The following is a 57,749-nucleotide window of genomic DNA, read 5'->3' as shown; positions in this document are numbered from 1 at the left end:
CTGCGGGGGACTACCCCAAAAATGGGGAGTCTCCCGCAGCTTCCGGGAGGGTAAGCAGTATCATATGACCCAGCTTCTTTCCTGGTCAGGTCACAGGCTGCAGTTACACGTTACATTAATGTAGTGGAAAATATACCCCGCAACGTTTGTTTATTTACCCTACTTAAAACAAGAACAATAACTACATAATAGCTATACATGACACAGTAACCTGCTGAGCTATCTCGTATGTGCTAGCCCGGAGAGTTTACACTCTAATGAACTGTGTATTGTTGATGTGGGATAAGCCAGTGCGCCGCTTGCCCGCGGAGCTTACACTCTCTCTAATGATGGATGAGGGCACAGCGGCAGATATGCTCGGTGCACTGTATGGGAGGATTCGCAGTCGGACATCTACATCCGGAGCAATAGGAGGTTCTAATCCCGGCTCAGCCATCACTAGATCCCTTCCCCATTCCCCACCACCAGATCCCCCTGCATCACCTCCTGCTGCTCCACGCTCACATCATCACACACCCCACTCGCGTCATCTATCCGTCAACCTCCCTCCTCTACACACCCACTCGTGTCCCCGCCTATCCCCTCCCCAGTGGGTGTATCTAACGGGTGTATGGCTTTACATCCAGTGCCGGCCACAGGCACTGTGATTCTGTGAGCTAGAGATCCTTCCCTGCACACCGACTGCACTCTCTAGGTAAGTATGAACCCTGGCAGGCACTGCAAGAGATGGGGTATGCTCTGTGAGGCAGTGGGGGCACCCCAGGAGATGGGGTATTCTCTGGGGCAGTGGGAGCACATCAAGGAATAAGGGAATTCTCTGTGGGGCAGTAGGAGCATTGCAAGGGATAGGTTATGCTCTGTGGGGCAGTGGGGGCACTGCAAGGGATGGGGTTTGCTCTGTGGGGCAGTGGGGGCACTGCAAGGGAAGGGGTATGCTCTGTGGGGCAGTGGGAGCACATCAAGGGATAGGGTATTCTCTGTGGGGCAGTGGGAGCACATCAAGGGATGGGGTATTCTCTGTGGGGCAGTGGGAGCACATCAAGGGATGGGGTATTCTCTGTGGGGCAGTGGGAGCACATCAAGGGATGGGGTATTCTCTGTGGGGCAGTGGGAGCACATCAAGGGATGGGGTATTCTCTGTGGGGCAGTGGGAGCACATCAAGGGATGGGGTATTCTCTGTGGGGCAGTGGGAGCACATCAAGGGATGGGGTATTCTCTGTGGGGCAGTGGGAGCACATCAAGGGATGGGGTATTCTCTGTGGGGCAGTGGGAGCACATCAAGGGATGGGGTATTCTCTGTGGGGCAGTGGGAGCACTGCAAGGGATGGGGTTTGCTCTGTGGGGCAGCGGGAGCACTGCAAGGGATGGGGTTTGCTCTGTGGGGCAGCGGGAGCACTGCAAGGGATGGGGTTTGCTCTGTGGGGCAGCGGGAGCACTGCAGGAGATGGAATACGGTCATTAGGTCAACAAGACTTAGTTTGACAATCATTAGGTCGACATGGAAAAAAGTCAACATGAGTTTTTAAAAAATTTTGAAAATCATTTTTTGAACTTTTTCATACTTTATGATCCACGTGGACTACGATTGAGAATAGTAACCTGTGCCAAGCGCAGCAAGGCACCTTTCCCGAAGCGCTAGGGTACACGGTGCACTAATTGGGGTTCCCCGTCACTTTCCGAAGAAAACGACACCAAAAAAAGTAAAAAAAACAACAACTCATGTCGACCGATAGTGGTTGACCTAAGTCAGGTCGACCTAATGACCCATACCCGTCTGGTGTGCAGTATTATACAAGTGATTCATTGGCTTTTTATGTTCCTATGATATGGGGGTCTATTTACTAAGCCTTGGATGGAGGTAAAGTCGCTGGAGATAAAGTACCAGCCAATCGGCTCCTGACTGCTATGCCACAGGCTGGGTTTGAAAAATGACAGTTAGGAGCTGATTGACTGGTACTTTATCTCCAGTGACTTTATCTCCATACAAGGCTTAGTAAATAGACCCCATGGTCTTGTTTGATGTTCATTAAATTGCTGTTAGATTTTCTCCCCCCTCATAACTTCCAAAGCTGCTGCACTAATTGACTCCATATCAGCACATAGCTCTCACGAGGAAGTAGAATGGCTCCTGTGTCTGATGCAGGAAACCTGGACATACCTCTCTCTGCAGCGGTCTTTAACTTTACACATGAAACTTGATCTTGCACAGAGGCCTGCACAGTGCTGCAGTCCTGATGTTTTACAGTGCTGGGAAGTAAGATTGCTACTTACGGAATGTATGGATTGTGCAGGGCTCTGATGTTCTCTGTTAAGTAACATAGAAACATAGAATTTGTCGGCAGATAAGAACCACTTGGCCCATCTAGTCTGCCTTTTTTTTTTTTTTTTATATTATTTTTTATCTCTAACCTTATTTGATCCTTATTTCTTTGTAAGGATATCCTTATGCCTATCCCAGGCATGTTTAAATTGCTCTACTGTCTTAGCCTCTACCACCACTTGTCCACTACCCTTTCTGTGAAATAATTTTTCCGCAAATTTCCCCTGAACCTCCCCCCCTCCAGTCTCAGTGCATGTCCTTGTGTCCTTTTGCTTCTCTTCATTTGGAGAATGTTTCCCTCCTGGACTTTGTTAAAACCCTTGATATATTTGAAAGTTTCTATCATGTCCCCCCTTTCCCTTCTCTGCTCCAAACTATACATATTGAGATTTCTTAGTCTTTCTGGGTATGTTTCGTGATGTAGGCCATGCACCATTTTAGTTGCCCTCCTTTGTACAGTTTCTAAAGTAATTCTTTATTACATTACAGTTCGGAAGATGGGGGTAGTTTATTCATTTGACCCCTACTGTAACCATTTATTTAATGTGGGAATGTGAAGTTGCCTGTTAGTGCCATAGTAATTGAGAACTGTATTAATGTTATAGAAATCTAATCTGCCTCAGTGCTTACCATCGTGGCCTGTGCTGCTGATCTCATCAGGGCTAACATGTACCCTGGCCTCACCAGGAAAGGAATCCCAGCATTAGACCTTATACCTTTAGCTAGGAATCAGATCATAAGAGAGGTGCCTAGAAGTCAGTGACCAATGGATTGCCTGTGAGCCTAGGGGGGAGATGTACCAAGCCATGGAGAGAGATAAAGTACCAACCAGTCAGCTCCTAACTGCCATGTTACAGGCTGTGTTTGAAAAAATTATAAAAGCTGATTGGTTTGTACTTTCTCTCTCCCCGAGGTTTGATACATCTCTCCAATAATCTTTAGTCCCATACTTTCTGTTAATCATGTCTTTATCTAGGCCTTAAAATGACTCCAAATATTGAGTGTGGTCCCAAACCTACTACATTGGCTGTTAATGATCCTGTAGAAATGAATAGACTACTTGTTGGTCATTGTGCAATTGTTGGAAGGTGCTCAGCATCCATTGATGCCTGCTGTAACATGGCTCATTGTTGGCTCGGCTACAGCTGCGTATGCAGTCTTATTGGGCAGTGGTCCTGTAACATAACTCTTTTTCTCTTGAAGCATTTGGATTAGAACAGAACATGTATGGCCAACATAGGCCCAAATAAAGTACCAGCCAACCAGCTCCTGTCATTTTCAAACACAGCCTGTGACATGGCAGTTAGAAAGCTGATTGGCTGGTACTTTATCTCTCATTATCCGTCTCAACTTTATCTCTTGTTAAGCCTTAATACATTTGGGCCAGTTTCCTATATCCAGCTCAGACTGTAAACGCCTGTGCCGTGACAAAGCTCTTGCATTAGCAATATTCTTAAATCTGTTTAATAAAATTAGAATTTCTCTTACGTCCTAGAGGATGCTGGGGACTCCGTAAGGACCGTGGGGTATAGACGGGCTCCGCAGGAGATAGGGCACCTAAAAGAACTTTGACTATGGGTGTGCACTGGCGCCTCCCTCTATGCCCCTCCTCCAGACCTCAGTTAGATTCTGTGCCCAGAGGAGAAAGGGTACAAAGCAGTGAGCTCTCAAGAGTTTGCTGTTTTAAAGAATTTTGTTAGGTTTTTTATTTTCATGGAGTCCTGTTGGCAACAGGCTCCCTGCATCGTGGGACTGAGGAGAGAGAAGCAGAGCTGGCTTGTAAGGTTGGGCACTGCTTCTAGGCTACTGGACACCATTAGCTCCAGAGGGAGTCGGAACACAGGCCTCACCTGGGGTTCGTGCCGGAGCCGCGCCGCCGTCCTCCTCACAGATGCCGAAGATAGAAGTCGGGTGAGTATTGAGGAAAAGACTTCAGGCGGCAGAAGACATCAGATCTTCATGAGGTAAGCTGCGCGCCATTGCTCCCAGTCACACACACACAAGAGGCACTGTAGGGTGCAGGGCGCAGGGGGGGGGGGGGGCACCCTGGGCAGCAATAAACCTCAATTTGGGCATAAATATGTTGGATTAGGCTGTGGGACAGTAAATCCACAGACCCCCGCCATTTTCTTACAATATCATGAGGGGACCGAAGCCTGCCGTCGGGTGGGCGGGGCTTGATCCTCGGCACTAACCAGCGCCATTTTCTCCACAGAGGCTGCCTGAGAAAACGCTGGCTCCCTGTTCTCTCCCTTGCTGAGCTTCACAGGCTGGAAAAAAGAGGAGGGTGGCACATTGGCGACGCAGTGATTGGAGATTAACATTATAAATATATAAAAGCGCTATCTGGTCATATATTCCAGTGTTTGGGCGCTGGGTGTGTGCTGGCATTCTCTCTCTCTGTCTCCCCTAAGGGCCTGGTTGGGGTTTTATCCCCTTATAGGTAACTCCCTGTGTGTGTGGGGTGTCGGTAAGTGTGTGTCGACATGTCTGAAGCAAAGGGCTTCTCCAAGGAGGAGGTGGAGCAAATGAGTGGTGTGTCCCCGTCGCTGGTGCCGACTCAGGATTGGATAAGCATGTGGCATAGGTTAAATGCAAGTGTGACATCTTTACATGAGAGGCTTGATAAGGCTGAATTAAGGGGAACATCAGGGGTTCAATCCTCGGATTGGACCGATTCACAGGGCCCGTCGGGGTCTCAAAAACGTCCCTTAGCACAAGACACTACTACCGTCACGGACTCTGATTCCAGTGTCGATTATGACGAAGTAAAATTGCACCCTAGGGTGACTTAAACCATTCAGTGTATGATTGTGGCAATTAGGGATGTCTTGCATATTGTGGATGAACCCTCGGTCCCCGACACAAGGGTACACATGTTTAAGGAAAAGAAACAGATTATAAATTTTCCCACATCTCATGAATTAAATGAATTCTTTATAAAAGCTTGGGAGACTCCGGAGAAGAGGCTGCAGATCCCCAAAAGAATTTATATGGCATACCCCTTCCCTAAACAGGACAGGGAGAGTTGGGAATCGCCTCCCACTGTGGACAAGGCCCTGACGCGCTTGTCCAAGAAGGTGGCGCTACCGTCTCCTGACACAGCTGCCCTTAAGGACCCTGCAGATCGCAGGCAAGAAACTACCTTAAAGGGTATTTATTCTCATACGGGTGCTGTACTACGACCGACGATTGCGTCGGCATGGGTGTGTAGCGCAGTTGCAGCTTGGGCAGATGAGCTGACAGATAATTTTGATAGTATGGATAAGGATACTATATTCTTAACTATAGCCCATATAAAAGACGCAGTCTTATTTATGAGGGATGCTCAAAGAGACATTGGATTGCTGGCTTCTAGGGCCAATGCCATGTCGATCTCAGCGAGACGATCCTTATGGACTCGCCAATGGACGGGTGATGCGGATTCCAAAAAGCATATGGAAGTACTACCCTATAAGGGTGATGTATTGTTTGGGGATGGGCTGACGGACCTGGTTTCCACAGCTACAGCAGGTAAATCAAATTTTTTACCATATATTCCCCAACAGCAAAAGAAAATGCCACCCTACCAGATGCAGTCCTTTCGGTCGCACAAGTCCAGAAGAGGTCGGGGATCCTCCTTCCTTGCCAGAGGTAAGGGCAGAGGCAAAAGAGCACCTGCTTCGGCAGGCGCCCAGGAACAAAAGTCTTCCCCGGCTACTCCAAAACCCACAGCATGACGCCAAGACTCCCCTGAGGGAGTCCGCACCGGTGGGCGCACGTCTTCGACTTTTCAGCTAGGTCTGGGTCAGCTAAGGCCTGAATCCCTGGGTGTTAGAAATAGTTTCCCAGGGTTACAAACTGGAATTCGAAGAGGTGCCCCCGCGCCGATTTTTCAAGTCGGCCCTACCAGTTTCCACGTCTGAACGGGATGTAGTGTTAGCTGCAATTCAAACGCTGTGTATACAGCAAGTGATAATCAGGGTTCCCATGAACCAGCAGGGAAGAGGTTATTACTCAACCCTCTTTGAGGTCCCGAAACCGGACGGTTCGGTCAGACCTATCTTGAATCTGAAATCTCTAAACCTGTACATAAAAAGATTCAAATTCAAAATGGAATCGCTCAGAGCGATAATAGCCAATATGGAGGAGGGGGAGTTTATGGTGTCTCTGGACATAAAGGATGCTGTCAAAGTCAGAAAAATATCATGCTGCACGTTGCCATATATTCACCTCATGCGCTCGCCCGCTGCACATGCACTTTCTCTGGCGTGCGTGCACATAGTCGCAGTTGCGTGACGGCGACCCTACGGGCGTGCGCTTGAACGCATGGTATGTGCATTTACGGTAGAGTTTGTGTGCGTCTAGCGAGCGACACAATCGCTACTTAATAAATCCATATAGCAGGTTTAATAGATAATGTTCACCTTAATAGTAACAGTAAGTTTGGTTAGTGTAGTTGGTCCCTGGACAAAGGAATTCCTCTTTTTGTTGTACGAAGGGCCAGACAGGGTTTGAGCAGATGTGTTTGGTACCTAACCGAAGAGTATTTTAATAGCAACAATCCGGTGTTGGTTAGGTAAAGATTAATCGCTCCTACATATAGTTATGGCCATTGGTAGTTTCTGGACATTTCTTATATTGCAGTTCATTATCCATGCGGCGGGAATCCGGCGATTCCCTCCCACCTGAGCAGTTTGTAATAGTCACAGCCCACCTGTTCAAACTAACCTATGACCTTTTGTTATGATGCGAGGAGACATTCCTGTGTCCAATGAACAATGAGATTATAGGTCCCTTTGTAGTATACTGTATGCAGTGTATATAAGATCAGCCAGCCTGGACAGCTCTCTATCTCACTCCACAAACGGTTTTCATATTGACTAACTTGGAGCTGGTACCAGGAATAGCGAAGCGATCGTTCCCAGTGTGTGTAAGTAATTCTCTGTAATCAACTCGCTCTTTGTTTGTATTGGCCATTCATTCTCTCTCTCTCTGTTATAGTATAAGATTGTAACGTTATTGTATATTTCTGTCTAGATATTCTGTTAGAATTATATGTTAGCTTGTAGTGTATGACTTGTAAACTGTTTACCCCTTTTCGATATAACTAAAAGCTTGTTAGTAAAGGTGTTGGAACCTTAGCACGGCATCGTGTGTTCATTACATTGCAGAGGGTAATAGGAGCGTCTCGATCGCTCAGACAGCTTTAGTGTTAACAAGGTTAAGCAGCGTTATATCGCTACAGTGTTTCAGTACAAGGTTTACAGCATAAGAGTATCCTTTCTGTGTATTACTTTCAAGGTTTACTGATTGTCATCTTGTGAGCGTCTGCGCCGCTCGTGATCTCCTCGTGGTCTCGAGCGTCCGCTACGCTGGTAGCGTAGCATTACGGTAGTCGCTCGCCTATAGCGTGTTCGACACCAAGCGTAAAGCTGTGAGCGAGCGTGCCGCTCGTGCGTCTCGATCACGGCTAAGCGTCCGCTACGCTAAGTGCGTACCCTTACGGTACCCCATACGCCAATTGCGTATTGAGTCTCTTACCCATATATAGTGAAGGTTATAAGGTAATCAAAATCAGCATTATCAATGCGTACCTTCATGTCCCCATATATCCCCCCCCATCAAGAATTCCTGAGATTCGCTGTACAGGATTGTCATTACCAATTTCAGACGTTGCCATTTGGATTTTCCACGGCCCCGAGGATTTTCACCAAGATAATGGCGGAAATTATGGTGGTCCTGCGCAAGCATGGAGTCACAATTATCCCATACTTGGACGATCTCCTGATAAAAGCGAGATCAAGGGAGAAATTGCTGAGCAGTGTGGCGCTCTCTCTGAGAGTGCTCCAGCAACATGGTTGGATTCTAAATCTACCGAAGTCACAGTTGATTCCGACAACTCGATTACCGTTCCTAGGTATGATACTGGATACGGAACAAATGAAGGTCTTCCTTCCAATGGAGAAAGCCCAGGACATCCAGAACATGGTCAGAGACCTGCTGAAACCGAAAAGGGTGTCTGTTCACCAGTGCACTCGAGTTCGGGGAAAGATGGTGGCGGCCTACGAGGCCATTCCATTCGGAAGGTTCCATGCAAGGACTTTTCAATGGGACCTTCTGGACAAGTGGTCCGGGTCCCATCTACACTTACATCGAAAAATAACTCTGTCCCCAGGGGCCAAGGTGTCTCTCCTGTGGTGGATGCAAAGTGCTCACCTACTGGAGGGTCGCAGATTCGGAATTCAGGATTGGATCCTGGTTACCACGGACGCGAGGCTCCGAGGATGGGGAGCAGTCACACAAGAAAGAAATTTTCAGGGACTTTGGTCAGACCAGGAGTCATGTCTACACATCAATGTGTTGGAACTCAGGGCCATATACAACGGCCTTCGACAAGCGGAGAGTCTTCTTCGAAACCTACCGGTTCTGATTCAGTCAGACAATGTCACAGCAGTGGCTCATGTGAACCGCCAAGGCGGGACAAGAAGCAGAGTCGCGATGGCGGAAGCCACCAGGATTCTTCGCTGGGCGGAAAATCACGTGAGCGCTCTGTCGGCTGTCTTAATTCCGGGAGTGAACAATTGGGAAGCAGACTTCCTCAGCAGACACGATCTCCATCCAGGAGAGTGGGGACTTCATCAAGAAGTCTTTGCAGACATAATACGTCTTTGGGGAACTCCTCAAATAGACATGATGGCGTCACGCCTCAACAAAAAACTTCGGAGGTATTGTGCCAGGTCTCGGGACCCTCAGGCAGTAGCAGTAGACGCTCTGATAACACCGTGGGTGTTCAAGTTGGTCTACGTGTTTCCTCCTCTTCCTCTCATCACAAAAGTGTTGAGGATCATAAGACGAAGAAGAGTACAGACGATACTCGTTGTCCCAGACTGGCCTCGAAGGGCCTGGTACTCAGATCTACAAGAGATGCTCACGGGAGATCCCTGGCCTCTTCCGCTGAGGGAAGACCTGTTGCAACAGGGGCCCTGTGTATTTCAAGACTTACCGCGGTTACGTTTGACGGCATGGCGGTTGAACGCCGAATCCTAGCAAAAAAGGGGATTCCGGAAGAGGTCATCCCTACTTTAATAAAGGCTAGGAAGGAGGTGACGGTTAAGCATTATCACCGTATCTGGCGAAAGTATGTGTCTTAGTGTGAGACCAAGAATGCACCTACGGAAGATTTTCATCTGGGTCGTTTTCTCCACTTCCTACAGACAGGAGTGGATATGGGCCTGAAATTAGGCTCTGTTAAGGTTCAGATTTCGGCCCTCTCGATTTTTCTTTCAGAAGGAATTGGCTTCTCTTCCAGAAGTCCAGACGTTTGTAAAGGGAGTGCTGCACATCCAGCCCCCTTTTGTGCCTCCAGTGGCACCATGGGACCTCAACGTGGTGTTGCAGTTCCTAAAATCACACTGTTTTGAACCGCTTAACAAGGTTGAGTTGAAATTTCTTACTTGGAAGGTGGTCATGTTGTTGGCCTTGGCATCGGCAAGGCGAGTATCAGAATTGGCGGTTTTGTCACACAAGAGCCCCTACTTGATTTTTCATGTGGATCGAGCTGAATTGAGGACACGTCCGTAATTTTTGCCTAAGGTGGTTTCTTCATTCCATGTGAATCAACCTATTGTGGTGCCTGTGGCTACAAGTGACCTGGAGGATTCCAGATCCCTGGACGTAGTCAGGGCCTTAAAGATTTATGTAGCCAGGACGGCTAGAATTAGGAAAACAGAGGCCCTGTTAGTCCTGTATGCGGCCAATAAGATTGGCGCACCTGCTTCGAAGCAGACTATTGCTCGCTGGATCTGTAATACGATTCAGCAGGCTCACTCTACGGCTGGATTGCCGGTGCCAAATTCGGTTAAGGCCCTTTCCACTAGGAAGGTGGGCTCTTCTTGGGCGGCTGCCCGAGGCGTCTCGGCATTACAACTTTGCCGAGCGTCGACTTGGTCGGGGTCAAACACTTTTGCTAAATTCTACAAGTTTGATACCCTGGCTGATGAGGACCTAGCGTTTGCTCAGTCGGTGCTGCAGAGTCATACGCACTCTCCCGCCCGATTGGATGCTTTGGTATAAACCCCATGGTCCTTACGGAGTCCCCAGCATCCTCTAGGACGTAAGAGAAAATAAGATTTTAAACCTACCGGTAAATCTATTTCTCCTAGTCCGTAGAGGATGCTGGGCGCCCGTCCCAGTGCGGAAACTCTGCAAGACTTGTATATAGTTGTTGATTACATAAGGGTTATGTTACAGTTGGAATCGGTCTTGGACCGTTGCTGTTTTTTGTTCATACGGTTAACTGGTTATGTATGATCCAGGTTACATGGTATGATTGGTGTGGGCTGGTATAAATCTTGCCCTTGGATTTCTAAATCCTGCCTTGTAGTGTCCATCTCCTCTGGGCACAGTTCTCTAACTGAGGTCTGGAGGAGGGGCATAGAGGGAGGAGCCAGTGCACACCCATAGTCAAAGTTCTTTTAGGTGCCCTATCTCCTGCGGAGCCCGTCTATACCCCATGGTCCTTACGGAGTCCCCAGCATCCTCTACGGACTAGGAGAAATAGATTTACCAGTAGGTTTAAAATATTATTATTTTTTTCTTCTTTTTGCTCTTGATAGAAACTTCTTTTTAACTCTAATTTAGATATAGTTGTAAGTTAACCCTAAGAGTTTCCAACGAGTATATGGGTGTTATAAGGGCACCAGTGTGATCCTTTGGGCCTATGTACCCGTACCGTCCCCTCACAGTTGGCGGTTGTCTGCTACAAAGTGGTGCAACCTGGAGGAGTACTGAGAATCCAGGACTAGAGTCCAACTTTCTCCCTACTGTGCTACCATAGAATCTATCCAGTTACTTGACGATAATGTACAACCGTAAGAGCATGGATATTATAGGCAGATGAAGAAGTGAGGGAATTATTCTGTGTAAAAAGCTCATTTTGGGTCGCTAACTTTGTTCTTTAACTTCAGTGCATTGTTTGATACTGAGGTGAAGCAAGCTGTGACTTTCCAGCTCCAGCTGACAGTACACGCTGGTATTTGTAGTTCTACAGCTGCTGAAAGCGTCAGAGATTGCAGCTCTGTGTTCTATAAATGGGCAGAAGAGCTTTCTATTAACACTGGAATTCTCCTTGTGGCCACATCCTGATGATTACACTGGACGGTCTCCCAGTGCTTGGATGAATGCTCCCTCTGTGAACTGCTCTGTAAGGAATGAAAGGCGACATTTACTACCTGTACAGTCACTAGGTGGTGTCAGGAATATATACTCTTCTGGGGCTCTCCTGGCAGCGTACATGACCAGCCCCCCTTTTTTGTTCTTATACCTTATGTGAAAGAGCTGCTGTTCGTATAAAGTCACTCTATAACAACTAACAGTGATCTATTTCACTAATCTATTCTGCTTGTATCAGCCACTGAATAAATAATATTGGTGCAATAGTATGAACTCGAGAAATGTTATGCTGCTCTGTATTAAGCTATAAAAGTTGTGCATTACATCACTGTATGTTCTGCAACTGATCAGGCCCCACACAATTCCCTGCAGAGATTTCTGAGTACCCAGTGGTTACACAACTGCTGCAGACGTACTGACAGACTCACTCCCCCCCCCCCCCCCCTCTAATGACGAACATTTCCTCCTATAACCAATCCCTTATTAATGCTAACCATCTGCTGGTAAGTGTAGCTTATACCCTTGTGTCATTTCATATGTGGCACAAACATTGTATCTGCTCCTTGTGTAAAACTGACAGACATCCATTTCATTAATCTTGGACCATTCTTAAATGTAAAAGTGGGTGTGCCCTGTGTCTGGCGGACTAATCTCTGATATCATCCCAACAGCTTGTATGAAGAGACAGAAAGTACTAGTCACTGTCCTGATTTTTGTTACACTTTAATACATATAATACCAGACTTCCATACTGGGTCTCTGGCTAGAAAGGCATTAATGGCATGTCATGCTTTCACTTCTGGCCTTCAAACTCTCTAAGGGAGATTTATCAAACTTTCTATAGTGGACAATGGATGTTTTACCCACAGGAAACAATCAGATTCTAGTTATCATTTATCTAGTCTAATATATACTTTAAAATGATTACCAGAATCCGATGTTGGCCTCTTTAGAAGGTTTGATAAATTTCCCCCTGGCAGTCAGTATTGTCTGCCTACTAACAAATCATTTATGAAGTACTATAGACACTACAGTGTGTCACAGAGCTGGTATGTTGAGCCGAGAACTGTTTGAAGTTCCTTTAAATATTGTGTGCACCAACAGGGGTCTGTGAGAGTGTTACGGGGACATTTACTAAACAGTGATAAGAGCGGAGAAGTGAGCCAATGGAGAAGTTGCCCCATCAACCAATCAGCAGCTCTGTATAATTTTATAGTATGCAAATTATAGATGTCACTTAAGTGCTGATTGGTTGCCATGGGCACTTCTCCACTGGCTCACTTCTCCGCTCTTATCACTGCTTAGTAAATGTTCCCCTTAATTCTGTATATTCCTTTATATCCCTAAAATGTAACTAAGTCTGCTGGGATGACCCATGTAGATGTCTCTGAACAATACATATATTCAGCTTGTCCCTAAGGTAGATTTGCACTTCCACATGACCTTCAGTAACTGCATACCCTCCAACATTTTACACATAAAAATCGGTACAAATTAGAAAAGGGGGCGTGGTCACGGGTAAATGGGCTTTTCCTATACTTTCAATGGAAGTTTGGAGAGCCAAAAATCGGTACAGACCATAAAAAAAGGTACTGTACCTGCCAAAAAGGTACAGTTGGAGGGTATGTAACTGGCTTGTACATATTGTGGAGTGTATGCAAAGTATTCAAATAATCTGCTGGTGGAGATGCTTAAACCCATCTTTGATTTTATAACTGATCTCGTTGTTTTCCTCTAACTTGCAGGGGAACAATGTTTCAAATTAAGAAGATCTGCTGCATTGGCGCTGGGTATGTTGGGGGGCCGACGTGCAGCGTCATTGCTCACATGTGTCCTGACATCAAGGTGACTGTGGTGGATGTTAATGAAGCTCGGATAAATGCATGGAACTCAGACACGCTCCCTATCTATGAGGTAATTGTCAGTGCCACTTGGTGGTCGCTTAACAATTCAGGCTGTAGGTACTGTGTACTATGGAGGTGAAGATACATAGCCTAGCTGGTTGTATAATTACCTCAATGAATAGACATGACTTATTCACTACATGTGGCAGGAAATTTTTTTATTTTTTTTTGGTACCAAAAACCCATACCTAGGAAATGTCCTTGTTTCACAAAATAGAAACTTGTCTGCTGCACTTTGTAAGGAATATATGCACACTTTGAATACCGTGTTCTGTATTTCTGGTCATTGTCCCTTTGAAATAGTGACATATTGACGGAATGAACTCTAGCACTTTTAACCTTTATACCTTTTCCGTGGTAGATTTATGTACACAGAGGAGTAGAATAGACAGGTTCAACAGGAATTCTGTTACTAAAGAAGAAACATTGGCCCTGGATTTAACCGGAAAGGATAACCACTGCAATTGGGGGGTCATTCTGACCCGTTTGCTCGCTGCTTTTTGTCGCAGCCGAGCGAACGGGTCCCTACTGCACATGCGCCGGCGCCGTAGTGCGCCAGCGCATGTCAGACTGCCGAAGGCCGTAGCAGGGCTGCGATCGCTTCTGCCTGATTGACAGGCAGAGGCGATCGCTGGGCGGGAGGAGGCGGAACGGCGGCATTTGGCCGCCGTTTCGTGGGTCCGGTGCAGCGAATGCAGGCGTGGCCGGACCGAACAGGGGGCGGCCGCAGCGGCTGCGTGACGTCCCACGCAGCCGCTGCAGGCCGGGGAGCGATGAGTAGCTCCCGGCCAGTACGCTAAAGCTGCGCTGGCCGGGAGCTACTCTTGAAGTGCAAAGGCATCGCCGCTGTGCGATGCCTTTGCACTTCTGCGGGGGGGGGCCGGCACTGAGATGCGGGGCGGACTAGCCCTGTGCTGGGCGTCCCCCCGCATGTCGGTGTGAATGATCGTAGCTGAGCTAAATTTAGCACAACTACGATCAACTCGGAATGACCCCCTTAGTGTCCTCTGTTACGGAGGCTCAGCCTGACTTACTATTCATTAGGCCTGACTTAATATTCATGAGGTGCTGTTTGCCAATTTTATGTTGTTGTTTTTTTTTTCAAAAGCGGAGTTCTCATTCATGGAGCCCGTAGTAACTCAAAAGCATCAAATGGTTACCATTCTCACTATCCTTCTGTTTAATCTGGTGTAGATTTTCATCTTGCATTCACATCCCGAGATGTTGTCTGCAGTTTCATGGACTTTAAACTTCTTAACAATAATTGCAACTGTAGTCACAGGAACGTCAAGCTTCTTGGACATGACTTGTAGCCTTTACCTTTAACATGGTTGTATATAATTGTCTTTCTGATCTCCTCTCTCCTTTTGCTTTCTCTGCTCCATGTTCAGTCTGGTGCTCACGATGATACTAAACAGCAGAGTGACTATTTTTTTCCATTTAAATAGACTAAATGACTGATCAGAAGATTGAAGACGTGTTATGCTAAGTCAAAGCAATTAGTTACAATCCAGTTATTCTTTTCTAAGGAATACCAACAATTATCTCTCCTCTCCTCTCTCATCTCTCCTATTCTTAAAAAACCTACACTTGATCCAAACACTCTCCAACTACCGACCCATCTCTCTCCTCCCTTTTGCCTCCAAACTCCTTGAGTGTATTGTCTACAACCGCCTTACTTCCTTTCTTTCCTCACACTCACTGCTTGACCCATTCCAGTCTGGCTTCCGTCCTCTCCACTCCACTGAAACTGCCCTTACAAAAGTATGCTATGACCTCCATGCTGCTAAATCTAAGGGACACTACTCTATACTTATTCTACTTGATCTCTCTGCTGCTTTTGACACTGTGGACCATCCTCTCCTACTGCAAATTCTTCACTCCATTGGTCTGCGTGACACTGCCCTCTCTTGGCTATCCTCCTACCTTTCTGACCGTTCTTTCTCTGTCTCCTCTCATGACTCCACCTCCCCCTCACTTCCACTAACTGTAGGGGTACCCCAAGGTTCTGTCCTTGGTCCTCTTCTCTTCTCTCTCTATACGTCCTCACTAGGTAAGCTCATTAGTTCTTTTGGTTTCCAATATCATCTCTATGCTGATGACACCCAAATCTATCTTTCCTTTCCAGACCTCTCCCCTGCTCTCCTCACTCGTATCTCCAACTGTCTCTCTGCTACCTCTTCCTGGATGTCCCAGCGCTTTCTTAAACTTAACATGTCTAAGACCGAGCTGATCATCTTCCCTCCCTCCCGTATAACCTCACCTCCTACAATCTCATTATCTATTGATGGCACTACTATCTCCTCTAGCCCCCAAGTGCGCTGTCTTGGAGTAATCCTTGACTCCTCCCTCTCCTTTAAACCACACATTCAGCACCTCTCACAAACCTGCCATTTTCATAAAAAAAAAAAAATTTCCAGGATCAGACCCTTTCTGACCCAGGATGCTACTAAGACTCTTATCCACTCACTGGTCATCTCCCGACTGGACTACTGTAATCTCCTCCTGACTGGCATTCCTGACAAATACCTCTCTCCACTCCAATCTATCCTCAATGCTGCTGCCTGGCTCATCTTCCTCACCAAACGCACTACGTCCACCTCTCCTCTCTTACTAGACCTTCACTGGCTCACCTTCACTGGCTCCCCTTCCCTTTCAGAATCCATTTCAAGCTTCTCACACTCGCTTACAAAGCCCTCACCCACTCCTCTCCCATCTACATCTCTGACCTTGCCTCCCTTTACACTCCCACCCGGCCTCTTCGCTCTACTAATGCACGCCGACTCTCCTGCCTACGGATTACTTCCTCCCACTCTTACCTCCAAGATTTTTCACGTGCTGCACCACTTCTTTGGAATTCCCTACCTCTCCCCCTCAGACTCTCCACCTCTCTACAAAACTTCAAACGGGCTCTCAAGACCCACTTCTTCACCAAACCCAGCCAAATCTCATCCTAACCCTCTGTTCTACGCTCTCTATGTACCCCATCTGTGTCACCCCTGTCTGTCTACCCCTCCCCTTTAGAATGTAAGCTCACGAGCAGGGCCCTCTTCCCTCATGTGCTTATCCTTTCTTACTTTAATAATCTTCCACTGCACCAAATCCATCAGTCTTCTGCCACCTGATACTTATTCCAGTGTCATCTGCTGATGTAACTATGTTTATTTACCCTGTACTTGTCCTATACTGTTATCAACTGTAAGTTGCTGTTCTCCTGTTTGATTATTTGTTTATGTACTCTGTAATTGGGCGCTGCGGAACCCTTGTGGCGCCATATAAATTAAAGATAATAATAATAATAATAATTATGTTCAAGCCAGTTTAGTTTATCTTTGGAGACATGTATTTGCTTTATTCTGTGAAATAGCAAAGTCAAGCAGATATATGAGACAATAGTTTTTAATTTTTATATAATTTCATTACTTTTCAGGAGGAATGAAGCATTGTTTCAATTGGCTATAAGGGTACTAACTAATGTGTCCACATCTGTATGTTGTTTCCCTTTGATAGAACACAAACCATGTATAGACCAATCAGCTCCTAACTAATTTTTCAAATACAACATGTGACATGGCAGTTAGGAGCTGACTGGCTGGTACATTATCTCTCTAGTTTATGACTTTCTTTTCCTAACGTTCCCTATAATAACCATAAGGATTACTAATTACTCTCCATTTATGAGTTTCATAGCCTCCAGCTGCTATTGCCTTCAAATGAATTGCAGTATGTCAGTAAAGTCACTATTGTTCTGCTGCCTTAATTTTAATAAGAGTTAAACCAATAAGGAAACCGTATTTCTCTATCGTCCTAGTGGATGCTGGGGTTCCTGAAAGGACCATGGGGAATAGCGGCTCCGCAGGAGACAGGGCACAAAAAGTAAAGCTTTCCGATCAGGTGGTGTGCACTGGCTCCTCCCCCTATGACCCTCCTCCAAGCCTCAGTTAGATTTTTGTGCCCGGCCGAGAAGGGTGCAATCTAGGTGGCTCTCCTAAAGAGCTGCTTAGAAAAGTTTAGCTTAGGTTTTTTATTTTACAGTGAGTCCTGCTGGCAACAGGATCACTGCAACGAGGGACTTAGGGGAGAAGAAGTGAACTCACCTGCGTGCAGGATGGATTGGCTTCTTGGCTACTGGACATCAGCTCCAGAGGGACGATCACAGGTACAGCCTGGATGGTCACCGGAGCCTCGCCGCCGGCCCCCTTGCAGATGCTGAAACAAGAAGAGGTCCAGAATCGGCGGCAGAAGACTCCTCAGTCTTCTAAAGGTAGCGCACAGCACTGCAGCTGTGCGCCATTTTCCTCTCAGCACACTTCACACGGCAGTCACTGAGGGTGCAGGGCGCTGGGAGGGGAGCGCCCTGGGAGGCAAATGAAAACCTATTTGGCTAAAAAATACCTCACATATAGCCTCCGGGGGCTATATGGAGATATTTAACCCCTGCCAGAATCCACTAAAGAGCGGGAGACGAGCCCGCCGGAAAAGGGGCGGGGCCTATCTCCTCAGCACACAGCGCCATTTTCCTTACACAGCTCCGCTGGTCAGGACGGCTCCCAGGTCTCTCCCCTGCACTGCACTACAGAAACAGGGTAAAACAAGAGAGGGGGGGCAAAATAGTGGCAAAAATTATATTATAAAAGCAGCTATACAGGGAGCACTTATTATAAGGCTATCCCTGTCATATATAGCGCTTTGGTGTGTGCTGGCAAACTCTCCCTCTGTCTCCCCAAAGGGCTAGTGGGGTCCTGTCTTCGTTAAGAGCATTCCCTGTGTGTCTGCTGTGTGTCGGTACGTGTGTGTCGACATGTATGAGGACGATATTGGTGTGGAGGCGGAGCAATTGCCAAATATGGGGATGTCACCTCCTAGGGGGTCGACACCAGAATGGATGCCTTTATTTATGGAATTACGGGATAGTGTCAACACGCTAAAGCAGTCGTTTGACGACATGAGACGGCCGGACAATCAATTAGTGCCTGTCCAGGCGCCTCAAACACCGTCAGGGGCTGTAAAACGCTCTTTGCCTCAGTCGGTCGACACAGACACAGGCACTGATTCCAGTGGCGACGGTGACGAATCAACCGTATTTTCCAGTAGGGCCACACGTTATATGATTTTGGCAATGAAGGAGGCGTTACATTTAGCTGATACTACAGGTACCACTAAACAGGGTATTATGTGGGGTGTGAAAAAACTACCTATAGTTTTTCCTGAGTCAGAAGAACTAAATGAGGTGTGTGATGAAGCGTGGGTTGCCCCCGATAAAAAGATGCTAATTTCAAAGAAGTTATTGGCTTTATACCCTTTCCCGCCAGAGGTTAGGGCGCGCTGGGAAACACCTCCTAGGGTGGACAAGGCGCTCACACGCTTATCAAAACAAGTGGCGTTACCCTCTCCTGAGACGGCCGCACTTAAAGATCCAGCAGATAGGAGGATGGAAAATATCCAAAAAAGTATATACACACATACAGGTGTTATACTACGACCAGCTATAGCGACAGCCTGGATGTGCAGTGCTGGAGTAGCTTGGTCAGAGTCCCTGATTGAAAATATTGATACCCTGGATAGGGACAATGTTTTACTGTCTTTAGAGCAAATAAAGGATGCATTTCTTTATATGCGTGATGCACAGAGGGATATCTGCACACTGGCATCACGGGTAAGTGCTATGTCCATTTCGGCCAGAAGAAGTTTATGGACGCGACAGTGGTCAGGCGATGCGGACTCAAAACGGCATATGGAAGTTTTGCCGTATAAAGGGGAGGAGTTATTTGGAGTCGGTCTATCAGATTTGGTGGCCACGGCTACAGCCGGGAAATCCACCTTTTTACCTCAAGTTACTCCCCAACAGAAAAAGACACCGACTTTTCAACCGCAGCCCTTTCGTTCCTTTAAAAACAAGAGAGCAAAGGGATATTCATATCTGCCACGAGGCAGAGGAAGGGGGAAGAGACAGCAACAGGCAGCTCCTTCCCAGGAACAGAAGCCCTCCCCCGCTTCTACAAAAGCCTCAGCATGACGCTGGGGCTTCTCAAGCGGACTCGGGGGCGGTCGTCTCAAGAATTTCAGCGCGCAGTGGGCTCACTCGCAGGTAGATCCCTGGATCCTGCAGATAATATCTCAGGGATACAGGTTGGAACTAGAGACAGATCCACCTCGCCGTTTCCTGAAGTCTGCTTTACCAACGTCCCCCTCCGAAAGGGAGACGGTCTTGGAAGCCATTCACAAGCTGTACTCTCAGCAGGTGATAGTCAAGGTACCTCTTCTACAACAAGGAAAGGGGTATTATTCCACTCTATTTGTGGTACCGAAGCCGGATGGCTCGGTAAGACCTATTCTAAATCTGAAGTCCTTGAACCTGTACATAAAGAAGTTCAAGTTCAAGATGGAGTCACTCAGAGCAGTGATAGCGAACCTGGAAGAAGGGGACTTTATGGTATCCTTGGACATCAAGGATGCGTACCTCCACGTTCCAATTTACCCCTCACACCAGGGGTACCTCAGGTTCGTCGTACAAAACTGTCACTATCAGTTTCAGACGCTGCCGTTCGGATTGTCCACGGCACCTCGGGTCTTTACAAAGGTAATGGCCGAGATGATGATTCTTCTTCGAAGAAAAGGCGTATTAATTATCCCATACTTGGACGATCTCCTGATAAGGGCAAGGTCCAGAGAACAGCTAGAGATGGGATTAGCACTGTCTCAAGAAGTGCTAAAACAGCACGGGTGGATTCTGAATATTCCAAAATCCCAGTTAATGCCGACAACTCGTCTGCTGTTCCTAGGGATGATTCTGGACACGGTTCAGAAAAAGGTTTTTCTCCCGGAGGAAAAAGCCAAGGAGTTATCCGAGCTTGTCAGGAACCTCCTAAAACCAGGAAAGGTGTCTGTACATCAATGCACAAGAGTCCTGGGAAAAATGGTGGCTTCTTACGAAGCAATTCCATTCGGCAGATTCCACGCAAGAATTTTCCAGAGGGATCTGTTGGACAAATGGTCAGGGTCGCATCTTCAGATGCACCAGCGGATAACCCTCTCTCCAAGGACAAGGGTATCTCTTCTGTGGTGGTTGCAGAGTGCTCATCTATTGGAGGGCCGCAGATTCGGCATACAGGATTGGATCCTGGTGACCACGGACGCCAGCCTGAGAGGCTGGGGAGCAGTCACACAAGGAAGAAACTTCCAGGGAGTGTGGACGAGCCTGGAAACGTCTCTTCACATAAACATTCTGGAACTAAGAGCAATCTACAATGCTCTAAGCCAGGCAGAACCTCTGCTTCAGGGAAAACCGGTGTTGATCCAGTCGGACAACATCACGGCAGTCGCCCAGGTGAACAGACAGGGCGGCACAAGAAGCAGGAGTGCAATGGCAGAAGCTGCAAGGATTCTTCGCTGGGCAGAGAATCATGTAATAGCACTGTCAGCAGTGTTCATCCCGGGAGTGGACAACTGGGAAGCAGACTTCCTCAGCAGACACGACCTTCACCCGGGAGAGTGGGGACTTCATCCAGAAGTCTTCCACATGCTGGTAACCCGTTGGGAAAGACCAATGGTGGACATGATGGCGTCTCGCCTCAACAAAAAACTGGACAGGTATTGCGCCAGGTCAAGAGATCCGCAGGCAATAGCTGTGGACGCGCTGGTAACGCCTTGGGTGTACCAGTCGGTGTATGTGTTTCCTCCTCTGCCTCTCATACCAAAAGTATTGAGAATTATACGGCAAAGAGGCGTAAGAACGATACTAGTGGTTCCGGATTGGCCAAGAAGGACTTGGTACCCGGAACTTCAAGAGATGATCACGGAAGATCCGTGGCCTCTACCTCTAAGGAGGGACTTGCTTCAGCAGGGTCCCTGTCTGTTTCAAGACTTACCGCGGCTGCGTTTGACGGCATGGCGGTTGAACGCCGGATCCTAAAGGAAAAAGGCATGCCGGAAGAAGTCATTCCTACTTTGATTAAAGCAAGGAAGGAAGTAACCGTGCAACATTATCACCGCATTTGGCGAAAATATGTTGCGTGGTGCGAGGATCGGAGTGCTCCGACGGAGGAATTTCAACTGGGTCGATTCCTACATTTCCTGCAATCAGGATTGTCTATGGGTCTCAAATTGGGATCTATTAAGGTTCAAATTTCGGCCCTGTCGATTTTCTTCCAGAAAGAATTGGCTTCAGTCCCTGAAGTCCAGACTTTTGTTAAGGGAGTGCTGCATATACAGCCTCCTGTGGTGCCTCCAGTGGCACCGTGGGATCTCAATGTGGTTTTGGACTTTCTAAAATCTCATTGGTTTGAACCACTAAAAAATGTGGATTTGAAATATCTCACATGGAAAGTGACCATGCTACTAGCCCTGGCTTCGGCCAGGAGAGTGTCAGAACTGGCAGCTTTATCTTACAAAAGCCCATATCTGATTTTCCATTCGGACAGGGCGGAACTGCGGACTCAGGTGAACTTTAAATGATGATGGGACACACTGCGCAAATTAGGCAGCTCCACAGACAGAAACCAATAAAAGTGTCTCTCCAAAACACTCAAGTGAACAAGCGATTTATGGTGGGTGGTATCTATCACATGGAGCGCCACATGGATCTATATTAAACCAGGAGGGGAGATATAAATAAATAAATAAATCAATATTACTTATTTGTCACTCTTCCTCGGACGATAGGTCTCTTCCAGACACTTCTTTCACTCCCGTATGTTCAAAATATGGGGAAGAAATAAATAGTATGGCATGTGTAGTACAGTAAATTTAATGACATAAAAACAGAAAGACAAATTGTGCAAATATGCAGAGGTTATCCAGTATAATGCTCAAGTGATCACATATCACATATGAGCCAATAATAAAGTGCAAATGACAATGGAACTTTCAAACAGCCACGTCCCAAGTCCCAGTGGAAGTGTGAACAGACTTAAAAATTACCAGAAAGCAATGAGAACCGGTGGAAAACAGTTCTCATTGTAAGTTCTTTAATATATCACCAGTATAATCCTCCCGGGATAGGCAGTCTGGGATGGGTTCCTGGTAATCGTCAACTCCTCCACATCAAACAGAAAGGACTCCAGGATAAGCTGTTCCGGTGAGAGCCAACGCGTTTCAACCCTGTACTTAGGGTCTTTTTCAAGGCAATGAATAAAAATATCCTCTTACTGTCCATCCTTATAAAGGTGAATATGTCCAATCCTCTTGTTCCATAAAACACACCTCTCCCATCAACCAATAGGAGATGGTGTTATTCAAAGGGAGGCCTAAAGTCCCGCCTGCCTCTATGTATTGATCTCGTTTGTTCTCGGCGGTCCGCGGCGTTCCGAGACGTCACTTCCGCTTCTCAGCGGAAACGCGTCACCGGCGCCGTTTCCATGGATACCTTGGTATTCATACGGCTCACTCGTTGCGGCGTCGTTGTCATGGTTCCCCTATTAGGTGGAACGGGTTATCGACGCCATCTTCTAGGAGACCAGGATGCTTTCATTGGTTTTTACCTCCGGCATTTCCCGTATCTCCGTAATTTAAAAAGCAACGGGAGCTATTATCATAATATTCCATAAGAACCCATGGTGGCCACTTCATTGAATAGCATTTCCTCCTTCCTAAAATATAAAAACTTGGATCAAACTTCACATATACATAAAAGACATTAATCTTGTATTTCAAAAATGGTTTTAAAATTTAATGAATTAAAAAATATGAATTAAACCTTTACCAAACAAACAGATTCTAGATCGTATATAGATTATGACAGTTGCCACCATATGAACTGGCTAGACTCCATCCCACATGGACAACTGAGACGGTTAAAAAGGAACTGCACGGAAGAAACAGTGTACAAACAGCAGACCGTCGAACTGAAGAATAGATTCAACAATAATGGATACAAAATGGAGAAAGTAGAGCAAGCCATGCAAGAAGTAGATAAACTGGAAAGAAAAGACCTTTTGAGTGCAACTTCAGATAAAGAGCCCAAACAGATGGCGTCGATAACCCGTTCCACCTAATAGGGGAACCATGACAACGACGCCGCAACGAGTGAGCCGTATGAATACCAAGGTATCCATGGAAACGGCGCCGGTGACGCGTTTCCGCTGAGAAGCGGAAGTGACGTCTCGGAACGCCGCGGACCGCCGAGAACAAACGAGATCAATACAGGAGGCAGGCGGGACTTTAGGCCTCCCTTTGAATAACACCATCTCCTATTGGTTGATGGGAGAGGTGTGTTTTATGGAACAAGAGGATTGGACATATTCACCTTTATAAGGATGGACAGTAAGAGGATATTTTGATTCATTGCCTTGAAAAAGACCCTAAGTACAGGGTTGAAACGCGTTGGCTCTCACCGGAACAGCTTATCCTGGAGTCCTTTCTGTTTGATGTGGAGGAGTTGACGATTACCAGGAACCCATCCCAGACTGCCTATCCCGGGAGGATTATACTGGTGATATATTAAAGAACTTACAATGAGAACTGTTTTCCACCGGTTCTCATTGCTTTCTGGTAATTTTTAAGTCTGTTCACACTTCCACTGGGACTTGGGACGTGGCTGTTTGAAAGTTCCATTGTCATTTGCACTTTATTATTGGCTCATATGTGATATGTGATCACTTGAGCATTATACTGGATAACCTCTGCATATTTGCACAATTTGTCTTTCTGTTTTTATGTCATTAAATTTACTGTACTACACATGCCATACTATTTATTTCTTCCCCATATTTTGAACATACGGGAGTGAAAGAAGTGTCTGGAAGAGACCTATCGTCCGAGGAAGAGTGACAAATAAGTAATATTGATTGATTTATTTATTTATATCTCCCCTCCTGGTTTAATATAGATCCATGTGGCGCTCCATGTGATAGATACCACCCACCATGAACTGCGGACTCGTCCGCATTTTCTCCCTAAGGTGGTGTCAGCATTTCATCTGAACCAGCCTATGGTAGTGCCTGTGGCTACAAGTGACTTGGAGGACTCCAAGTTACTGGACGTTGTCAGAGCATTGAAAATATATATTGCAAGGACAGCTGGAGTCAGAAAATCTGACTCGTTGTTTATATTGTATGCACCCAACAAGATGGGTGCTCCTGCGTCTAAGCAGACGATTGCTCGTTGGATCTGTAGCACAATCCAACTTGCACATTCTGTGGCAGGCCTGCCACAGCCTAAATCTGTAAGGGCCCACTCCACAAGGAAGGTGGGCTCATCTTGGGCGGCTGCCCGAGGGGTCTCGGCATTACAACTTTGCCGAGCAGCTACGTGGTCAGGGGAGAACACGTTTGTAAAATTTTACAAATTTGATACTCTGGCTAAGGAGGACCTGGAGTTCTCTCATTCGGTGCTGCAGAGTCATCCGCACTCTCCCGCCCGTTTGGGAGCTTTGGTATAATCCCCATGGTCCTTTCAGGAACCCCAGCATCCACTAGGACGATAGAGAAAATAAGAATTTACTTACCGATAATTCTATTTCTCGGAGTCCGTAGTGGATGCTGGGCGCCCATCCCAAGTGCGGATTATCTGCAATAATTGTACATAGTTATTGTTAACTAATTCGGGTTATTGTTGTAGGGAGCCATCTTTCAGAGGCTCCTCTGTTATCATACTGTTAACTGGGTTTAGATCAAAAGTTGTACGGTGTGATTGGTGTGGCTGGTATGAGTCTTACCCGGGATTCAAAATTCCTCCCTTAATGTGTACGCTCGTCCGGGCACAGTACCTAACTGAGGCTTGGAGGAGGGTCATAGGGGGAGGAGCCAGTGCACACCACCTGATCGGAAAGCTTTACTTTTTGTGCCCTGTCTCCTGCGGAGCCGCTATTCCCCATGGTCCTTTCAGGAACCCCAGCATCCACTACGGACTCCGAGAAATAGAATTATCGGTAAGTAAATTCTTATTTTTAGATGTGTTTCTAAGAATGTCCACTAGGGGGATATGATCTGTACTCTACTGAGCTGGCACAACTGTGACACATCTGTAACCACTCAGACATGGAGATTACAGGAAATGACCAGCAAAGCGACACATATATTGTATCCAAGCAGAAGTTCAAGCCACTTGGTCGATGACTAATCTGTTACTCGGTGTATAAGAAAAATTTCATTACAGAGTTCATAGTTTTTTGGCTTTTTTTTTTTTTTTTTTTCAAATTACGACAACTTTAATGACTTGATATGTTTTTCTACAACTTTTATGTAATGCTTTGCTTTCTCTATATGATCTAATTGTTTTACTGCCATGACTGACACAGCTCAGCTGTATCCACAGAGCAGTCCTGTCCCATCCAAAGGCAAAGGAAACAACTAACTCCATGCTGTATATAAAAATAAATCAAACCGCAGAAAACATGGCACAGCAGAGTAATTATTGATGAACGCTGCAGGAAATCATGTACACAGTATTACAGGGGTAGGTAATGTGCAAAACTCCAGCTGTTGCGAAACTACACATCACAGCATGCCCTGCTACAGTTTTGCTGTTAGGTCATGCTAAAAATGTGGCAGAGCATGCTGGGATGTTTAGTTCCACCACAACTGGAGTGCCGGATGTTGCCTACCCCTGTACTTATACATGTCAATAGAAGGTGTAGGGCTGATGAGGTATGCAGTGGAAAGTGTTGGGGTATGTAGCATGTGTTTCCTCTATTGCTAATTGTTAGTCTTCAGGTTTGATGTTGCACTTGATCTCTCGGCTGCTGGCAGAGATTATACTAGTGCTGTCCCGACGCTGGCAGAGATTATGCTAGCAATGTCCCGACGCTGGCAGAGATTATACTATAGCTGTCCCGACATTGGCAGAGATTATACTAGCGCTGGCAGAGATTATACTAGCGCTGTCCCGACGCTGGCAGAGATTATACTAGCGCTGTCCCGACGCAGATAGAGATTATGCTAGCGATGTCCCGACGCTGGCAGAGATTATACTAGCGTTGTCCCGACGCTGGCAGAGATTATACTAGCGCTGGCAGAGATTATGCTAGCGATGTCCCGACGCTGGCAGAGATTATACTAGCGTTGTCCCGACGCTGGCAGAGATTATACTAGCACTGGCAGAGATTATACTAGCGCTGTCCTGATGCTCGTAGAGATTATACTAGCGCTGTCCCGACGCTGGCAGAGATTATACTAGCGGTGGCAGAGATTATACTAGCGCAGTCCCGACGCTGGCAGAGATTATACTAGCGCTGTCCCGACGCTGGCAGAGATTATACTAGCGTTGTCCCGACGCTGGCAGAGATTATACTAGCACTGGCAGAGATTATACTAGCGCTGTCCCGACGCTCGTAGAGATTATACTATCGCTGTCCCGACGCTCGTAGAGATTATATTAGCGCTGTCCCGACGCTGGCAGAGATTATGCTAGTGCTGTCCCGACGCTGGCAGAGATTATGCTAGCGCTGTCCCGACGCTGGCAGAGATTATACTATTGCTGTCCCGACGCTGGCAGAGATTATACTAGCGCTGTCCCTACTCAGACAGAGATTATGCTAGCGCTGTCCCGACGCTGGCAGAGATTATACTATTGCTGTCCCGACGCTGGCAGAGATTATACTAGCGCTGTCCCTACTCAGACAGAGATTATACTAGCGCTGTCCTGACGCTGGCAGAGATTATACTAGCGCTGTCCCGACGCTGGCAAAGATTATGCTAGCGCTGTCCCGACGCTGGCAGAGATTATACTATCGCTGTCCCGACGCTGGCAGAGATTATACTAGCGCTAGCAGAGATTATACTAGCGCTGTCCCGACACTGGCAGAGATTATACTAGCGCTGTCCCGACGCAGACAGAGATTATACTAGCGATGTCCCGACGCTGGCAGAGATTATACTAGCGCTGTCCCGACGCTGGCAGAGATTATACTAGCGCTGTCCCGACGCTGGCAGAGATTATGCTAGCGCTGTCCCGACGCTGGCAGAGATTATACGATCGCTGTCCCGGCGCTGGCAGAGATTATACTAGCGCTGGCAGAGATTATACTATCGCTGTCCCGACGCTGGCAGAGATTATACTAGCGCTGGCAGAGATTAGACTAGCGCTGTCCCGACACTGGCAGAGATTATACTAGCGCTGTCCCGACGCAGACAGAGATTATACTAGCGCTGTCCCGACGCAGACAGAGATTATACTAGCGCTGTCCCGACGCTGGCAGAGATTATACTAGCGCTGTCCCGACGCTGGCAGAGATTATGCTAGCGCTGTCCCGACGCTGGCAGAGATTATACTAGCGCTGGCAGAGATTATACTAGCGCTGTCCCGACGCTGGCAGACATTATACTAGTGCTGTCCCTTTCATGTTGGTTTTGCTATCATTGTTAATTTATGTAATTGGAAAAGGAGTAGTAGGGTAACATTATGGGGGAAATGCATGATGGACCATTGAAATGTTATTTATCCATTTGTTTGGACCATGACATTTTAGACTTCTCGCTTTTTTTTTTTTTTTTTTGTTTCCTTGCAGCCGGGTTTGAAAGAAGTGGTTGAGTCCTGTCGTGGAAAAAACTTGTTCTACTCCACGGATATTGATGGAGCAATACAAGAGGCTGACCTCGTCTTCATTTCGGTAAGGATTTCTTGTGTACTTAAATATGCAGAATGTCCGTAACATCTACAATAACATATGACTTAAGCAAGTGTCAACCCTTTCAATAATTGGCTCAGTCTTTCTAAATTATAGCTGCTCCCAGAACCCTGTTGCAACAAAATCTTAAAGCGAAGGGCAGAATCAGTTATGGCAACATATAATAATAATAATAATAATAATAATAATAATATTTTTTATTATTATTATAATCCTTTATTTATATTGCGCCACAAGGGATCGGCAGCGCTCAATTACAGAGTACATGAATGAAAAATCAAAATGGGACAATAGTGATTTACAGCTGAAGACAATCTAGGACAAGTACCGGGTAAATAAACATAGCTACATCATCAGATAACACTGACATCAGGGTGACGGAAGCCATGGGATTAGGTAAGTAAGAGAAGGATAAGCATATGAGTGTTGAGGGCCCTGCTCGTGAGAGCTTACATTCTAAAGGGGAGGGGCAGACAGACAGGGGTGGCACAGATGGGGTAGACAGTGAGCGTGGAACAGAGGGTTAGGATGAGATTTGGCTGGGTTTGGTGAAGAGGTGGATCTTGAGAGCCCGTTTGAAGTTTTGTAGAGAGGTGGAGAGTCTGAGGGGGAGAGGTCGGGAATTCCAGAGAAAGGTAGCAGCACGTGAGAAATCTTGAAGGTAGGAGTGAGAGGCAGCGTGCATTAGCAGAGCGAAGAGGACGGGTGGGAGAGTAAAGGGAAATAAGCTCAGTGAATGGGAGAGGAGTGGGTGAGGGCTTTGTGAGTGTGAGAAGTTTGAATTGGATTCTGAAAAGTAAGGGAAGCCAGTGAAGGGCTAGCAGGAGAGGGGATGTGGACGTAGTGCATTTAGTGAGGAAGATGAGCCTGGCTGCAGCGTTGAGGACTTTATTGGAGCGGAGAGAGGTATTTGTGAGGCAGATGAGCCTGGCGTTGAGGATAGATTGGAGTGGAGTATGTGTCAGGGATGCCATATAAGAGGAGATTACAGTAGTCCAGTCTGGAAATGACCAGTGAGTGGATAATGGTCTTGGTGGCATCCTGGATGAGAAAGGGTCTAATCCTGGAAATGTTTGTGAGAGGTGCTGAATGTGTGGTTTGAATTAGAGGGAGGAGTCAAGGATTACTCCAAGACAGCGCACTTGGGGGTTAGAGGAGATAGTAGTGCCATCAATAGATAATGAGATTTTGGGAGGTGAGGTTATGCGGAAGGGAGGGAAGATGATCAGCTTAGTCTTAGACATGTTGAGTTTAAGAAGGCGCTGGGACATCCAAGAAGAGATAGCAGAGAGACGTTTGTATACACGAGTGAGGAGAGCAGGGGAGAGGTCAGGGGAGGAAAGGTAGATTTGAGTGTTATCAGCATAGAGATGATATTGTAAATTAAAAGAGCTAATGAGTTCACCTAAAGAGGACGTATATAGAGAGAAAAGGAGAGGAGCAAGAACAGAACCTTGGGGGACACCTATAGTTAGTGGAAGTGGGGGGAGGTGATTGCCTTGATTTCCGCCAAACGGCATGCATTCGTGCAGCGAGATGCCCACGTTTATGGGCGGAAGTTTGCACCAGCTGATGGGAGCAGTGAGGTTGTCCGTGCTTTGTATGGACTGCACTACAGAATAACCGATTTTATTTTACAGAGCTAAGTTACTGAAAGCGATAAAGTGACATTTATAGGGTGTTATTGTTGCATGAGATCTGTGCTATCATTTGCAATGGGATGCATTTTGTACAGAGGTTATACTATAGAGTAAAATGAAAAGTATGTACATCTGTCAATATAATAATCATTTAGCCATTTATAGTTCGCGTTAGGACAAATGAAATTTACCTTTACCACCCTTCCGCAGGTTAACACCCCAACAAAGACCTACGGCATGGGCAAAGGCCGGGCTGCAGATCTGAAATACATTGAAGCTTGTGCCCGGCGAATCGTTCAAAACTCAAATGGTTACAAAATTGTGACAGAAAAGAGCACGGTGCCAGTGCGAGCCGCGGAGAGCATTCGGCGGATATTTGATGCCAACACAAAACCGGATCTCAATCTCCAGGTAAGAATATACGTGCGCTGGACCCTATAGCTGATGGTATTTGATCCATACATTTCTATCCCCTGATACAGTGCTGAATAAATTAGCACCTTGATGTTACAATCCTCCGACAGGATGCAATATACTTTTTTGTTTTATCTTTTTCTGACAAGTTGCTGGTTTGCATTGTATAGACGGGTTCGTTATATGTCTTATCTGTTAGATGGCTATTTGGCATTTGTATTAATTTTATCATTTCGGTTCCATTCTAGGTGCTGTCTAACCCAGAGTTCCTGGCAGAAGGTACAGCAATTAAAGATCTTAAGAATCCCGACCGCGTGCTGATTGGTGGAGATGAGACCCCGGAGGGGCAAAAGGCTGTGCGTGCTCTCTGTGCTGTATATGAGAACTGGGTCCCCTCGGAAAAAATTATAACCACTAACACTTGGTCATCTGAGCTGTCTAAGCTGGTAAGTACTCTGTTCAATATAGCATCTAGCTATAGAAAGTGGAGGTGTTGTATGTCACTGCATTTGTATTGTGCTGCCCTCACCAATCTGCCAGGATGACGGTAATACAGAGGCTCTGACTGTTGCATAGCCGCACTTCTTTGTTATATTCTCCCCAATGGAATATACAGAGTGATTTAAAGTCGCAGTACACCCTTTTGTTTCAAAAACTGTGCAGGAAATGGGAAAACTGAATACTCCATTAAGGTATGTGTGAGGTGGGCTATCTTTTACCGAACATGGGCGCCATCTTATAATGGGCCATCTTGAATCTAAGTTGGTTTTCCTATTTTCTGCAGTTTTTAAGACATAAGGGTGTACTGCGACTTTGATAAGGGTGTACTGCGACTTTTGAATCACCCTGTATATTACCGGAGCAAAGCGCGCATGACTGTAAGAACATATCACATACTGGAGATTATATGATCTATCCTAATCTAGTACCCTAAATACAAAGGAGTCCTTTTGAAATTGGCTTGAACTGCTTATTTACATGAAATGTTATTGCCAACTCCGTACTGTACTGTATTTAGGCTGCCAACGCGTTTCTCGCTCAGAGGATCAGCAGCATTAACTCTATCAGTGCTTTGTGTGAGGCGACGGGCGCAGATGTAGAAGAAGTCGCCAGGGCCATCGGAATGGACCAAAGAATTGGAAACAAATTCCTTAAAGCCAGCGTCGGTAAATATCATCCTTTTTATTTGGCTTATTATGTCCTGTATTGATTGTGTTTCTGTACAGTAGATGTCTTCTGGTGAGTAATTATCCAGTTACATGGCCTAATTACTGATGTATTAACACCTGACATAAGCCTTGCATTGGTAACAGGTACAACAATATACAGATCCTTACAGATAAGCTCATGTTTGAGAGTGACATAATTTACCCGTTCAATGTATTTTATAAGGATTAGTCTCAAGTGTCACTTGTAAAAATGTGCGTTCACATATCAGGAGTGGTTTGGGCTTTCTACCTTGTATAAATCCTTTTATTCCTATAACTGGGTGTAAGCGTTCCTCTAGGAGACTTCAGATTGTGTCCTGTTACAGTCTTGTGCCTGTATAGTATTTAGCTTGGAACAAATTGTACTCTAATTGTGTTACCTCTAGGTTGCCTAACACTAACTGAAAGGGTACTTACCTGACATTCTCAGTATTGGTAGGGAATAAAATGAGTGAACTGCGGCAGTGTGGTAGGTAGAGGAACAGGAGTAAGGAAACATAAGAACGGGAGTCTTATGTAAGGATGCAGTTTGGGGTATTGGGGCTAATTCAGACCTGTTCGCTCGCTAGGGTTTTTTTTGCAGTCCTGCGTTCGCATAGTCGCCGCACCAGAGGGGAGTGTACTTTCGCTTTGCATATGTAGCAGAGCTGTACAAACAGATTTTGTGCAGTCTCTGCGCAGCCCAGGACTTACTCAGCCGCTGCGATCACTTCAGCCTGTCCGGGACCGGAATTGACATTAGGAACCCTGGATTTGAGTTTGCCTGCACTGCTGCCGTTGATTTCTTTAAATCATGTTGAGCCAACAGTATCAGAATTTCATAATTTTCAATACAGTATAACAGAAAATTTCTATATATGTTGGCGGTGCGACCCCAGAGGTATTGAACATTTATAGAAACAAAAATTGGTCCTTCCAAAGAGATGGGGAACCAAGGAGAAAAAGCCTCTTTGTGGGTGCACTCTTTCAAAAACAATTTATACGTTTATTTGTAAATATTTATTGTTTAAAAAAATATAAATTTTATTATGACAATTAAAAATAATGTGTATAGAATAAGGGAAAAAAATTTACCTATTGGTATACCCTAAAAATTAAACAAATAAAGTACAAGGTGATTATGTGTCATTTATTGGACTCCTCCAAAGTAATAATTATCTCAAAAGATTCTTTATGATAGTTTGTAGCATCCCCTGTGAACAGTAGTGTGTTTTAGAGTAAAGGAATTGATTCCAAAGCTCTTGACACTGGATGCAATTTAATAAAATCTGTAGTGGAGGAGGATTAATTAATTGATTATCTGCTAGGCGAAAATCTATATGCTAATAATCATAGTAGGCAAAGAAGTTTACATAACAACAATTCTGTTTGTTACCGACTGTATAGAATATTACACACTGATGTGTGGATGTTTACTTAATAAATATCAGAAACCACACATCCTGCAATAGATAGCCGTAACTGTTAATCATTATACAAATGCTGCATTAATATCCAAATATCTTGCAAGTGCATGCAGCAAATGAAAGATGTTTCATAATGATAAAAAGTTGTTACTTAATAAAAAACAGAAATGACACATCCTGCAATTGGAAACTGTAACTTGTGATACCTAAATAAGACACTCTATTTGTATCAATAAATCTTACTGATGTATAAAGCAGGATTCTGTCTGCTGTGTCAGTTTAGGACAAGTGGTGGTTTTCACTGCAAGGAGAGGTAATTGAGGTAATAAGGTAAATCTTGGAGAGTACCCGTGCCGTGATTCCACTCACTTCTGCTGCCTTCCCATATGTGAACAATGGTCACAGTGAATGGGAGGTGAGAGAGTCAGTGGCCGGAACGGGTATGAAGAAAGACAGTGGCGTTACTTGCTTTTGCCGGGATACGGTGAGGGGTTATCCTGATAACAATTGTCATTGCAGGAAAAAGCCCACTCCCGACCCGCAATGAGTGCGCGCCGAAATACCTCAGGTGCGAGAAGTTCTAGTTGTTATAGCCCCCGTGGATGTCCTTGCTTGAGACGCGTGTGGGGGTTTCTGCCTGTGAGTCCGGGTCCGTGATTGTCACACGGGAATCCGGAAAAGACGTCAGGATGACGTCAGAGTATCTGTGAACGAAGCGGACGTACGTTTCACCCTAGCCGGGCTTGGTCACCTTGTGTCCTATTGTGGTTGCTGCCGTGTTTTATGCCGGTTCTATCCAATGAGAATGGGAGCTGCCAAGATTAGTGTTTGAATTGCAGCAGAAGTGTCTAACTGAATTAATCAATTTAATTAATTAATAGCATAATAAGATAAATTTATCAATAATCTTAGAGGAGCTAATCTACTAAACGACGTTTATGGTTTTGTGAGATAATGTAATTGAATTATGATGGAATGAATAAATAAAAATTATATGAATAAATAGATGAATAAATGGAAAAATAAATAGATAATTAGAAAATGAAAAATATTAAATAATAATAGGTAGAATAAAAAATAATAATAATAATAAATAATTAATAAAATGAATATTTAATGACGAACTATTTGTGACTTTTTTAGCAAAAAGGGGAATTTATGATTAGTGATGATTCCTTACAAAAATCGAATAAAAGGAATCATTGCAATATAAAGAAAAATAAGGAAGAAAAGGGGCGGGTTTATTTATTAGAGAAAAAAAAGTTTTTTTCTTTTTCTTTGAATACTGAAGATTGCAATACATTGTTTGCATATGTGGGTGAAGATACCTCTAATACGAGCACATATAATATATAAAGATAAATTAGTAGTGGACATATAATGTAATGTAATGTAAAGATATAAAGTGGATACACTCTTGTACGTATATGTATGTATATAATAGCAGTTGCACATCATGGTATTTGATGCTTAAAGAGAACTAATAAAATTTGTAATATTAAGAATTTATTGGTTATATCCAAGTAATTGTCTGGTAATTAATCCAGATTAATTTAATTAGAATTGATAATAGTTTATAATGATCAATAAGTTGAATATGTGGGATCCACTATCTTGACCGATATTTAGTACTGAAAGTTTTTTTGCTGTTTTGTATGAAGTCTTTAAGTGGTTAAAAAAGCCCCATAATGTATATTTTCATTTAGTCCCCTTGGTGAAAGGGATCCAAGCCTGAAGATCCATTTGCTCTCTTTTTTCAAGAGCTCCTTGTTCAGATCTCCACCTCTCAGGCCCAGGAGTACTTTTTCTAAACCAAAGATTTTTAAATCATCTGAGCAACCATGGTGTACTTTATGGAAGTGTTTTGCCACTGTGGTCAGAGGTCTCAGTTTTTTAATATCGGATTCAACGTTCCTGATTGTCCCTATATGTTCCAGAGCTCGTTGCTTGAGCATTCTTGAAGTCATTCCCACGTAATAAATATGGCAAGGGCAAGTTATGCAATAGATGACATTCTTTGTCTTGCAATTGAAAAAGTCCTCTATGGGTCGAGATATACCATATTTGTCCATGATTGAATCCTTATGCAAAATATGTCTACAAACTTTGCAGTTGCCACATGGGAAACTGCCTCTGATGGTAGCTTCTTTCGGTGGTCTAGCTTCAAAGTGACTTTGAACTAGTCTATCCTTGAGACTTGCAGACCTCCGCCAGCTCATCTGTACTTGTTCTTTCAGTATTTTATCCAAATCAGTATCTGTATGTAACACTGGCCAGTGTTTTTGGATGATACTTTTGATTTCACTCCACTCGGCACAGAAGTTGCCCACAAAACGGATTTCAATATTTTTGAACAGAACAAGAAAGAACTACAGGAATATGAAAGGGTGATCATTGAAAGGAAAAAATCCAAATTCAGTAGAGATCAACAGGATTTCAGTTCTGGTAGGATTTTCAAGTGGAATAGACCACAAAGATCCCAGAGACCATCCAACCAGGAACAAGCCTCCTCCTCTGAGATCGACTCCTCAGGGACTGAAGAGGATTTCGGTGATAATCGATCGCGGTCTGAGATCAATAGATACCAAACCGCACATCTCCTTCCTTTTTTAGAGGAAGTCAGGCCCAAAAGGGGACGTCCAAGAGGAAGTCGAGGAGGGGGGGAAAGAAGAGGAAGAGGGGCCCAAAGATGGGATTCCCCACCACCATCCCATTACCCCATACGGAACCGCAGGAAATATTAAATACTGAAGATAATCTCATGATTATCAATCTATCAGAACATATATTAACAGAAGCTCATAGCAAAGTGTTGTCAAAAGGTCTTACCTTTGCTCCAACTAAAAAATTTGATAGGTTCCAATGGGACAAGGACCTACATTTGTTTGGCAGGAAACTGTTGCTTGCAAAATTTCATGCTAATAAAAACTATTCGGCTATCTCCCTGACTCCTGAAGAGACAAACAATCCAGAGGCCACAATGGACTTGGAGAACCAAGATTTTCCATTTTCTGAAGAAGAATTAGTGGCATTATCTATTCTTGAAGAATTACAGGACACCAGGGAAATGGAATCCGTAGGGGAAACTACGAGACCAACCTGTAAAAGGAAATCAAACTTCTTTCCACAGGACAACATATGCCCGGAGGTGAGGGTATTTATAAATCTGGTCTCAAAGGATTTGGATGGATTACATCAAAAACATAAGGGGGCCTTACATCATAATTTGAAAAGTATTGAAAGAAAGGCACTTAATGAGATCGAATCATGGAATGACATAGAAATCAAACAATCCGATAAAGGAGGTAATGTGGTCCTATGGCCCAAAGATATGTATGTGAAGGAAGCTCTCAGGCAACTCAATGACAAAAATTGTTATAAGAAGACGCTCTTCAACCCTACAGATAATTTTCAGACATTGTATACAAGGCTCATTGAGAATGCATGGAGAAATAACATCATTACAAAATCAGAACTCCAATTTTTGAAAATAAACCATCCCAAAATTCCAACCTTTTATCTCCTACCCAAGACACACAAAAGTATTACCAAACCCCCAGGCAGACCCATAGTGTCTGGGATTGGAGGCCTCCTTGAACAGGCAAGTGTCTTTATAGATGTACAATTAAGACACCATGTAACTACTCTTCCTTCTTATGTCCAAGACACCACGGATGTCCTACAGAAAATTCATGGCATCAGGCTAGATGAGACTCATCTCCTTGTCAGTATGGATGTAGAGTCACTCTACACTTCAATTGATCATCAAAAAGGCTTAGCAGCAATTCGATACTTTATGGAAATGGAAGGATTAACGGATTTTCACTCATTTATTTTGGACCTATTGCATTTTGTCCTTCATTATAATTACTTCATTTTTGACAATAAATTTTACATACAAACAAGGGGGACAGCGATGGGAGCATCCTGTGCACCCACGTATGCAAATTTATTCTTAGGCTGGTGGGAACGGGAAGTTGTGTTTCAAGAAAAAAATGACCATCATACCAGGAGGATTCTATTATGGCTTCGCTATATAGATGACATATTACTCATATGGGATGGTGACGAAGAATCTTTGGGGTCTTTTGTACAAGACTTGCACGTCAACGATTTAAATCTCAAATTTACATTTGAGGTTAGCAAGGATAAGATCCCTTTTCTGGACCTCACCATTTTCCGTGACCCGGATAATATTGTTGGTACGGAATTGTTCAGGAAACCTACAGCCACCAACTCCATACTTCATCACTCCAGCTCCCACTTCCCACCCACAGTCAAAAATATCCCTAAAGGGGAGTTCTTGAGGCTAAAGAGGAACTGCTCTGATGAGAGAACGTTTCAAGAAAAAAGTCTAGAGCTATCCAATAGACTACGAAGTAGGGGATACAGCAACAGGTCCATCAAGAAGGCACTAAGAGACATCAGACATACCAGCAGAGACTCGCTAATTTTTAAAAAGAAAAACACAAAGGACCAACCACAAGATATTGAAATCCGTTTTGTGGGCAACTTCTGTGCCGAGTGGAGTGAAATCAAAAGTATCATCCAAAAACACTGGCCAGTGTTACATACAGATACTGATTTGGATAAAATACTGAAAGAACAAGTACAGATGAGCTGGCGGAGGTCTGCAAGTCTCAAGGATAGACTAGTTCAAAGTCACTTTGAAGCTAGACCACCGAAAGAAGCTACCATCAGAGGCAGTTTCCCATGTGGCAACTGCAAAGTTTGTAGACATATTTTGCATAAGGATTCAATCATGGACAAATATGGTATATCTCGACCCATAGAGGACTTTTTCAATTGCAAGACAAAGAATGTCATCTATTGCATAACTTGCCCTTGCCATATTTATTACGTGGGAATGACTTCAAGAATGCTCAAGCAACGAGCTCTGGAACATATAGGGACAATCAGGAACGTTGAATCCGATATTAAAAAACTGAGACCTCTGACCACAGTGGCAAAACACTTCCATAAAGTACACCATGGTTGCTCAGATGATTTAAAAATCTTTGGTTTAGAAAAAGTACTCCTGGGCCTGAGAGGTGGAGATCTGAACAAGGAGCTCTTGAAAAAAGAGAGCAAATGGATCTTCAGGCTTGGATCCCTTTCACCAAGGGGACTAAATGAAAATATACATTATGGGGCTTTTTTAACCACTTAAAGACTTCATACAAAACAGCAAAAAAACTTTCAGTACTAAATATCGGTCAAGATAGTGGATCCCACATATTCAACTTATTGATCATTATAAACTATTATCAATTCTAATTAAATTAATCTGGATTAATTACCAGACAATTACTTGGATATAACCAATAAATTCTTAATATTACAAATTTTATTAGTTCTCTTTAAGCATCAAATACCATGATGTGCAACTGCTATTATATACATACATATACGTACAAGAGTGTATCCACTTTATATCTTTACATTACATTACATTATATGTCCACTACTAATTTATCTTTATATATTATATGTGCTCGTATTAGAGGTATCTTCACCCACATATGCAAACAATGTATTGCAATCTTCAGTATTCAAAGAAAAAGAAAAAAACTTTTTTTTCTCTAATAAATAAACCCGCCCCTTTTCTTCCTTATTTTTCTTTATATTGCAATGATTCCTTTTATTCGATTTTTGTAAGGAATCATCACTAATCATAAATTCCCCTTTTTGCTAAAAAAGTCACAAATAGTTCGTCATTAAATATTCATTTTATTAATTATTTATTATTATTATTATTTTTTATTCTACCTATTATTATTTAATATTTTTCATTTTCTAATTATCTATTTATTTTTCCATTTATTCATCTATTTATTCATATAATTTTTATTTATTCATTCCATCATAATTCAATTACATTATCTCACAAAACCATAAACGTCGTTTAGTAGATTAGCTCCTCTAAGATTATTGATAAATTTATCTTATTATGCTATTAATTAATTAAATTGATTAATTCAGTTAGACACTTCTGCTGCAATTCAAACACTAATCTTGGCAGCTCCCATTCTCATTGGATAGAACCGGCATAAAACACGGCAGCAACCACAATAGGACACAAGGTGACCAAGCCCGGCTAGGGTGAAACGTACGTCCGCTTCGTTCACAGATACTCTGACGTCATCCTGACGTCTTTTCCGGATTCCCGTGTGACAATCACGGACCCGGACTCACAGGCAGAAACCCCCACACGCGTCTCAAGCAAGGACATCCACGGGGGCTATAACAACTAGAACTTCTCGCACCTGAGGTATTTCGGCGCGCACTCATTGCGGGTCGGGAGTGGGCTTTTTCCTGCAATGACAATTGTTATCAGGATAACCCCTCACCGTATCCCGGCAAAAGCAAGTAACGCCACTGTCTTTCTTCATACCCGTTCCGGCCACTGACTCTCTCACCTCCCATTCACTGTGACCATTGTTCACATATGGGAAGGCAGCAGAAGTGAGTGGAATCACGGCACGGGTACTCTCCAAGATTTACCTTATTACCTCAATTACCTCTCCTTGCAGTGAAAACCACCACTTGTCCTAAACTGACACAGCAGACAGAATCCTGCTTTATACATCAGTAAGATTTATTGATACAAATAGAGTGTCTTATTTAGGTATCACAAGTTACAGTTTCCAATTGCAGGATGTGTCATTTCTGTTTTTTATTAAGTAACAACTTTTTATCATTATGAAACATCTTTCATTTGCTGCATGCACTTGCAAGATATTTGGATATTAATGCAGCATTTGTATAATGATTAACAGTTACGGCTATCTATTGCAGGATGTGTGGTTTCTGATATTTATTAAGTAAACATCCACACATCAGTGTGTAATATTCTATACAGTCGGTAACAAACAGAATTGTTGTTATGTAAACTTCTTTGCCTACTATGATTATTAGCATATAGATTTTCGCCTAGCAGATAATCAATTAATTAATCCTCCTCCACTACAGATTTTATTAAATTGCATCCAGTGTCAAGAGCTTTGGAATCAATTCCTTTACTCTAAAACACACTACTGTTCACAGGGGATGCTACAAACTATCATAAAGAATCTTTTGAGATAATTATTACTTTGGAGGAGTCCAATAAATGACACATAATCACCTTGTACTTTATTTGTTTAATTTTTAGGGTATACCAATAGGTAAATTTTTTTCCCTTATTCTATACACATTATTTTTAATTGTCATAATAAAATTTATATTTTTTTAAACAATAAATATTTACAAATAAACGTATAAATTGTTTTTGAAAGAGTGCACCCACAAAGAGGCTTTTTCTCCTTGGTTCCCCATCTCTTTGGAAGGACCAATTTTTGTTTCTATAAACATTAGGAACCCTCCCTGCAAATGGATGGACACGCCTGCGTTTTTCCAGCCGCTCCCAAAAAATGGTCAGTTGACACCCACAAATGGCTTCTTCCTGTCAATCTCCTTGCAAACGGCCATGCTGAGCGGTGATGCACTTTGTACTCATGCGACGCGCCTGCACATTTCGTTGCATATGCATGCGCAGTTTAGACCTGATCGCCAGCTGTACAAAAAACCCAGCCTAGCGATCGGGTCTGAATTAGGCCCATTGTCTGTTGGTGTTGTGAATAGCGACCCAAAACTGATAGGGGAAAAGCTTATGGGCAGCACATTGTGCAATAGGTGGTGGAGTAAAAATAAGAATTTACTTACCGATAATTCTATTTCTCGGAGTCCGTAGTGGATGCTGGGGTTCCTGAAAGGACCATGGGGATAGCGGCTCCGCAGGAGACAGGGCACAAAAGTAAAGCTTTCCGATCAGGTGGTGTGCACTGGCTCCTCCCCCCATGACCCCCCTCCAAGCCAGCCAGGTACTGTGCCCGGACGAGCGTACACAATAAGGGAGGAATTTTGAATCCCGGGTAATACTCATACCAGCCACACCAATCACACCGTACAACTTGTGATCTAAACCCAGTTAACAGTATGATAACAGCGGAGCCTCTGAAAAGATGGCTCACAACAATAATAACCCGATTTTTGTAACTATGTACAAGTATTGCAGATAATCCGCACTTGGGATGGGCGCCCAGCATCCACTACGGACTCCGAGAAATAGAATTATCGGTAAGTAAATTCTTATTTTCTCTATCGTCCTAGTGGATGCTGGGGTTCCTGAAAGGACCATGGGGATTATACCAAAGCTCCCAAACGGGCGGGAGAGTGCGGATGACTCTGCAGCACCGAATGAGAGAACTCCAGGTCCTCCTTAGCCAGGGTATCAAATTTGTAGAATTTAGCAAACGTGTTTGCCCCTGACCAAGTAGCTGCTCGGCAAAGTTGTAAAGCCGAGACCCCTCGGGCAGCCGCCCAAGATGAGCCCACCTTCCTTGTGGAATGGGCATTTACATATTTTGGCTGTGGCATGCCTGCCACGGAATGTGCAAGCTGAATTGTATTACACATCCAACTAGCAATAGTCTGCTTAGAAGCAAGAGCACCCAGTTTGTTGGGTGCATACAGGATAACAGCAAGTCAGTTTTCCTGACTCCAGCCGTCCTGGAACATATTTTCAGGGCCCTGACAACATCTAGCAACTTGGAGTCCTCCAAGTCCCTAGTAGGTGCAAGGCACCACAATAAGCTGGTTCAGGTGAAACACTGACACCACCTTAGGGAGAGAACTGGGGACGAGTCCGCAGCTCTGCCCTGTCCGAATGGACAAACAGATATGGGCTTTTTTGAGAAAAAACCACCAATTTGACACTCGCCAGGGCCAAGAGCATGGTCACTTTTCATGTGAGATGCTTCAAATCCACAGATTTGACTGGTTTTAAACCAATGTGATTTGAGGAATCCCAGAACTACGTTGAGATCCCACAGTGCCACTGGAGGCACAAAAGGGGGTTGTATATGCAATACTCCCTTGACAAACTTCTGGACTTCAGGAACTGAAGCCAATTCTTTCTGGAAGAAAATCGACAGGGCCGAAATTTGAACCTTAATGGACCCCAATTTGAGGCCCATAGACACTCCTGTTTGCAGGAAATGCAGGAAACGACCGAGTTGAAATTTCTTTGTGGGGCCTTCCTGGCCTCACACCACGCAACATATTTTCGCCACATGTGGTGATAATGTTGTGCGGTCACCTCCTTTCTGGCTTTGACCAGGGTAGGAATGACCTCTTCCGGAATGCCTTTTTCCCTTAGGATCCGGCTTTCCACCGCCATGCCGACAAAACGCAGCTGCGGTAAGTCTTGGAACAGACATGGTACTTGCTGAAGCAAGTCCCTTCTTAGCGGCAGAGTCCATAAGACCTCTGTAAGCATCTCTTGAAGTTCCGGGTACCAAGTCCTTCTTGGCCAATCCGGAGCCATGAGTATAGTTCTTACTCCTCTACGTCTTATAATTCTCAGCACCTTAGGTATGAGAAGCAGAGGAGGGAACACATACACCGACTGGTACACCCACGGTGTTACCAGAACGTCCACAGCTATTGCCTGAGGGTCTCTTGACCTGGCGCAATACCTGTCCCGTTTTTTGTTCAGACGGGACGCCATCATGTCCACCTTTGGTATTTCCCAACGGTTTACAATCATGTGGAAAAAACTTCCCGATGAAGTTTCCACTCTCCCGGGTGGAGGTCGTGCCTGCTGAGGAAGTCTGCTTCCCAGTTTCCATTCCCGGGATGAAACACTGCTGACAGTGCTATCACATGATTTTCCGCCCAGCGAAAAGTCCTTGCAGTTTTTGCCATTGCCCTCCTGCTTCTTGTGTCGCCCTGTCTGTTTACGTGGGCGACTGCCGTGATGTTTTTCCCACTGGATCAATACCGGCTGACCTTGAAGCAGAGGTCTTGCTAAGCTTAGAGCATTCTAAATTTACCCTTAGCTCCAGTATATTTATGTGGAGAAAAGTCTCCAGACTTGATCACACTCCCTGGAAATTTTTTCCTTGTGTGACTGCTCCCCAGCCTCTCGGGCTGGGCTCCGTGGTCACCAGCATCCAATCCTGAATGCCGAATCTGCGGCCCTCTAGAAGATGAGCACTCTATAACCACCACAGGAGAGACACCCTTGTCCTTGGATATAGGGTTATCCGCTGATGCATCTGAAGATGCGATCCGGACCATTTGTCCAGCAGATCCCACTGAAAAGTTCTTGCGTGAAATCTGCCGAATGGAATTGCTTCGTAGGAAGCCACCATTTTTACCAGGACCCTTGTGCAATGATGCACTGTTTTTAGGAGGTTCCTGACTAGCTCGATAACTCCCTGGCTTTCTCTTCCGGGAGAAACACCTTTTTCTGGACTGTGTCCAGAATCATCCCTAGGCACAGCAGACGTGTCGTCGGGATCAGCTGCGATTTTGGAATATTTAGAATCCACCCGTGCTGTTGTAGCAGTATCCGAGATAGTGCTACTCCGACCTCCAACTGTTCCCTGGACTATGCCCTTATCAGGAGATCGTCCAAGTAAGGGATAATTAAGACGCCTTTTCTTCGAAGAAGAATCATCATTTCGGCCATTACCTTGGTAAAGACCCGGGGTGCCGTGGACAATCCAAACGGCAGCGTCTGAAACTGATAGTGACAGTTCTGCACCACGAACCTGAGGTACCCTTAGTGAGAAGGGCAAATTTGGGACATAGAGGTAAGCATCCCTGATGTCCCAGGACACTATATAGTCCCCTTCTTCCTGGTTCGTTATCACTGATCTGAGTGACTCCATCTTGATTTGAACCTTTGTAAGTGTTAAAAAAAATTTTTAGAATAAGTCTCACCTAGCCTTCTGGCTTCAGTACCACAATATAGTGTGGAATAATACCCCTTTTCTTGTAGTAGAAAGGGTAATTTAATTATCACCTGCTGGGAATACAGCTTGTGAATTTTTTCCCATACTGCCTCCTTGTCGGAGGGAGACCTTGGTAAAGCAGACTTCAGGAGCCTGCGAAGGGGAAACGTCTCGACATTCCAATCTGTACCCCTGGGATACTACTTGTAGGATCCAGGGGTCCTGTACGGTCTCAGCGCCATGCTGAGAACTTGTCAGAAGCGGTGGAACGCTTCTGTTCCTGGGAATGGGCTGCCTGCTGCAGTCTTCTTCCCTTTCCTCTATCCCTGGGCAGATATGATCTTATAGGGACGAAAGGACTGAGGCTGAAAAGACGGTGTCTTTTTCTGCAGAGATGTGACTTAGGGTAAAAACGGCGGATTTTCCAGCAGTTGCCGTGGCCACCAGGTCCGATGGACCGACCCCAAATAACTCCTCTTCCTTTATACGGCAATACACCTTTGTGCCGTTTGGAATCTGCATCACCTGACCACTGTCGTGTCCATAACATCTTCTGGCAGATATGGACATCGCATTTACTCTTGATGCCAGAGTGCAAATATCCCTCTGTGCATCTCGCATATATAGAAATGCATCCTTTAAATGCTCTATAGTCAATAAAATACTGTCCCTGTCAAGGGTATCAATATTTTTAGTCAGGGAATCCGACCAAGCCACCTCAGCTCTGCACATCCAGGCTGAGGCGATCGCTGGTCGCAGTATAACACCAGTATGTGTGTATATACTTTTTATGATATTTTCCAGCCTCCTGTCAGCTGGTCCTTGAGGACGGCCCTATCTATAGACGGTACCGCCACTTGTTTTGATAAGCGTGTGAGCGCCTTATCCACCCTAAGGGGTGTTTCCCAACGCGCCCTAACTTCTGGCGGGAAAGGGTATACCGCCCATAATTTTCTATCGGGGGGAACCCACGCATCATCACACACTTTATTTAATTTATCTGATTCAGGAAAAACTACTGTAGTTTTTTCACATCCCACATAATACCCTCTTTTGTGGTACTTGTAGTATCAGAAATATGAAACACCTCCTTCATTGCCTTTAACGTGTGGCCCTAATAAGGAATACGTTTGTTTATTCACCGTCGACACTGGATTCAGTGTCCCTGTCTGTGTCTGTGTCGACCGACTAAAGTAAACGGGCGTTTTAAAACCCCTGACGGTGTTTTTGAGACGTCTGGACCGGTACTAATTGTTTGTCGGCCGTCTCATGTCGTCAACCGACCTTGCAGCGTGTTGACATTATCACGTAATTCCCTAAATAAGCCATCCATTCCGGTGTCGACTCCCTAGAGAGTGACATCACCATTACAGGCAATTGCTCCGCCTCCTCACCAACATCGTCCTCATACATGTCGACACACACGTACCGACACACAGCACACACACAGGGAATGCTCTGATAGAGGACAGGACCCACTAGCCCTTTGGAGAGACAGAGGGAGAGTTTACCAGCACACACCAAAAACGCTATAATTATATAGGGACAACCTTATATAAGTGTTTTCCCTTATAGCATCTTTTTTATATTTCTAACGCCAAATTAGTGCCCCCCCTCTCTGTTTTAACCCTGTTTCTGTAGTGCAGTGCAGGGGAGAGCCTGGGAGCCTTCCCTCCAGCCTTTCTGTGAGGGAAAATGGCGCTGTGTGCTGAGGAGATAGGCCCCGCCCCTTTTTCGGCGGCCTCGTCTCCCGCTCTTAACGGATTCTGGCAGGGGTTAAATATCTCCATATAGCCTCCGGAGGCTATATGTGAGGTATTTTTAGCCAAAATAGGTATTCATTTTGCCTCCCAGGGCGCCCCCCTCCCAGCGCCCTGCACCCTCAGTGACTGCCGTGTGAAGTGTGCTGAGAGGAAAATGGCGCACAGCTGCAGTGCTGTGCGCTACCTTTAGAAGACTGAGGAGTCTTCTGCCGCCGATTCTGGACCTCTTCTTACTTCAGCATCTGCAAGGGGGCCGGCGGCAAGGCTCCGGTGACCATCCAGGCTGTACCTGTGATCGTCCCTCTGGAGCTGATGTCCAGTAGCCAAGAAGCCAATCCATCCTGCACGCAGGTGAGTTCACTTCTTCTCCCCTAAGTCCCTCGTTGCAGTGATCCTGTTGCCAGCAGGACTCACTGTAAAATAAAAAAACCTAAGCTAAACTTTTCTAAGCAGCTCTTTAGGAGAGCCACCTAGATTGCACCCTTCTCGGCCGGGCACAAAAATCTAACTGGCTTGGAGGGGGGTCATGGGGGGAGGAGCCAGTGCACACCACCTGATCGGAAAGCTTTACTTTTGTGCCCTGTCTCCTGCGGAGCCGCTATCCCCATGGTCCTTTCAGGAACCCCAGCATCCACTAGGACGATAGAGAAAGGTTTTTAATTAGGCATAAAAATGTCTCCAAACGTCTACACCGCTAGAACTCAATATTAAGGACAACTGTGACTATAAGATCTAAATAATTGTAGTTTCTCAGACAGATCTGTTGAGATAGTGATTATGGGGGTCATTCCGACCCGATCGCTCGCTGCAGTTTGTCGCAGCACAGCAATCGGGTCGGAACTGCGCATGCGCCGACACATGGCAGTCGTTGCCTAGCGATTGCCTCTGAGACAGAGGCAGTCGCTGGGCGGGAGGGGGCTGGACGGCCGCCGTTTAGGAGGAGCGGTCCGGCCAACGCAGGCGTGGTCGGACCGTTTGGGGGGGGGGGGGCAGGCCGCAGGGGCTGCGCTGGCCGGGAGTTATTACAGAAATACAAAAGCATCGCCGCTGTGTGATGCTTTTGGATTTGTGCGGGGGGGGGCTGGACTGACATGTGGGGCGGATTAGCCCCGTGCTGTGCGTCCCCCTGCATGTCACAGCTACGATCAACTCTGAATGACTCCCTATGCTAGTGAAGCTGAATGTGGTAACACTGCTGCCTGCAGATGGTTAGAAATATTCCAAGGTCAACGGATAACCAAGATTTTCTCTGCAAGACTCCCTGTAATTACGAGCCAAGGGATGAAAGAAGTATATGTGGTGTCCAATAGACTCTGTCTCATAGGAGGCTTTATCTAGAGAGCTAGAATATACAGGGTGTATAAAAATAATGAGATTATATGTAATTGCTTTTTACTTTGTTCCAGGTTTTGGTGGGAGCTGCTTCCAGAAAGATGTATTAAATCTGGTTTATTTGTGTGAAGTTTTAAACCTACATGAAGTAGCAACATACTGGCAACAGGTACGGAATGCCCTGCGTGTGCCTCGCTGTTGTGCTTGAGCTATTACACTACCTATAATGTTTTTTGGGAAGTTTGTTTTCTTTTTTTTTTTTTTTTTGCCTTGTGTGTGCACATCTGGCCATTCTCATTTGAACAGCGCACATTTCAACCAGTCCTTGTTCTCCCATTCCAGGTTATAGACATGAATGAGTACCAGAGAAGACGCTTTACCTCCAGGATCATTGATTGTCTTTTCAATACGGTGGCTGACAAAAAAATTGCTGTCCTGGGATTTGCATTCAAGAAAGACACCGGAGACACGCGGTAATAGACTTGTCCACTCTTTAGAAGGTTTGATGCATCTCTCACACTATCGCCAAAGTCTACCTAGGTGCATATGTGCGAGTCTGTTTCCTGGACATGCGCAGAGCATTGTATGCAAGATACACCGCACAGCATGGTGCTCCCTCCACATCTGCCACATGACCTCATTCTTGTAACTGTTTTTAAAATTATTATTGTTTTTAAATTGAGTTTGATATTGACAATAACCTGTTTAGCTTTAACTTGCGGATCCGTTTTGCTTCCAGAGAGTCCTCCAGTATCTATATTAGTAAATACCTCATGGATGAAGGCGCCAAGCTTCACATCTTCGACCCCAAAGTCCCAAGAGAACAAATAATCATAGACTTGTCCCATCCTGGAGTGGCTGCTGATGACAGGGGTAGGTGCATAGATACAGAAACCACCAAGACACTCAATGCATACAGAGTATATTAACAGATTTGGTATGTTGTGTCGACAGACAACATTTACACTGTCCAAATTCTCTGTGTCGACATTTTGACGGGTCAGCTAATTTACTACCTCCCATATTAACTTCTGGTTGTTGCAATGACTGCTGTACACCGGGTAAAAATGGCTGCAGTGAAGCTCATCCCATCGCTCCCCAGATTTATGGATTTCTGTATGCAGCCTTATGGGGGCTGGAAACACAGATCTGCAAATCCAGCAGTACCCTGAGAACATTGCAGCTAATGATCCCTTAGTGGAAGTTTATCAGACCTTCTGAAGAGGACCGGTGTTGCCAAAGCAACCAATCAGAAGCTGTTATTTACCTAGTACTCTGTAACAGTGGTTGTCGAGCTCTGTCCTCAGGACCTGAAATTGTTTAATGTTTTCATATTTAAATTGTGACAGTTGGTCACACGGGATGTAGTCATGTGACTGGCGGGCAGGAGACTGCTGGTCACATTACCTTCCCCTACATCCCGCACCCTCACAATGCCGACCAACAGGGACTATTCCCACTCGTGGGTGTCCACGGCACCCATAGAGTGGGAATAGAACTCGTGGCAACAGCATGCTGGTGTCTGTATGCTGACCGCCGTCACGCAATACACACCCAGTCACACACCTGGGTGACCTGGAAAAGTGACCTGTTAGGGGTCCTGAGGACCAGGGTTGAAAAATACTATACTAATACAGTATGTTGCCAGGCACAGGTGTATGACCAACTATCACAGATACACAGGTGATCTGCTTGGGGTCCTGTGGACCAGTGTTGAGAACCACTGCCCTATGATAGCTAGTTCTCATTGGTTAACACAAAAATAAAAAGTTGATAAAATACTGTGCGCCAAATAATAGCTGCCTCCTGGTTTCAAAATGGGAAAGAAAGTGTCACCAACACTTCATAAATCGATGCACTCAAAAGAGAATACCATTTGAATCCACTGGCGCTCATGAAAGATAAACAGAATAAACAATCATAGTGTATTATGTATGTAAATAAGTGATGGAAAAATGGGAAATCTTTAGGTGGGTCTTGTACCTAAATTATATGTCTACCGTTTTAAGAGTAGACAAACACGTTTTCATAGGAGCTGGAATCGCACCAGTCTGGATTTTCTAAATCTTCTAAACTGTCCAGATGGTATGGACTCTAACCACCTATCATGGTGGCAACTGTCCCTAATAATGTAAGATGGGCTTTCACCACTATTGGAGGTTTCTATCCTTCTCTTTTTTCGGGTCCATCACCGAGGAGAGGATTATAAGGGGACAGAATCCAGACTGGTGCGATTCCAGCTCCTATGAAAACGTGTTTGTCTACTCTTAAAACGGTAGACATATAATTTAGGTACAAGACCCACCTAAAGATTTCCCATTTTGTAACCACTTATTTACATACATAATACACTATGATTGTTTATTCTGTCTATCTTTCATGAGCGCCAGTGGATTCAAATGGTATTCTCTTTTGACTGCAGTTCTCATTGGTTGCTGTAGTCAGCACCTCTACTTGTCTTCTTTTGAAGATCTGAATCTCCCCCTTATTCTCCCTAACCTCATAATTGTACTGTATTGTACTTGGTCTTCTGCTCTGAGGCTCATAACCCCATGGGCACTGGCGTTTCTATAATAGGTGCAGTGTGTGCGGTGCACACGGGTCCCTGAGTCCAGAAGGGGCCCCCACCGTACACATTTTTAAAATACTCACCCCTTCAGAGTCCAGCGCCGACATCCGCAGCGCTGTTAAAACAGTGAAAATGGCTCAGCTGCCATTTTCACGGAGATCTGTGCATGCGCAGTAGTCAGACTCTCAGTGCTGCCGGCAGAGAGTAGGGGGCCCGAACGGAGGAGGCTGAACACGGGCCTCCTCCTCTCTTAAAACACCCCTGCCCATGGGGCAGATTTTATTAAGCTTGCGGTTTTGTCGGAACCTGGCACAATGGGTGACTGCGCATATAGTGGGTAATTACAAGAGGAAAGTTAGAATGTGACACTCCTATAGTGACCATGGCTAATATACATTTTGTTTCTTCTGTTTAGTGGATAAGTTGGTGCACATATCCACAGACCCGTACGAAGCCTGTGAGAGCGCTCATGCTATGGTTATCTGCACGGAGTGGGACATGTTTAAGGTGAGCAGGGTCCATCCACACATAGCGCTGTGACTAGGGTGTGCGTCTGGGCTTGCTGTTGCATATCCGTTTTGTGAACACCGACAACCTTTTTGTGAGATGTCATCTAATGGAGACTTTATGTTCCTCTTGGCAGGAGCTGGATTTCAATCGTATCCACGCCAAGATGCTAAAGCCAGCATTTATATTCGATGGGAGGAGAGTTCTAGACGACCTCCATGGGGAGCTACAGAACATTGGGTTCCAGGTACATCTATACAACTACATGGTTCCATTCTTCACAATTTAATGCACAAGTGATATTCTATATAATCAGTAGGTTCATTGTAGGACATCAGATCAGATCATACCTGCAACATCCATCAATTATATAAGGCCATCATTTTGCAACCTAGTGATAGGATAAACTGCACAGTGGTAAGTGAAACATCTAAAAGTGCATCATCTGATCCACCTTGACTTCAGATGAGGCACTGCAACAAGTGTAATGTAGTATTTTGGCACAATCAGATGCCACGCAACAAATGACAGGAAACAAAGGCTTCTCTATTTCTGTATCCTGTTTTCCTCTGGTCTGAAGCTTTCCTAGGGAATATCTGAGCCTGGAACTAAACCCACATACCAGAGCCACACCAGACCTTCTCATGCACTATTTTGTTACGAAGATAAAAAAAAATCTGGATAAAAAATCCATCCTTGATTAAAGTAAAAAGAGTTTTTCAGAATAATGGTCCAAATCATGGCTGGCCAAACTAGTCCTCGAGATCTACCAACAGTTCACATGTTCCAGACCACCTAGCTGGTGCACAGGTGTAGTCATTATTAGGTAAGATGTGCTGCATTCATTCCTAACTGACAATTCCACAGATCTCCAGGAGGCCTGGAAAACATGAACTGTTGGTAGATCTCGAGGACCGGTTTGGCCAGCCCTGGTCCAAATGAATTGGTCTCGGTCTTGAGAGTTGTATCTGATGTATTCCAGAAGTTCTATTGAGCCCTAATGGCGAATGACTATTTTGCAAGCAAAATAAAGTTAAAGGCATGGGTTTATGTGATGTATGCCTAATGTGTATTGGCACAAATGCTACCGTGACGACCTGCACGCATTCCAGTCAACACAACTTACGCCTGCGATTTGGGGCACAATTGTAGACAACAATTGTAGGCCCCTAGTTTTTTTGATTATTTAAATCTTTATTTTGTACTTGTACAAGACTATTACAGTGCCATCTTATTTATTGGGGTCTGTTCCTTAGTTTCATATATGGGGATTGCAACATCCTTGGACAGCTGCCTTAATTTTGGTGTAATTTTCAAGCGTCTGAACATTTTTCCTCTTTTTTTTTTTTGTTTGTACTTCATAAGGATCATAAGCTGAAAATTGCTCCAAGCTCATGTTTTCCGGGTGTGAAACATTACAAAATAAAACGTAGTTACAGCAGAAGATGATGAATCCGTCCTGTGGGGGAGTCAGGCTGTTATATGGGTGTAACTGTACAGTCAATCTGCAATTTGGACATTACTGACCAAGGGGAATAGGTTAAACTCTGCTTTTTTTCAGCATGACTCCTACTGAGCCCAGCCAGACATAGAGAGACTCCTACTGACGGAGACCAGACTCTTAATATAAGATTGCATCAACGCTTACACAATCCAAGCTAAACAATTATTATTATTTTTTTTTATAATGTTGAGTACAAACACATTTGAAACTGTTGTATTTGGCTTCTTCCCAGATAATTGCCGGATTTATTTGCATCCTCTCCAGTTGGTAATCTGTGCAGGAGTCTGCATTACCAGCTGACCGTGTACGATATTTGCAGTACTGCTTTATGCCTCTCTGCTCTGCCCTGCTTATGTTTAGGGCCTCAAAGGACATAGGGCCTAATTCAGACTGATTGCTGCTGTGCGTTTTCGCACAGCGGGCGATAAGGTCTGAACTGCGTATCTCTGCCTGATTGACAGGCAGAGGAGGTCGCTGGGTGGGCGGCTGCCGTTTGGCCACCGTTTTGGGGGCGCAATCCAGGCAACACAGGCGTGCCTGGACCGTGCAGGGGGCTGGCCACAGCGGCTGCATGACACACGCAGCCGCTGCGACCCAGGAAGCGACGAGTAGCTTCCTGCTAGCGTGCATGAGCTGCGCTGGTAGGAAGCTACTCCTCAGGTACAAAAGCATCGCTGCCGTGCGATGCTTTTGTACCTATGCGGGGGGAGGGGGGGGTTTGAGCCAGACATGCGGGGCAGACTAGCCCTGTGCTAGGCGTCCCCCCGCCTGTCTCTGAAACTGATCGTAGATGTGCTAGATTTAGCACATCTATGATCAGGTCTGAATTAGGCCCATAGCACTGAGGGGCAGATGTATTAAGCCTGGAGAAGTGATAAAGCAGTGATAAGTGCAAGGTGATAACACGCCAGCCAATCAGCTTTAATATGTAAGCTGACTGTTAGGAGCTGATTGGCTGGTGCTTTATCAACTTGCACTTATCACTTCCTTATGCCTTCTCCAGGCTTCATACATCTGCCCCATAGTTATAAAAGACTGAAATCCTGATATTTGTGATACTTTTTCCAGGCTTATAACTATTGTAACATTTACTATCAGCACTCCTAATCATATAGTGATCTGTGCTGTAAATGCAAGTACAATGATTGATTCATTCATTAATAACCACTTGGAAATGTGGATTCTACTATCAGTTATGTCTGATGTATATGCTAGTGCTTCTATGACTAGAACATGAAAACCCAGGACATCACCATTGCTTAATTATTCCTTTTATGTCTCAATTCAGTGAAAATAGCTGCTGGCACCAATTAGAACTTCATTTATTTTGGGTTCATCAGTAGTTTAACATAAGGGAAAAGACGTACTAGGAGCTAGTATGATTGAGAAAAGTGATAGACATTGGAGCCCATGATATGGAACATAAGATACAGAAATGCTATTAATCCCATTACTTACTCATTTTATATCAGCTTTGCTATAATAAGCTTAAAGATCGCCATCTACTGGCTGAGTGAAAGTATTGCACATGATAAACTGTAGTGCCCGTTTAGTTATTTGTATAGCAATGCGTAATCTCAATCTGTTTTTAATTTTTTCAGGTTGAGACGATTGGGAAAAAGGTGGCTACCAAGAGAATCCCATTCACACCGACGGCCGATATACCCAAGTTTAGCCTTACAGATCTACCTCACAAGAAAGCCAGAGTATAAACTGTGCGGAGAGCAATTTATATTACAAGGATATGGACATGTCTAGTATGTAGGGTTCTTATAGGTACATTGCATGGTTAATAATCCATTACTATCAATAGATAATTTATTTGTAAATAATTCATCTTTCCCACTGCACAGTCTGGGATATAGCTTCCAAAACCCCCCACAATTATGGAGACCAAACAGACATATTTTGTAATAGAACTAGCGAATGTTATTCTTTTTATTTTTTATACCCATATATAACTAGATATGTATTGAAAAAGGGTATCGCAGTCACAACATAATACTCTTGCTTTACATAACAGGACTGGAAACTTTGTAGCCTTTTGTATTTAAATATTTAAAAGGAACATTTTGGATCAGATCTATTTTTGGAACGTTTTGTATTTTTATAATCCTGTATCGAGCATCTTCACTAATGCACCTACTGTATTAAAGGGGTTTTGGCGAATGGGAAAACTTCAACTATTTTTTTAAAATGAGATTTGTAATCTGATTATTCGGCTCTTGGAAATATATGCAGATGCATTACCAGTTAGTCCTGGGACAGGTTCCGGGCCCTGGCTAGCATTCTGGAAGAGAGAACACATGCAACAGAACCTGTTCTTTCTTGGCTGTAACACAGTCAGTCTAGGTTCCCTTCTGCAGATTAAAGATGAATAAGGAAACCATATTAGCTTTACATAGGTTAAAGTCTTATTGGGCCCTTCTTTACTCTGAACAGATAGGAACAGTATACTCTGCACTTGTTACATGTTCCAGAGCAGTATGGGCAAAACTGATTAAGACCAGCGAGAATATACATGCACCCATTCCCCATCTGCTGGTCACCATATTACTGTATCTGTTGCTTATGTACAGTACATGCAGAGATTTTGAGGGTTGAACCAACGTTTATCCTAAAAGTTCATTTTGTGCCTCGGTGATGTCACTAGTCCCTAGTGAATCGATGTTCACTCATATACTGCTAATTCATTCAACCCACAATATGACTGGCGCCACTGTGCACAAGTATCAGACAGGCTTAGCCATGTCCCAGTATGGTTCTTATGGATACAAGGAATCTTTGGCCCTCATTCCGAGTTGTTCGCTCGTTATTTTTCATCGCATCGCAGCGATTTTCCGCAAACTGCGCATGCGCCAAGTAAATTTGCTAAAAAGTTTGGTATTTTACTCACGGCATTACGAGGTTTTTTCTTCGTTCTGGTGATCGTAGTGTGATTGACAGGAAGTGGGTGTTTCTGGGCGGAAACTGGCTGTTTTATGGGAGTGTGTAAAAAAACGCTGCCGTTTCTGGGAAAAACGCGGGAGTGGCTGGAGAAACGGGGGAGTGTCTGGGCGAACGCTGGGTGTGTTTGTGACGTCAAACCAGGAACAAAACTGACTGAACTGATCGCAGTGGCAGAGTAAGTGTCGAGCTACTCAGAAACTGCTTAGAAATTTCTATTCGCAATTTTGAGAATCTTTCGTTTGCAATTCTGCTAAGCTAAGGTTCACTCCCAGTAGGCGGCGGCTTAGCGTGTGCAATGCTGCTAAAAGCAGCTTGCGAGCGAACAACTCGGAATGAGGGCCTTTGTCTTTTGTTGACCACACTAACCCGTAACCAGGCAAAGTACATCTCCCCCTAGGAACATAAAATGGACTGATTCATTTCGGTGTTGGATGTTGAAGGTTTCTATTTGGAGAAGTCCTTGGGGGAAGCCAGTCTTCCGTAGCACCAGAATCTTCTACTGGTGCAGATATTTCTAGAAGGGAGTCACTGAAGCATTAATACAATCTTCATTAATGGTATATTCATCAATGTAATATGTGAAATAAACAATTTGCAGCAGTTGTTTTGTTAGTGTGGTTTCTGAGCTGCCATGTCAACCTTTTGTGGACAAAATATCTGACCATTGTCTGCCAGTACTGATGTAAGGTCAGCTAATAACAAAGACTTCCATTACAGTAACTAAATAAATGTTGTGAAATAATGATATACTGTATATCACAATAAATATCTAATTGGTAGAAAGTACACACAACAGCCAACAATAATATATTGCCGATTACTACATTGATATCACACAGCTGACATACGTGTCGCCAATATTACACACCTGAAGCACCGTGATGGGAGGCAATCACAAGACCGCCTGTCAGGATCCTGGCAGTCACAATACCAATGCCAGGATCCCGACAGCCAGTGACATACCGACACCATAGGCCTTTCTCCCTCTGTGGGTGTCCATGAAAGGCCGCAAGGGGATTTCTAGCGCTCACCCTGCTGGTGGCCAGGATCTTGTCCGCCGGTAAAACGTATGCATTCCACTGTGATCACTATACACCCAGTCGCACACCGATATACAAGTGTTGCATTTCAGATTAATCAGCAGAGTCTCCTGGTGTATTCGAGTTGCATTGGGTTGTGACTTAGGCGCATTTTCGGCAAACAAATACTTCTGACCCTAGTGGAGTCACGCGGGACCTGTCAGCTCACTCACAGGCATCGCCTGCTGCGTGGCGTATTGAATCTAGATGTATGAGGACACATTTGTACTAATGAAATAATCTGTGCTTGAGCATGGCTCTTCTTAAAACCTCTACTGTTAGGTGCCTTGAGAAGAGAGTTTGGGAACCTCTGAATTAGAAGGTGGCAGATTTAATGGACAAATGGTCAGTGTTCGATTTAGAGTAGGAATGGCCAAGGGGAATTGGGTGTTTATTTCAATGTTTTACCATTCTGTTCATAAAACAGGACACATAATACTCCGGGGGTATATTTACTAAAATTCGTATTTGTGTCGATTTGGAGGGAGATTAAACACGAATGACATCGAATGTGTGAATTTGCAACTTTTTGATTTTTTTTACGCCACATTTACTAAGCTGTCGTATTCTGCATTTTCGTTCTTTCCGATGTCGATGTCATTCGTAATTTCGGCCAGTGTTTTACGGGAGTGAATAGTAAAACACTGCCGACATTAACACAATGAAGCTCGTCCGGATCTGTGAGATCCGTGCAGTGCTTCATTGTGCACTTTAAAAAAAAAAAAAAAATTTAGTGTTAAAAATCTAGAAAAAAAATGCGTGGAGTCCCCCCTCCTAAGCAAAACCAGCCTCGGGCTCTCTGAGCCGGTCCTGGTTGAAAAAATGAGGAAAAAATTGACAGGGGTTCCCCCATATTTGATCAACCAGCACCGGGCTCTGCGCCTGGTCCTGGTGCCAAAAATATGGGGGACAAAAAGCGTAGGGCTCCCCTGTATTTTTAACACCAGCACCGGGCTCCACTAGTCAGAGAGATAATGCCACAGCCGGGGGACACTTTTATATAGGTCCCTGCGGCCCTGGCATTAAATCACTAACTAGTCACCTCTGGCCGGGGTACCCTGGAGGAGTGGGGACCCCTTAAATCAAGGGGTCCCCCCCTCCAGCCACCCTAGGGCCAGGGTTGAAGCCTGAGGCTGTCCCCCCATCCAAGGGCGGCGGATGGGGGGCTGATAGCCAAGTGTAAAAAAAATATATTGTTTTTTGTAGCAGTACTACAAGTCCCAGCAAGCCTCCCCCGCAAGCTGGTACTTGGAGAACCACAAGTACCAGCATGCGGTGGAAAAATGGGCCCGCTGGTACCTGTAGTACTACTACAAAAAAATACCCAACAGAACACACACACCGTGATAGTAAAACTTTATTACATACATGCACACCTACATACATACATACTTACCTATGTTCACACGAGGGTAGGTCCACTTCTCCATGTAGAATCCACGGGGTACCTGTGAATAAAATTATACTCGCACAATCCAGTGTAGATCGGTCTTCTTCTACTTGTAATCCACGTACTTTGGAAAAAAAAAAACCCGAACCACGCACTGAAAGGGGCCCCATGTTTACACATGGGACCCCTTTCCCCGACTGCCAGGACCCCCCGTGACTCCTGTCAAAGAGGGTCCCTTCAGCCAATCAGGGAGCGCCACGTCGTGGCACTCTCCTGATTGGCTGTGCTCTCCTGAGCTGTCAGTCAGACTGCGCACGGCAGAGATACAATGTAGCGCATAAGCGCTCCATTGTATCCAATGGTGGGAACTTTGCGGTCAGCGGTTGACCGCGAGTAACCTCAACCGCTGACCACAAAGTTCCCACCATTGGATACAATGGAGCGCCTATGCGCTACATTGTATCTCTGCCGTGCGCAGCCTGACAGTTCAGGAGCGCACAGCCAATCAGGAGAGTGCTACCACGTGGCGCTCCCTGATTGGCTGAAGGGACCCTCTTTGACAGGAGTCACAGGGGGTCCCTGCAGTCAGGGAAAGGGGTCCCATGTGTAAACATGGGGCCCCTTTCAGTGCGTGGTTTGTGTTTTTTCTCTAACGTCCTAGTGGATGCTGGGGACTCCGTAAGGACCATGGGGAATAGACGGGCTCCGCAGGAGACAGGGCACTTTAAGAAAGAATTTGGATACTGGTGTGCTCTGGCTCCTCCCTCTATGTCCCTCCTCCAGACCTCCGTTTGAATCTGTGCCCGGACGAGCTAGGTGCTACTTAGTGAGCTCTCCTGAGCTTGCTAAAAAGAAAGTATTTTGTTAGGTTTTTTTATTTTCAGAGAGATCTGCTGGCAACAGACTCTCTGCTACGTGGGAGAGAAGCAGCCCTACTCACTGAAGATAGGTCCTGCTTCTTAGGCTACTGGACACCATTAGCTCCAGATGGATCGTACACAGTATCGCACCCTTGGTCGTCCGATCCCGGAGCCGCGCCGCCGTCCCCCTCGCAGAGCCGGAAGACAGAAGCCGGTGACAGAAGCAAGAAGACTTCGAAATCGGCGGTAGAAGACTCCAGTCTTCATATGAGGTAGCGCACAGCACTGCAGCTGTGCGCCATTGCTCCCACACTAAACCCACATACTCCGGTCACTGTAGGGTGCAGGGCGCAGGGGGGGGGCGCCCTGGGCAGCAATTAGAGACCTCTTGGCAAAAGGGGCATAT

At 45.0% G+C, this 57,749-nt stretch overlaps 1 protein-coding gene across 1 annotated transcript; it reads left to right on the top strand.

Moving 5' to 3' along the window:
- Positions 1–425: 425 nt before the first annotated feature.
- UGDH (UDP-glucose 6-dehydrogenase) lies at positions 426–54,614 on the top strand. The gene is made up of 12 exons (XM_063922790.1): positions 426–694; positions 13,220–13,388; positions 27,822–27,923; positions 29,792–29,992; positions 30,244–30,441; positions 31,014–31,161; positions 46,560–46,654; positions 46,828–46,958; positions 47,225–47,358; positions 49,470–49,561; positions 49,698–49,808; positions 52,667–54,614. The coding sequence occupies exons 2-12, from the start codon at positions 13,227–13,229 to the stop codon at positions 52,775–52,777; spliced, it is 1,485 nt and encodes a 494-aa protein (XP_063778860.1). The 5' UTR covers positions 426–694; positions 13,220–13,226; the 3' UTR covers positions 52,778–54,614.
- Positions 54,615–57,749: the final 3,135 nt, after the last annotated feature.

The sequence above is a fragment of the Pseudophryne corroboree genome, chromosome 1, assembly GCF_028390025.1.
Source record: "Pseudophryne corroboree isolate aPseCor3 chromosome 1, aPseCor3.hap2, whole genome shotgun sequence".
NCBI classification, from domain to species: domain Eukaryota; kingdom Metazoa; phylum Chordata; class Amphibia; order Anura; family Myobatrachidae; genus Pseudophryne; species Pseudophryne corroboree.
This window is presented reverse-complemented; position numbering and strand designations above follow the sequence as displayed.

What these genes read in the sequence shown, in the direction of transcription:
- UGDH (XM_063922790.1), top strand. Translation starts at nt 13,227, where the DNA reads ATGTTTCAAATTAAGAAGATCTGCTGCATTGGCGCTGGGTATGTTGGG. An exon ending in ACACGCTCCCTATCTATGAG is followed by an intron (nt 13,389 to 27,821) that starts GTAATTGTCAGT and finishes GTTTCCTTGCAG; the next exon opens with CCGGGTTTGAAAGAAGTGGT. An exon ending in AAAGACACCGGAGACACGCG is followed by an intron (nt 46,959 to 47,224) that starts GTAATAGACTTG and finishes TTTTGCTTCCAG; the next exon opens with AGAGTCCTCCAGTATCTATA.